The 69,354-nt window shown below is 47.1% G+C and overlaps 1 protein-coding gene across 1 annotated transcript; it reads right to left on the minus strand.

The window, feature by feature from the left end:
• Positions 1 to 18,728: 18,728 nt before the first annotated feature.
• On the minus strand, positions 18,729 to 48,977 carry LOC139228707 (procathepsin L-like). The gene is made up of 8 exons (XM_070859979.1): positions 48,774 to 48,977; positions 37,061 to 37,202; positions 33,722 to 33,844; positions 31,197 to 31,349; positions 30,099 to 30,323; positions 28,724 to 28,889; positions 22,581 to 22,686; positions 18,729 to 19,643 (listed from the first exon to the last, which is right to left on the minus strand). The coding sequence occupies exons 2-8, from the start codon at positions 37,190 to 37,192 to the stop codon at positions 19,544 to 19,546; spliced, it is 1,005 nt and encodes a 334-aa protein (XP_070716080.1). The 5' UTR covers positions 37,193 to 37,202; positions 48,774 to 48,977; the 3' UTR covers positions 18,729 to 19,543.
• Positions 48,978 to 69,354: the final 20,377 nt, after the last annotated feature.

Genomic DNA, 69,354 nt, shown 5'->3' on the forward strand with positions numbered 1-69,354 from the left:
TGCCTGGGTGGGTGCTGTGCAGTTCATAAATTAATGTGTCTCTGCCTTTCTTGGGCAAGATTACCCAAAAGACAGTTCACCTGCAGGAACAGCTCATCTTTGTGTCTGTGGAATGGATTAATCGCTTCCTGCATCTCCACTGGGACACTGGACCAGCTCCCATGGAGGACACAGTTTTTTTTACCAGGGACAGTACAGGATCCTGGCTGGTCCAGATCCTGGTCTGGTGGGCCGTAACGGGGGATTTTTCATTATTAAATGCCTCCATGACCATGAGCAAGTCCGCTGGCTATGCTATTTCCACCCCGGTGGTGGGCAATGGCAGCCGACTGTGAGCATCTGCGCAGTTCTCTGTACCCGGTCTGTGGCGGATTACATAGTTGTATGCCGACAGCGTGAGCGCCCATCTTTGGATGCGGGCAGAGGCATTGGTATCAATCCCTTTGCTCTCCGAGAATAGCGATATGAGCGGCTTGTGGTCAGGTTCAAGCTCGAACTTGAGGCCAAACAAGTACTGGTGCATTTTTTTTACCCCGTAAACACATGCCAGAGCCTCTTTTTCAACCATGCTGTAGACCCTTTCGGCCTTGGACAATCTCCTGGATGCATACGCAACTGGTTGCAAAATTCCCGATTCATTAGGCTGTTGTAACACACACCCGACCCCGTATGACGAGGCATCGCAAGCTAACACTAATTATTTACATGGGTTATACAGGACAAGCAGTTTGTTAGAACACAGTAAATTTCTGGCTTTCTTTAAGGCAGCCTCTTATGAATTCCCCCATACCCATTCATCTCCCTTGCACAGTAGCGCATGCAGGGGTTCTAGCAGGGTGCTTAACCCAGGTAGGAAATTACTGAAATAGTTAAGGAGCCCCAGGAACAACCGCAGCTCCGTCACATTCTGTGGTCGCGGTGCGTTCTTGATGGCCTCCGTCTTGGCGTCGGTGGGTCCGATGCTGTCTGCTGCGATTCTCCTTCCTAAGAATTCGACGCCCTGTGCCAGGAAAACACACTTCGAGCGTTTCAACCTGAGCCCCACGCGATCCAACCGACTAAGAACCTCCTTCAGATTCTTCAAGTGCTTCATGGTGTCCCGACCTGTAACCAATATGTCGTCCTGGAAGACCACTGTGCAAGAAACCGACTGTAGCAGGCTTTCCATGTTCCGCTGGAAGATTACTGCAGTCGACCAAATCCCGAACGGGCACCGGTTGTAAATAAACAGACCTTTGTGCGTGTTGGCCTTTCAAAGACTCCTCCAGCTCCTACATCATGTAGACCGAGGTCAGGTCCAGCTTGGTGAATGTCTTCCCTCCAGCCAGAGTCGTGAAGAGGTCGTCTGCCTTGGGTAGCGGGTACTGGTCCTGCAGCGAAAAACGGTTAATTGTTACTTTATAGTCCCCGCAAATTCTAACCATACCGTCCTCCTTGAGTACCGGAACAATCGGACTGGCCCAGACGCTGAATTCCACCGGCGTGATGATGCCTTCACGTTGCAGCCTGTGCAGCTCGATTTCCACTTTTTCACGCATCATGTACGGTACCGCACGAGCCTTGTGGTAGATGGGTCGCGTACCGGGAACCGAATGGATGTGCACTTTCGCCCCCGAGAAGCTTCCAATGCCTGGCTCAAATAACGAATGGAATTTGCTTAGAACATGGGTACATGCGGTGTCGTCGACTGACGAGAGAGCTCGGATGTCGTCCCAATTCCAGCGGATTTTCCCCAGCCAGCTTCTGCCAAACAACGTGGGGCCATCCCCGGCACAATCCACAGCGGGAGTTCGTGTACTGCTCCATCATAGGAGACTTTGACTTCTGCACTGCCAATGACAGGGATTAGTTCCTTTGTGTAAGTCCTTAGTTTGGTGTGAATGGGGCTGAGCTTGGGCCTGTGTGCCTTCTTCCCCCACAGTTGTTGAATGCCGTTTTACTCATTATGGATTGGCTTGCCCCCGTGTCCAGCTCCCTTGACACTGGAATACCGTTCAGTTCAACTTTCAACATTATTGGTGGGCATTTCATTGTGAACGTGTGTACCCCGTACAACTCTGCCTCCTCTGTATGAGTCTCCAATTCCGTCTGATCCACTGTGGATTGATCTTCCTCTGCAACATGGTGGTTTGCAGGGTTTGCAGCGTTTGCAGCTCGCCTGCACATTCGTTGGAGGTGTCCCATTGTTCTGCAGCCATTGCATGCATCATACTTAAAGCGGCATCGATGGGGCCGATGATCACCCCCGCAGCGCCAACAGGGTGTTAACTGCCTCACATTAACAGATGATGGCAGACTCTGGGTCAATTGAGGTTGGGTCACAGCAGCCGGCGTGTATGTTCTGCCCTGTACATTTCTGCTCAAAACCGATGTACTGGCCGAAACTTCTTTGCTCTGTGAAATCTGCTTGGTGTTGTCGCTGGTGGACATAAATGCCTGGGCTATTGTTATGGCTTTACTCAGACTCGGAGTTTCTACAGTCAACAGTTTGCGAAGGATTGTCTCATGTCCGATGCCCAGTACAAAAAAGTCTCTGAGCATTTGTTCTAGTAATCCCTCAAACTCACAATGTCCTACAAGGCACCTTAGTTCGGTGACGTAGCTCGCCACTTCCTGGCCCTCCAATTGTTGACACGTGTAGAACCGGTATCTCGCCATCAAAGCGCTTTCCTTAGGATTTAGGTGCTCCCGGACCAGCGTACACAGTTCTTCGTAGGATTTCTCTGTTGGTTTAGCTGGGGCCATGAGGCCATAGGTTCTTGCCCCACAGACAGTTAGGAGGATCGCCATTCTTTTGGTCGTGTTCTCGTCCCCTTCCAGCTCATTGGCCATGAAGTATTGGTCAAGTCTCTCCACGAAGGCCTCCCAGTCGTTGCTCTCTGAGAACTTCTCCAGGATGCCGACTGTTCTTTGCATTTTCGCGCAGTTGTTCGTTACCTCTTCGCCAATTGTTATGCTCATAATAAATGTTCAGACCGACTACTGTGTGTAATGAGCAAGTGTGACCTTAGCTCCTTTATTGTAGTTCCAGAGTGCAGGTATCTCGTGGGTGGCCTGCTTATATACTGTGCTCCCAAGGGATGCTGGGATCCCTTGGGACTCGAAAAGGTAGGCCCTCTGGTGGACAGGTGTGATGCAGGTTACAAGGGGTTAAATACATAACAGGGGGGAAGGTATGTCCGTCGAGCCAGGTCCTGTCCAGCAGGAGTCACTGAAAAGTGATCAGGTGTGGGAACCCTGGCTGATGTTCTCCTCCCAGTCTCAGTGAGGCACCGTTTGCTGGGCTGTTGTGGGTGCGAAAAACAATCAATGATGATTTCCCCAATCTCAGTTCGGGGCACTGCACCTCAGGAAGGGAATGTTAGCCTTCACGAGAATGGCACCGGGGCAGAAAGGGTTAAACTATGAGGACCGGTTGTATAAACTTCTCTTGAGTTTAGGCAGTTGGACGTGTGATCTGATCGAGATGTTTGAAATGATAAAGTGATTTGAAAGTGAAGGCACACAGGCCCAAGCTCAGCCCCATTCACACCAAACTAAGGACTTACACAAAGGAACTAATCCCTGTCATTGGCAGTGCAGAAGTCAAAGTCTCCTATGACGGAGCAGTACACGAACTCCCGCTGTGGATTGTGCCGGGGATGGCCCCACGTTGTTTGGCAGAAGCTGGCTGGGGAAAATCCGCTGGAATTGGGACGACATCCGAGCACTCTCGTCAGTCGACGACACCGCATGTACCCATGTTCTAAGCAAATTCCATTCGTTATTTGAGCCAGGCATTGGAAGCTTCTCGGGGGCGAAAGTGCACATCCATTCGGTTCCCGGTACGCGACCCATCTACCACAAGGCTCGTGCGGTACCGTACATGATGCGTGAAAAAGTGGAAATCGAGCTGCACAGGCTGCAACGTGAAGGCATCATCACGCCGGTGGAATTCAGCGTCTGGGCCAGTCCGATTGTTCCGGTACTCAAGGAGGACGGTATGGTTAGAATTTGCGGGGACTATAAAGTAACAATTAACCGTTTTTCGCTGCAGGACCAGTACCCGCTACCCAAGGCAGACGACCTCTTCACGACTCTGGCTGGAGGGAAGACATTCACCAAGCTGGACCTGACCTCGGTCTACATGACGTAGGAGCTGGAGGAGTCTTTGAAAGGCCAACACGCACAAAGGTCTGTTTATTTACAACCGGTGCCCGTTCGGGATTTGGTCGACTGCAGTAATCTTCCAGCGGAACATGGAAAGCCTGCTACAGTCGGTTTCTTGCACAGTGGTCTTCCAGGACGACATATTGGTTACAGGTCGGGACACCATGAAGCACTTGAAGAATCTGAAGGAGGTTCTTAGTCGGTTGGATCGCGTGGGGCTCAGGTTGAAACGCTCGAAGTGTGTTTTCCTGGCACAGGGCGTCGAATTCTTAGGAAGGAGAATCGCAGCAGACAGCATCGGACCCACCGACGCCAAGACGGAGGCCATCAAGAACGCACCGCGACCACAGAATGTGACGGAGCTGCGGTTGTTCCTGGGGCTCCTTAACTATTTCAGTAATTTCCTACCTGGGTTAAGCACCCTGCTAGAACCCCTGCATGCGCTACTGTGCAAGGGAGATGAATGGGTATGGGGGAATTCATAAGAGGCTGCCTTAAAGAAAGCCAGAAATTTACTGTGTTCTAACAAACTGCTTGTCCTGTATAACCCATGTAAATAATTAGTGTTAGCTTGCGATGCCTCGTCATACGGGGTCGGGTGTGTGTTACAACAGCCTAATGAATCGGGAATTTTGCAACCAGTTGCGTATGCATCCAGGAGTTTGTCCAAGGCCGAAAGGGTCTACAGCATGGTTGAAAAAGAGGCTCTGGCATGTGTTTACGGGGTAAAAAAAATGCACCAGTACTTGTTTGGCCTCAAGTTCGAGCTTGAACCTGACCACAAGCCGCTCATATCGCTATTCTCGGAGAGCAAAGGGATTGATACCAATGCCTCTGCCCGCATCCAAAGATGGGCGCTCACGCTGTCGGCATACAACTATGTAATCCGCCACAGACCGGGTACAGAGAACTGCGCAGATGCTCACAGTTGGCTGCCATTGCCCACCACCAGGGTGGAAATAGCATAGCCAGCGGACTTGCTCATGGTCATGGAGGCATTTAATAATGAAAAATCCCCCGTTACGGCCCACCAGACCAGGATCTGGACCAGCCAGGATCCTGTACTGTCCCTGGTAAAAAAAACTGTGTCCTCCATGGGAGCTGGTCCAGTGTCCCAGTGGAGATGCAGGAAGCGATTAATCCATTCCACAGACACAAAGATGAGCTGTTCCTGCAGGTGAACTGTCTTTTGGGTAATCTTGCCCAAGAAAGGCAGAGACACATTAATTTATGAACTGCACAGCACCCACCCAGGCATCGTGAGGATGAAAGCCATAGATCCCATGTGTGGTGGCCGGGCATCAACTCAGATTTAGAGTCATATGTGCGCCAGTGCAACACTTGCTCTCAGTTGAGCAATGCACCCAGAGAGGCACCACTAAGTTTGTGGTCCTGGCCATCAAAACAGTGGTCGAAGATCCATGTAGACTACGCGGGCCCATTCCGAGGCAAAATATTTTTGGTTGTGGATGCTTACTCAAAATGGATTGAATGTGCAATAATGTCTGTAAGCACGTCCGCAGCCACCATTGAAAGTTTACGAGCTATGTTTGCCACGCACAGCCTGCCTGATGTCCTAGTCAGCGGCAATGGGCCGTGCTGCACCAGTGCCAAATTCAAAGAATTCATGACCTGCAACGGGATCAAACAAGTCACATCTGCGCCGTTCAAGCCCGCATCCAACGGCCAGGCAGAATGGGCAGTTCAGAAACGCTTGAAACGCGTGTCGGAAGGCTCCCTGCAGACCCGGTTGTCCCGAGTACTGCTCAGCTACCGGACCAGACCCCACTCACTCACCAGGATTACCCCAGCTGAGCTGCTCATGAAAATGGCGCTTAAAACAAGGGTCTCTCTGGTCCACCCTGATCTACATGATCACGTGGAGGACAAGCGGCATCAACAAAGTGTTTACCATGACCGCGCAAACTTGTCATGCGATATTGAGATCAATGATCCTGTGTTTGTGCTCAATTATGGACATGGTCCCAAATGGCTTGCTGACACGGTCACAACCAAAGAGGGGAGTAGGGTATTTCAGGTCAAACTGACCAATGGATAAACGCACAGAAAACACTTGGACCAAATTAAACTGCGGTTCACCAACAGCAACGTACAACCTGAAGAGGACACCACCAACTTTGACCTTCCAACACGCACACAAGTGGCAACTGCCATCATAGTTGACCACGAAACAGAACTCATCATCCCCAGTAGCCCAGCAAGGCTGGCTGCCTAACAGCCCAGTGAAGAACTGACCAACCCACCCACACCAGCATTTGTACCGAGACGATCGACAAGGGAGTGCAAAGCCCCAGATCGTCTCACCCTGTAAATAAGTGTACTGTTGACTTCACGGGGGAGTGATGTTATGTATTTAACCCTTTGTAACCTGCATCACACCTGACCACCAAAGGGCCTCCCTGTTCGAGTTCCAAGGAATCCCAGCATCCCTTGGGAGCACAGTATATAAGCAGGCCACCCACGAGTACCTGCACTCTGGAACTACAATAAAGGAGCTAAGGTCACACTTGCTCATTACACACAGTAGTCGGTCTGAACATTTATTATAAGCATAACACCGCTCCCCCCCACCCGGTTGATTGAACCACTGACATTCAATGTCGAGGCTCACACGTGAAGAATGGTCATTAAGGTGTGAAGGAGTGAAGTTGGTGCCCGTGAAACGAGTCGGCATCATCGTGCGGGGGTGGGGGGGGGGGGGGGTGGATGGGGGAGAAAATGTGAGGAGAAAAATCACAAACTATAAATAAATTCAGAAGTGGGATTCCAAACTTTTCTGTCCTATCAAATGGACGTAACTATGATTGAACTAGTTAATAATAGAAATCCCATCCATTAGGACTGAGGCTAGGAAAAGCACATGCAATTCATTCATTCTCAGACCAGCAAGTAATGAGAGATTTTTACAGAGCAAAACCAAACTGCTACACCCAGCCCGATAGAGCACACAGCCAAACCTTTCTGTGATCCAGTGGACCACAGCTACAATTAAACCTTGTCCATCGCCACCGTATATGAGGAGACCACACACACTGATGTGACTTGCTGGGCTGTTTGTGGCAGCCGTTAGTATTTTCAGCTGGCACGCATCACCTCAAGCCATGATTCGACGTGTTACCATTTCACAAGAAGAATTACATTTTCTCAAAAGGTTTTGAGTTTGTGTCAGCCAACTATATCTATCTGAAGGCAAGGCCAGTAGTGTACAAAAAGTAATCAAAAATGCTAATGGAATGTTGGCCTTTATCTCACGGAGGGGTGTAAGTGAGGCTTCAATTGTATTGAGCCATGGTCCTCTGGGGTACAGGGCTCAGTTCTGGCACCGCACCTCAGGAAGAGTATGTTGGCCTTCACTAGAATGGTACCGGGACTGAAAGGGTTAAACTATGAGGACAGATTGTATAAACTTCTCTTGAGTTTAGACAGTTGGACGTGTGATCTGATCGAGATGTTTGAAATGATAAAGTGATTTGATAGGGTAGATACAGAGCAATTATTTGCTCTGGTGGAGGAATCCAGAACAAGAGAGCATAACATTAAACATCATTTACGAGTGAATTCAGGAAGTAATTTTTCACACAAAGGGTAGTGGAAATCTGGAATTCCCAGCCCTAAAAGGATGTGGATGCTGGGCCAATGGAAATGTTCAAGACTAAGATCGATGGGATGGATTTTTGTTAGGTAAGGGTATCAAGGGATATGGATCAAAGGCGGGTAAATGGAGTTGAGGTACAGATCAGCCATGATCTAATTGTATGGCAGAAGAGGCTCGAGGGGCTGAATGGCCGGTTGGTTCCTAAGCTGTTAGACTATCAGCTGGAGAGCAATTGGAGACTGTCAGACCCAAGCTGATCCAGTTAGGGAGCATGAGTGAAGTTGGAGGGCTGGTGTGGAGGCTGTCACTATCAATCACACGTTACTTCCCCCACTGTTGGTGGGGCACAAACTTGAGGCAGAAATAGTTTTAAGAGGAGCTTTTATTTTTGAAAGTTGAAGATACAGATGTATTTATTTAGTGCTTGTCTCGAAAGAAGTTACATCTCACAAATAAATGACTTTAAAATCCTCCTGTTTTCCTGAACGGAAGGTTATTGAGCAGCCCTGGCTGCTGCCTCCTGTGAGGATGTATTGTCTCCAAGACCGGTTACAGCTGAGTTGTTGAAATAAGGAAACTGTTTCCTGATATGTCTTTAACTCATCATTCCTGTCAAAGCATGTGCAGAGTTTTGTAATAGGATAGGGGGCGGTGATGACTGTTACTCAATCTGTAAAAATGAAGCTGAAATCGCTTTATTTAGGATTTTGTTACCCCGCCCCACATTGATGTATAATGTAGGCACTGCTCGGTTTCTGGATTGTAATCCCCAGTTAGTTTCAGCAACTTTGAAAACTGATTGTTTCTGTGCTAGTGGTGAACGTTGCAATGTTTCTGAGGAAGCCACATTGTGTGTATCAGAGCATGCAGCATCCCACAGGGACATGCGGAGTCACTTTGCAAACCTCAAACTGGAAGCTCTCAGTTTACTCCACCTGGGAGAACAATGTTTATCGATCTACTTCTGTCTGCAAACCAGTTTGGTTGTTGCACTGCGCTTTATTTTTAATGATTGCAGTGTGTGATGATTGTAATTCCCAATGCACGAAACTAAACTGCTGAAGAATGTGCGTTGGAAATTACTTTTCAACATTCATCGCAAACACTTGCCACATCGGTGTTGCATTTCTCTGACAATGTTTTAGCAGCAGCACCGGCCCATGTGGGTTAGCACCTCGCTTAAAGGAGTGGACCGAGAGATGTCATACGACATAAAAGCACCAATCCACAAAACCAACACTAAAAACTGCAGAAGAGGATGCAAGTGTGGGGTCGTCCACTTTGGACCTAAAAAGGATAGATCAGAGTATTTTCTGAATGATGAAAAACTGGAATCAGTGGAGGCCCAAAGAGACTTAGGGGTCCATGTATATCGATCATTAAAGATCATTATAGATCATGGACTGGTGAAAAAAATAATCAAAAAGGCTAAAAGAATGCTGGCCTTTACATCTGGAGGACTAAAATACAAGGGGCTAGAAGTGATGCTGCTGCTATACAAAGCCCTGGTTAGACCACACCTGGAGCACTGTGAGCAGCTCTGGGCACCACACCTTAGGGAGGATATATTGGCCTTGGAGGGAGCACAGAATGATACCTGGAACCAAGTATTAAATTACGAAGAGAGATTACAATATCTAGAGCTATAAATTCATTATCACCCTGATGGGGGCAGTAACATTCGGGAGGCGGTACATTTTGCGCCAGGCACGGAAGTCCTGCCCTGTTCACTAAATTCGGGTTAGCGCTGCACTTCCCTCCTGGGGCGGTAATGGGACAGACGGCTCAGCAGCGTTGCACACTGGGCCGTGCAGCGCTGCCGTGTCCGAGGGGCCTCATCCCTCAATTAACGGGAAGGGCCCAAGCTGCATATTCTGCCAAAGAACGACCCATCTACCTGGACCACCGGGGAGCGGGGGTGCCGTGTGATCAGCCCAGCACTCGAGCAGAGGGCCGAGCTGAGCGAGCGCGGCACCGACCCCGCAACCAAAGTGCCACCGGAGCAGCAACAAATACGACGCCATTTGTCTCGCAGCAGCCGGCCACCTCCCCTTTAACTTTGGCCCCGGTAGCGCGTCCCCTAAAGCTGCCGCTGTCATCACCCGGCGCGGCCTCAGGGGGCGATGCCCGATTTAGGGGCCGGGCACTAACGGGGCGATGACATCACGATCTCCGGGCACAGGAGATCAGGGAGCAATGCCGTAGCGTCGCCACTAAACTGCCGCCAAATTTAGCGGGCGTCATTAGCGGGAGGTGCAAATGCACCCAATTTCTCCCCCCTAGGAATGTATTCCTTGGAATTTAGAAGAGTAAGAGGTGATTTGATTGAAGTTTTCAAGATATTAAGGGGAATTTCTAGGGTAGATTGAGAAAAACTATTTCCGCTGGTTGGGGAATCTAGGACTAGAGGGTTATAGCCTAAAAATTACAGCCAGACCTTTCAGGAATGAAGTTAGGAAACACTTGTACATGCAAAGGATGGTAGAAGTATGGAACTCTTCAGAAAATGGATGTTAATAGTGGGTCAATTGATAGTTTTAAATCTGAGATTGATATTAAAGGATAGGGGGGAAAAGCAGGTATATGGAGTTAGGTCACAGATCAGCCATGAACTCACTGAATGACGGAACAAGCTCGAGGGGTTAAATGACCTACTCCTGTTCCTATTCATTGATAGTAACTTAGCAAAACAAAATCACACCACCCCAACAAGGAAAGACTGCATTTATATAGCATCTTTCACAACCTCAGGACACCCCAAACGTTTTACAGCCAATGAAGAACTTTAGAAGTGTAAACACTGGTGTCATGGAAGAAATGCGGTAGTGAATTTAAACACAGCAAACTCCCACAAACTACAGTAATATAAATGACTGGATAATCTGTTGTAGTGATGTTGGTTAAGGGATCACAGGGAGAACTCCCCTGTTCATAAAAATAATGCCCTGGGATCTTTTATGTCCAACTGAAAGGGCAGACGGCACCTCCATCAGTGCGGCGCTCCCTCAGCACTGCACTGGAATATGAGCCTAGATTTTATGCTCGAGTCTCCGGAGTGGGACTTGAACCTATGACCACCTGACTCAAAAATGAGAGTGCTACCACTGTGCATGTAAGCTTCTATCGATATGTGAAGAGAAAAAGATTAGTGAAGACAAATGTAGGTCCTTTACAGTCAGAATCAGGTGAATTTATAATGGGGAACAAAGAAATGGCAGACCAATTGAACAAATACTTTGGTTCTGTCTTCACTAAGAAAGACACAAATAACCTTCCGGAAATACTAGGGAACCGAGGGTCTAGCGAGAAGGAGGAACTGAAGGAAATCCTCATTAGTCAGGAAATTGTGTTCGGGAAATTGTTGGGATTGAAGGCCGATAAATCCCCAAGGCCTGATAGTCTGCATCCCAGAGTACTTAAGGAAGTGGCCCTAGGAATAATGGATGCATTGTTGGTCATTTTCCAACATTCTATAGACTCTGGATCAGTTCCTATGAATTGGAGGGTAACGAATGTAACCCCACTTTTTAAAAAAGGAGAGAGAAAACAGGGAATTATAGACCGGTTAGCCTGACATCGATAGTGGGGAAAATGTTGGAATCAATTATTAAAGATGTAATAGCAGTGCATTTAAAAAGCAGTGATAGGATCGGTCCAAATTAGCATGGATTTATGAAAGGGAAATCATGCTTGACAAATCTTCTAGAATTTTTTGAGGATGTAACTAGTAGAGTGGACAAGGGAGAACCAGTGGATGTGGTGTATTTGGACTTTCAAAAGGCTTTTGACAAGGTCCCACACAAGAGATTAGTGTGCAAAATTACAGCACATGGTATTGAGGGTAATGTATTGATGTGGATAGAGAACTGGTTGGCAGACAGGAAGCAAAGAGTAGGAATAAACGGGTCCTTTTCAGAATGGCAGGCAGTGACTAGTGGGGTATCGCAAGGTTCAGTGCTGGGACCCCAGCTATTTACAATATACATTAATGATTTAGACGAAGGAATTGAATGTAATATCTCCAAGTGTGCAGATGACACTAAGCTGGATGGCAGTGTGAGCTGTGAGGAGGATGCTAAGAGGTTGCAGGGTGACTTGGACAGGTTAGGTGAGTGGGCCAATGCATGGCAGATACAGTATAATGTGGATAAATGTGAGGTTATCCACTTTGGTGGCAAAAACAGGAAGGCAGAATATTATCTGAATGGTGGCAGATTAGGAAAAGGGGAGGTGCAACGAGACCTGGGTGTCATGGTACATCAGTCATTGAAAGTTGGCATGCAGGTACAGCAGGCGATGAAGGCAGCAAATGGCATGTTGGCCTTCATAGCTAGGGGATTTGAGTATAGGAACAGCGAGATCTTGCTGCAGTTGTACAAGGCCTTGGTGAGGCCACACCTTGAATACTGTGTACAGTTTTGGTCTCCTAATCTGAGGAAGGATATTCTTGCTATTGAGGGAGTGCGGCGAAGGTTTACCAGACTGATTCCTGGGATGGCAGGACTGATATATGAAGAAAGATTGGATCAATTAGGCTTATATTCACTGGAATTTAGAAGAATGAGAGGGGATCTCATAGAAACATGTAAAATTCTGACGGGATTGGACAGGTTAGATGCAGGAAGAATGTTCCCGATGTTGGGGAAGTCCAGAGCCAGGGGTCACAGTCTAAGGATAAAGAGTAAGCCATTTAGGACCGAGATGAGGAGAAAATTCTTCACTCAGAGAATTGTCAACCTGTGGAGTTCTCTACCACAGAAAGTTGTTGAGGCCAGTTCGTTATATATATTCAAAAGGGAGTTAGATGTGGCCCATATGGCTAAAGGGATCAAGGGGTATGGAGAGAAAGCAGGAATGGGATATTGAAGTTGCATGATCAGCCATGATCACATTGAATGGTGGTGCAGACTCGAAGGGCCAAATGGCCTACTCCTGCACCCATTTTCTATGTTTCTATGTTTCATTTAATTATACTAAAATCTATTGGCTATAAGTGAGTTGAGAGCTTTTTAAAATTATTATAATGTGGAATCAAGAGATGTTATTATCCAAGCTTGGGTTTAATGCCGTTTGTCTGGACCTAGTTCCGTTTATAGTGCAGGACAGAGTCAGTAACAGTTGAATAGACGGTGGAACAAAGTCACATTGTTGTCGCTGAAGCCGAGCCGTGGACAAAATTAAAAGCATGGACACAACGCTTTTCCAGGAAAGATGCCCCAGGAACCATCTCTGGTGGGTGGTTTTGGTGGCGGATTATTCACACCACAAGGTGGCACTGGAGCTCCAAAGGAGAGGACATGGTAGGCTGTTCTTCAACCACCACCACAACTTGGCAAACCCACCTTGATAAACTGGGTCAACTTCCCTGAGGCTACCCGTTTAACTTCCTTATGGAAGGTGAACTGTTCCTTAGTGACCAAATTTAACAAGTGCTTAACAACAGAAATGTAATGTTCAGAACCAGTCTGGTTGGGAGTGTTGAACAAAGAGTGGAAGGGGGTTTGAGATGAACAAACTGGTGGGTGTGGCTTTCACCGGTTACTGATCTCTGGATTTCTCCAGTACTGCAGGCCTGGAATTCCCCGCACGAGTAAACTTCCTGGAACTCCTTTGTGATTTAAATACAGCCTGCTTTATTTCAATCACAAACAACAGGGGGTTTGGCTTGCAACGCAGAAATGATTCAGTGATGGGAAAGGTTACAGGTCAGAATATGTTGCACGTTGCAGTAAGTTACAGCTCTTTGCTCCCCTGCTATTTCCTCCCCTCCTCCCCTCAAGATGGAGACTCTTGCTGGCGTTCCGCAGGCAGCTCACGTGTGTACCCCCTCTGGCTAACCTTCATGCATGAATTGAGTCAGCCAGGCTGGTTTACCTGAAATAAAAACAGAAAATGCTCGAAATATTCAGCAGGTCAGGCAGCTTCTGTGGAGAGTTAAACAAAGTTAACATTTCAGGTCAATGACCCTTCATCAGAACTGAAAAAAAGTTTGATATATTACAGGTTTCAAACAAGTGCAGAGGCAAGGAATGGGGGGAGGGAAGGAAAGAACAAACTGGAAGGTCTGATAGGGTGGAAGGCAGGAGTGATTAAAAGACAAAAGGGATGATGGTGCAAGGCAAAAGGAGATGGTAATGGAAGAAGTAAAGGAACAAAGGATGGTCTAGAGGAGGTGTAAATGGGAGAGACTGTGGAGGGATGTGATCGGGGCCCAGGGGAGACGTACGTTCGGGGCCAGGGGCAGCACGGGCCAGCCCACACTGCGATATGTGTGCACACTAGGTCCGTGCAGCAGAGCTGGTCTCCAGTCGTCCTGGTTAATTCTTGCCACTGGACCAAGACCTAGCTCTGTCAAGCCCGTGTGGTGGCTGGTGTGCAACGACCTCTCCACGTTAAAAAAATCCACGCACAGGCATCTTCCACCCTTCAGAATGTAGTTCAGGGCCTGAAATATTAGGTCCTTCATTGGAATACCTGAGAACTTATCCTTTTTTGGCGTGGAAGCAAGTCATCCTCGTTTCGAGGGACTGCCTATGATGATGATGATGATGAAATGGGAATAACAGAATCATCAACAGCTGTCATCCAAAAAATGGGGGCAGAGGTTATGATCTGAAATTGTTGAACTCAACGTTGAATCCGGAAGGCTGTAAAGTGCCTCATCGAAAGATGAGGTTCTGTCCCTCGAGCTTACATTGAGCTTCATTGGAACAGTGTAAGAGGTCGAAGATTTACCTGACCTCCCTCTGCCCCAGTGCTAAACGGGATCAGCGTGCTCAAAATGTTGTCTAGGCCCAGGTTCACCTGAGTTTCCTCTCCTGAGCCATTAGCCTGGCTCAGGCCACCCCCTATCTGGGCCTAGCACTGGTGAACTAAAGGTGAGTAGAGCTGCAGGCCCCAGCTACTGGCCTTGGGGCAGTCTGGCTGCTGCTGAAGACCCCAAGGCCTAAGAAAATCTGTACATTTAAAAGGCCCACTTACCTCCGGGCCTGCCTTCAACTCACTGCCAGGCCCTGTGATCCGAGGAGGGTTCCCAATCCCAGCTTCCTGTGCTAACTCCAAGGCCTCTCATTGATTCAGGTGAGAGGGCTGAGAATGCCCCTTTCCTGCCTCACTTATATGACAGGCGCAGACCCAAATTCACCTTCCCCTCCCGACAGGGCAGCCCTGGAAATCCTGGAGTATTATAAACAGCACCAAGACCCAGAGTAACCGGTCTCCACCTCCTTTTTCTAACCTTTGCCCCCAGGAAATGGACGTTCGCTGGGGGCGAAGGTCAGGTGGGCCAACCCTAGTTTCAGCAGGTTATTTTACCACAAGAAGCATCACAGCTAAGGCCAATCCAGATTTCAACTGAAGTCCAATGCCTGTATTTGCTATGTGGGTTACTGCATACAGATTGGGAGTTTACAGATTGCCCCACTATGACCCAGATATGCCGGTCAATTATAGCACTTCACTGAAGAGGGTCCCAGCACAAATCAGGTAACTCGTCACGGACTGGAGACTGAAACCGGGGTCTTCCTGGTCCAAGTGGCTCAAAGTCACACTAAGGTCTGCAATTACCCTGTGCGGAGCTGAAGAAGCTCATTGCATTGCAGCTTAGATCGGGCACAAGCAAACATTCAGCAGCAAGGAAATTACAGTGAGGTGTAACTCCAACAGTGCCAAACATCCATGTGAGCGCCACTAAAGTATATATTACCGTGTGTGGATGTACAGCAATAATTGCTTTCATATGGGACCTCAACACATCTCAAAGCACTTCATCTACAATGAGTTATTTTGAAGAGCACTGACAGTTGCTATGTAGGCAAATGCAGCAGTCATTTTCCACACAGCAGGATCCCACAAACTAGGGGCCATGCGTCAGCCCACCACATCAACACCCACAGCCCATCACATCAACACCCGCGGCTCACATTCTCAACACCCACGGCCCACATCACCAACACCCACAGCCCACCACATCAACACCCGCGGCTCACATTCTCAACACCCACGGCCCACATCATCAACATCCACGGCCCACATCATCAACACCCACGGCCCACATCATCAACACCCACAGCCCACACCATCAACACCCACGGCCCACATTATCAACACCCACGGCCCACATTATCAACATCCACGGCCCACATCATCAACACCCACGGCCCACACCATCAACACCCACGGCCCACACCATCAACACCCACGGCCCACATTATCAACACCCACGGCCCACATTATCAACATCCACGGCCCACACCATCAACACCCACGGCCCACATTATCAACACCCACGGCCCACATTATCAACATCCACGGCCCACATCATCAACACCCGCGGCCCACACCATCAACACCCACGGCCCACACCATCAACACCCACGGCCCACCACATCAACACCCGCGGCCCACACCATCAACACCCGCGGCCCACACCATCAACACCCGCGGCCCACACCATCAACACCCGCGGCCCACACCATCAACACCCGCGGCCCACACCATCAACACCCGCGGCCCACACCATCAACACCCGCGGCCCACACCATCAACACCCGCGGCCCACACCATCAACACCCGCGGCCCACACCATCAACACCCGCGGCCCACACCATCAACACCCGCGGCCCACACCATCAACACCCGCGGCCCACACCATCAACACCCGCGGCCCACACCATCAACACCCGCGGCCCACACCATCAACACCCGCGGCCCACACCATCAACACCCGCGGCCCACACCATCAACACCCGCGGCCCACACCATCAACACCCGCGGCCCACACCATCAACACCCGCGGCCCACACCATCAACACCCGCGGCCCACACCATCAACACCCGCGGCCCACACCATCAACACCCGCGGCCCACACCATCAACACCCGCGGCTCACATTCTCAACACCCACGGCCCACATCATCAACATCCACGGCCCACACCATCAACAACCACGGCCCACATTATCAACATCCACAGCCCACATCATCAACACCCACGGCCCACACCATCAACAACCACGGCCCACATTATCAACATCCACAGCCCACATCATCAACACCCACGGCCCACACCATCAACACCCGCGGCCCACACCATCAACACCCGCGGCCCACACCATCAACACCCGCGGCCCACATCATCAACACCCGCGGCCCACATCATCAACACCCGCGGCCCACACCATCAACACCCGCGGCCCACACCATCAGCACCCGCGGCCCACACCATCAGCACCCGCGGCCCACACCATCAGCACCCGCGGCCCACACCATCAGCACCCGCGGCCCACACCATCAGCACCCGCGGCCCACACCATCAGCACCCGCGGCCCACACCATCAGCACCCGCGGCCCACACCATCAGCACCCGCGGCCCACACCATCAGCACCCGCGGCCCACACCATCAGCACCCGCGGCCCACACCATCAGCACCCGCGGCCCACCCTATTAAAAAAAGACTTGATAGACATGCATTTCTAAGGTGTCTTTCACCATCTCCAGATGTCCCAAAGCACATTACAGACAATTATGTACTTTTTGAAATTTGGCAGCCAATTTCCGCACAGCAAGCTCCCACAAACAGCAATGTGATAATGACCAGCTCATCTGTTTTTTTAGCGATGTTGATTAACACCCAGGGCTCACCCCGTTAACACCCAGGGCTCACCCCGTTAACACCCAGGGCCCACCCAGTTAACACCCAGGGCCCACCCCGTTAACACCCAGGGCCCACCCAGTTAACACCCAGGGTCCACCCCGTTAACACCCAGGGCCCACCCCGTTAACACCCAGGGCCCACCCCGTTAACACCCAGGGCCCACCCCGTTAACATGCATGGCTCACCCAATTAGCAACGTACAGTGTATTTCACCACATGATGCTGGTGGAATGATTCTGGAGCAAGAGTTAATCAGGGCAAACATACTGTTTTATAGGACTGTTTATTATCGGTGTTCAGTGTACATTACTAATCCCACCTTATATATTCACTCTGAAGCTTTCACTCTGTACAATTGCTCACGACCTTTTGGGACCGTCGGTTCAGTCAGGTTACTGCCCTGTCGGTGAGTTTGCTAATTGCCCCGACTATGTCAGTTGTGTGACCACTCCTTCCGTGCGTGCCTAAACAGCGTGCCGGCGGGCTATTCAACAATGAGAGTCATCACAATCATGCCTCCAGTCTACACACCGGCACTGTCCAATGGGGTCGGGTCCAGGTTATTATCTCCCTCGCCCACTGCAATTCCAGCTCAGATCAACAAACTCAGCTCAGACCAGAAATCGAACCTAAGGATTTTGGTTCAGCTTCTGAGAAGTGCTTTGGGACATTTCCCCCCATTAAAAGGCCATTTGCTGCAGTTGTATGGCTCAGTATCACAACAGGCAGCCTCACTACTGATGCACCCCCAAGCTTCCTTTAAACTGAATTTCCCCAACATATGAGCAACCATAATGTGGCACACACAATTTCATGGAGAAAAAGACTTGCATTTTTTTATATTGTGTATTTAATAACCTCAGGACATCCCAAAGTGCTTCACAACCAATTAAGTACTTCTGAAGTGTAGTCACTGTTGTAATGTAGGAAACACAGCAGCCACTTGCGCACAGCAAGCTCTCACACACAGCAATGCGATAATGACCAGGTAATCTGTTTAGGCATTTATTGAGGGATAAAAATTGGCCAGGACAACCGGTATAACTCCCTTGCTCAGCTTCAAAAGTACCATGGGATCCTTTCCATCCACCCAATGGCAGACGGGGCCTCAATACCTCATCTGAATGAGAGCACCTTCAAAAGTTCAGCATTCCTTCAGTACTGCACTGCACTGTCGGCCTAGATTTTGTGCTCAAGTCTCTGGAATGGGACTTGAACCCATGAAATTCTGAGCAAGAGTGCCACCCAGTGAGCCACAGCTGACTATAAAGTAAATAAAATAAATAAATTCAGAGCACTTTTCATCTGTTTGTTTAAATGATACATTTATGATCGTTCGTACAGAGTAGTATAAACATAAAAACATAAGAAATAGGAGCAGGAGTAGGCCATCTAGCCCCTTGAGCCTGCTCCACCATTTAATAAGATCATGGCTGATCTGATCATGGACTCAGCTCCACTTCCCTGCCCGCTCCCCATAACCCTTTATCGCTCAAAAATCTGTCCATCTCCGCCTTAAATATATCAATGACCCAGCCTCCACAGCTCTCTGGGGCAGAGATTTAAAGTATAAGCCAGTGTGCAGGCACCTGGAGGATCTACAGAGCCGTTCCCTTCATCGACACTACGGTAAGAATTTGGCATTTACTGGTTGACTTCAGTTGAGAACATCCGTTTGACATTCTAGGCACCAGATCCAAATGGTAACACCAGCGATTTAACCCGGCCTCGCCATCCCTGGTGCTGCCCATGGGCATCACACCTATAGACAGTAACAATGACAACATCGACAATTCAAAGCAGCGAAGGGGTGAAGTACCGCCGCGGTCAGCAGGGGGCAGTGTGCTTGGTTTGGAAGTGGTCAGACGGAGTATGTGATCGACACGCCCTGTTCAGCAACCAATTCCAATCAGTTAGCGTCTGCTGGATTCCTCATTCAGACCATTTATCGATATAAGTTCAGCCCCAGGACAAGACAAGTTATATTAACACCAGCACAGAAAATGATGGGTAGAGATTCTATTTAAAGGCTGTAAAATGAATCAACAGTAATTAGAATAACAGAAAACGAACACACACAACAGTAATGTTGGAGAGGTTCGGCCTACGAGGCCTTCACATTCTTAAATGGTCGGGAAGACTGCGTGTGTCGCAATCCCACAGTTGTTATTCCTGTCTCTGGACATAAGAATATATCCCTTGTTTCCCCATTGAGCGCTATAGCTGGAAAACATTTAAAAATAAATGATTAATTGTTACATCACATTATTTGCGATTGAAAATATTGCTGCAACACCTGTCTTATTCATCCCAAACTGTCTTATTCATCCCAAACTGCCTGTCCAATGTCCCATCTCATAGGAAGGACCTATTTCCCTTAGTGCAGAAGTCAACACCCAGAGGGTGGTGGGGGTCTGGAACTCACTGCCTGAGAGGGTGGTAGATGCAGAAGCTCTCACCACATTTAAAAAGTACCTGGATATGCACCTGAAGTGCCGTAACCTACAGGGCTACGGACCAAGAGCTGGAAAGTGGGATTAGGCTGGATAGCTCTTTGTTGGCTGGTGCGTAAATTTATATGATTCTATGCTCCCAACCCAAGTTTCAGTCAAATCCCAGCCCAAGTTCCCGCCCCACCGCTCAAGTTGCTGCCCCCCCAGCTCAGGTTCCTGACGCCCCCACCCCCCCCTCCTCCAGCCCAAGTTCCTGCCCTTACCCCACCCCCGCCGCCCCATAGATGGGGCACTTTGTGTGGTTCACGGATTATTAACAGGTTTATTGGGTATGAAACGAATAGTGACAGTGTCGTGACTTCTGGATTTCATCCACCCCAACGATGTCATTTATCACACACGCACTGAAATCAAAGAGGGAGAGGGGGAGGAGAGGGAGAACATGGTGAGGGTGTAAAGGGGGTGGGGTTGGCAGAATGTGATCCGTTTTCCCAGAGTTTCCTCTCTCTCTCCCCTCCGATACCTCTCCCCCCGGCCCTCTTTCTCCCCCACTCTCTCTCTCCCCCCTTAGTCTCACTCTCTCTCTGCCCCACACTTTCTCTCCACGCCAAGTCTCTCACTCTCTCTCTCTCTCCCCATCGCTTTCTTTCCCCCCACCCTCACTCTCTCTCTCTCTCTCTCTCTCTCTCTCTCCCTTCAGTCCTTCTCCCTCTGTCCCACTCTCTCTCCCCCAGTCTTTTTCTCTCCCCTCCCATCCCTAGTCTCTCTCCCCGCCCCCCCCCCTCCCCCGTCTCCACTCCCCCCCCAGTCTCTCTCTCCCCCCACTGCCGTCTCTCTCCCTCTCTCTCCCCCCAAGGTCTCTCTCTCCCAACGCCGCCCCCCCCCCCCCCAGTTTCTTTCTCTCTCTCTCTCTCTCTCTCCCCAGTCTCTCTCTCTTTTCCACCCCCCAGTCTCTCTCTTTCCACCCCCCCCCCCCAACCTCTCTCCCTCCACCCCCAGACTCTCTCTCCCCTACCTCCATTTTTTTCTCTCCCACAGAAGGCCACGAAAATGTCCGTGTAAATAATCATGGCGATATTTTAGGCGAAAGTTCTGGAGATAATCCTAAATCTCGAGAAGCAGCTCCAACGATGATGAGCTCCACGCGGAACGTGGTTGGGCTCCACTCCCGCATGTGTCACATGGCGTGTTAGCAACTGGACTGAGCGTGGAAACACCAAAACAGGGCAGACTCATATGCGCAGAAGGACACAAATAATGACTCCGAAATTTCACAATCCCATTATAATCACGTGTGGATTTTTCACTGCAACCATCCTTATGGCTTCTGAGTAATTTGAGCCAATTAAGTGCAGTTTTGTGCTGTGAATCCATGGCCACTTAGAACTGAGTCACAAGTGAGACCATAACCTGGTCAGTCACTGATGACATCTTCTACGGCTGTAGTCGGGGTGCTGTATCCCCTCGTCCTCCTCAACCTCTTTTGACACAGACGGTCCCCCTCCAACATCTCTCCTCTGTGGTCCATCTCCATGGCAACATGCTTCCTTGGTTGTCAGCATACCTGTGTCAATGTAGCCAACACATCTCCTGCAATGGCTTTTCCTGATACCTCCCCGACCCCCCTCCCCCACACTGTCACTTCAGTAATGCCCTATCGATGGTTCTCGTTTTCCTCATCTACCTACTGTTCCTTAGTGATGGGAGTAGTTTCCATATGATGACACTGAGCTCTACTTCGCCACCTCCATGTTGCTGTCAGATTGATTATCTGACATAAAGTTATGATGAGCGAAAACGTTCTCCAAGTTAACACTAACAAGACCAAATTAAAACATGGCCAAAACTAGGTAGTAGGATGTGTTCCCATATTACTCCTGTACTCATCAACCTCCATTCACAAGCACTGAATTCAAAATCCTTCGTCTTTGTTTACAATTCCTCCATGGCCTCAGCTCTTCTACTTGTGTCTTCCCCAGCTCTCCCTACCTCTGTGTCCTCTCCATCTCCCTCTATGTTGCCTCACACCCTCAGTGTTCTAACGCTGCCCCCTTTACAACGCTCTCTCTCTGCTCCACCTTCAGTTTTAGCAAATTTACCCACCTTAGTATCACACTCTGGAACACTGTCCCCAAACCCTCTTCCATCTTCCTAACTGCCTCTCCATCAATGTCCTCAAGCGTACCCCCTTTAATCATGCCTTTAGTTACCTTTTCTGGGCTGGATTCAAGGTCCTGGAGGTGAAAGGGCATCTTGCTCACCCAAGGCACCAATCAGAGCTCAACAATTTTAAATATATTATTTTCCAATGATGTATTGAGAAATAGTTTGTCTTAGTAAATTTACATTTTGGTATGAATTTATGTGCTCATCAAGCTGAAGGATGTCAGTCCTGCCGAATGGAACCTCTCCACCTTGCGCCCAACATCAGTCACTCCTGGTTTAAGACGTTTAATGAGGTTAAATGCAGAGTCAAGGTCCGCTCACTCTGCACAAACTGGCCCCTCAACAATGTGCCTTAACGTCAATCTCAGAACTCTCCAAAAGCACCTGGATAAATGTTCCCATTTCTCCGCCAACCACCTTCTCCCTGAGCAAGGTTGCCAATTCTTCCTTCAATGCTTTTAAATACAATAAAGATCCTACGTGTTGCTCTGACAAGAGGAATTAAAGCGTTGTAATCACATGAGTGGTGTGGGCAACGTACCTGTTTTTAACAATCCAGTAATTCAACCTCGATTTTCTTCCATATCCAACAACCAGAACCGCGTGACTCATAATATTAGTTTGGCAATTGGGCTCGTAGTAAACGCCTGGGAAGTGAAGCAATGCAATCCACAGAAAGATATCAGTTACAGATCGCAACCCTACCTCCTACCCCAGGTATAAACTCAAATATACCACGAAAAATAAGCTTTCTGCTACAGATATTTTTTTTTACACAATGAGTTGCTGTGATCTGGAATGCACTGTCTGAAAGGGTGGTGGAAGCAGATTTAATGGTAACCATCAAAAGGGAATTGGGAAAATACTTGAAGAGGAAAATGTGCGGGAGTATGGAGAAAGAGCAGGGGAGAGAGGCTAATTGGACAGCTCTTTCAAAGAGCCGACACAAGTACAATGGATCAAATGGCCTCTTTCTGTGCTGTAAAATTCTAGGGGCCTGATATTTATGGGGAGGCGGGAAAGGTGCGGGTAAGGCTGAAACCAGCCAAGGAATCCGACAAGGCCGGGGATACAGAGGGCCTGCCGATGTTAACGGCATTACCCCATTAACATTTATTGGATCCGTTTCCTACCCGGCAGCCAGCCAAATTGGCAGCATGGCCATTGGGTGGGAGGGAAAACTTGGGGATGGTCCCCGGCAATCGGGAGAGGGGAAAGACAGCCATCACAGTGGTGGGGTGGGGGGAGGTGGGAAGGTCAGACATACAGCACGGTGTTAAGAAATAAATTTTAGTCCAGCCCCGCAAATACAGCTTAGAGGGTGTGACATGGTGGCTATTACTGAGACAAGGCTGCTAGCTGGTCATGTTTGGAAGTTCAATGTTCCAGGTTAGAAAGGATAAGGAAACTGGAAGAGGAGGAGGGGTAGCCTTATTGATTAAAGATACTTTTACAATATTAGTCCAGCCCCACTCGCTAACTTCGGGTTACTGCCCCCAAAAGGAAGTGGAACGCAAAATAACGCGCACCACATCCTTTCTGGGGTGCTAGCAGGGCGGATGCGTTGGGAGCGGGACGCAAGCGCTACATATTGGGCCGCATAGCGCTGCCATGTAGGAGAGGCTCTTCCCTTAATTAAAGGGAAAGGCCCAAGCTTCAAACTCTACAGTATAGAAATGGGTCTCCCTGGACCACTGGGAAGCGGGAGTGCCGGGCTGACCCATCGCGGCACGGACCCCGCGTTCAAATCGCCAACGGGGCGCTCGGCAAAACTGACAGATTCTTTTTTTTCAATGGCCGACACCTCCCCTTTAACTCTCACACCTCGAGCGGCCTGCCACCCGGTTCACTTCCCCTGCAGCTGTCGTTGGCATCGCCCGGTACAGGTTATGGGCGATACCCAATTTAGGGTCTGGGGCGATAATCGGGCGCTGCACACAGTGATGCCGTCGTTATCGCCGGCACAGCGGAGCGGGTTGCTATGGGTTACCGTCGCCACTAAACTCCTGTGAAAATTAGCAGCGCCGTGCCTAGGCAAAACATTGTTAGGGCCCGTTAACGCCCCCCCCCCCCCCCCCCCGGGGCAAACGACCCATTAGCGCCCCCCGGGGCAAATGACCTGAATTTCTAGGCCTAAGGTTCTAGATTTTGGCATGACTAACTTTAATGGGATAAGACAGAAACTGACGACAGCGAATTAGTCAAAACTGTTATCGTTAACAAAGGAACAGTGGGAGGTGTTCAACAAAGAATTTAGCTTAATACAGGCCCACTATATACCCCAAAGGGGAAGTAGCTCTGCTTATCAAATAAAACAGCCATGGTTGACAAAAGAGCTGATAGGTAACTTAAAACTAAAGGAAAGAGCATATAAAAGTGCAAAGAATGCAGATCCAGGGGACTGGGGGGTGATATAAAGAACAGCAAAGATAGTAAGGGCTGCAAAAGGGGAATATGAAAGGAAACTTGTGAGGCACATCTAGATTAATACAAAAAGTTTTAAAAATTATATTACAAGAAAAAAGGGTAGAGAAGGATAATGTGGGCCGTTTAAAACAGAGGGTGGTAGTATCACAAATAAGGAAATGGCAAACTTGATGAATAATTACTTTGCGTCAGTTTTCATATACCTGACCTTCCAGGGGAACTAATAAGGAATCAAGAAGTGGAACTCACTAAGTTTAACGTAGGCAAGAAAAAAGTACTAGAGAAAATAATGGCACTAAAGACCAACAAATCCCCAGGACCTGATATTTTCCACTCCAAGGTTTTAAAGGAAGTAGGTGAGGAAATTACAGAGGCTTTAGCCATAATCTTCTAAAGCCCTTAATTCAGGAACTGTCCCTTCAGATTGGAAAGTTTCAAATGGATCTCCTTTATTTAAGAAAGGTGAGAGAGGGAATCCAGGAAATTATAGACCTGTCCGTCTAACATCTGTTGTGGAGAATCTATAATTAAGGCCAGAGTGACTGAGCACTTGGAGAAATGTGAGCTGATTAGAGAGAGCTAACATGGGTAAGTCATGTCTAACGAACCTAATTGATTTTTTGAGGAAAAATCTAAGTAATAGACAGAATGTCTATGGATGTAGTACCTATGGAGTTCTAGAAGACTTTCAATAAGGTTCCATATTTTTTTCTGTTTCTTTTTTTAAATTCATTCACGGCATGTGGCCGCTGGCAAGGCCAGCTTTTATTGGCCATCCCTAATTGCCCCTTGAGAAGGTGGTGGTGAGCCGCCTTCTTGAACCGCTGCAGTCTGTGTGGTGAAGGTGCTCCCATTGTTCTGTTTCATAGGGAGTGCCAGGATTTTGACCCAGTGACATAAGGGACTGTAAGCCAACATTAAAACTCATGGGATTGAAGGCAAATTATTGACCTGGTTAGGAGAATGGTTAAGAAGACCGTGAGTAGGGATAATGGGTATGTACTCGAATTGGAAGGAAGTGACTGGTGGTGTTCCACAAGGATCTGCGCTGGGTCCTCAACTATTCACTATATTTATTAATGATTAGATAACGCCACAGAGAACCATATAACCAAGTTTGCCGATGGCACAAAGTAAGGAGTGTAGAGGGGAGCATAAAATTACAGAGACATTGCTAGATTAAGTGAGTGGAAAAAAACTCTGGTAGATGGATTTCAACACCGGTAAATGTGAGTTCATCCATTTGGGAACAAAACCAGATAGATCAGAGTATTGTTTAAATGGTAAAAAGCAATTAACAGTGGAGGTCCAAAGAGATTTAGGTGTCCATGTACACAGATCACTAAAATGTAATAGTCAGGTATAACATAATCAAAAAGGCTACTGGAATGTGAGCCTTTATAACTAGAGGGCCAGAATATAAAGGGGAGAAAGTTTTGCTCCAACTAAATCAAGAAATTGCATTTATATAGCACCTTTAACGCAGTAAAATGTCCCAAGGCGCTTCACAGGAGCATTATCAAACAATGTTTGACACCAACACTCATAAGGAAATATTAAGGCAGAGCGGTAGGTTTTAAGGATTGTCTTAAAGGAGCAAAGAGAGGAAGAGAGGTGGAGAAGTTTAGGGAGGGAATTCCAGAACTTAGGCTGAAAGCATGGCTGCCAATGGAGGGTAATTAAAATCAGGAATGCTCAAGTGGCCGGAATTAGAGGAGCGCAGATTTTCGGAGGGTTGTAGGGCTGGAGGTGGTTACAGAGATAGGGAGGGGCAAGGCCATGGAGGGATTTGAAAACAAGGATGAGAGTTTTAAAATTGAGGCATTGTTAACCAGGAGCCAATGTCATTTAAGGGGGAAACAGGGGTGATGGGTGAACGGGACTTGGTGCGAGTTACGGCACGGGCAGCAGAGTTTTGGATGACCTCAAGTTTACCGAGGGTAAAATGTGGGAGGCCAGCTAGGAGTGCGTTGGAATAGTCAATCCTAAAGGCATGGATGAGGGTGTCAGCAGCACATGAGCTGAGGCGGGCTGAAGTTGGGCAATGTTACGGAGTTGGAAATATGCGGTCTTAGCGATGGCGCAAATACTTGGTCAGAAGCTCATCTCAGACAGTTGGCAGGGAGAGGGATGGAGGCGGTGGCTAGGGAACGGGGTTTGTGACGGGAATCAAAGACAATGGCTTCGGTTTTCCCAATATTTAGTTGGAGGGAATTTCTGCTCATTTTAGTACTGGATGTCAGTCAGACAATGGAAAACAGTGGAGGGGTCAAGAGAAGTGGTGGTGAGGTAGAGCTGGGTATCATCAGCGAACATTTGGAAACTGATGCTGCGTTTTCCGATGATATCGCCAAGGTGCAACATGTGGATGAGAAATAGGAAGGGGCCAAGGATAGATCCTTGGGGGACACCAGAGGTAACGGTGTGGGAGCGGGAAGAGAAGCCATTGCAGGTGATTCTCTGGCTACGACTGGCTAGATAAGAATGGAACCAGGCGAGTGCAGTCTCACCCAGCTGGATGACGGAGAGGCGTTGGCAGAGGATGATGTGGTCAACTGTGTCAAAGGCTGCAGACATGTCGAGAAGGATGAGAAGGGATAGTTTACCTTTATCACAGTAACAGGGTGTAATTTGTGACTAAGATAAAAGCTGTTTTGGTGCTGTGGCAGGAGCAGAAACCTGATGGGAGGAATTCAAATATAGAGTACCGGGAAAGATGGGCACGGATTTGGGAGATGACAACACATTCAAGGACTTTAGAGAGGAAAGGGAGGTTGGAGATGGGGCGGTAATTTTCACGGACAGAGGGGCCAAGAGGTAAGGAGAGGAGCAGGAGCCAATCATGGTTTATGTGGTCCAGCTAGATCTGGCAGTGAATGGCTGAACCAATTGTCCGCCATATTTATTCAAGTCTGCTACAGTTATAAAAAGCCCTGGTTGGACCACATCTGGAGCACTGTGTACAATTATGGGCACCGCACCTTAGAAAGGATATATTGGCCTTGGAAGGAGTGCAGTGCAGATTCACCAGAATGTTACCAGGACTCCAAGGGTTAGACTATGAGGAGAGATTGCATAAACTAGGCTTGTAGTCCCGGGAATATAGAGAGTTAAGGGTGGCTTGATTGAAGTTTTTAGGATCCTGAAAGGAATTGATAGGCTAGATAGAGAGAAACTTTTCTGCTGGTGAGGGAGTCGAGGACAAGAGGACAAAACCTTAAAATCAGAGCCAAGCTGTCCAGAAGAGAAGTTTGGAAACACTTTTTCACACAAAGGGTGGTAGAAGTGTGGAACTTTCTTCCACAAAACGCATTAGATGCTAACTCAATGACTTTAATTATGAAATTGTTAGATTTTGGTAGCCAAGGGCATTAAGGGATTATAGGGCCAAGGCGGGAGCCTGGAGTTAGGTCGCAGATCAGCCAGTATCTCACTGAATGGCAGGTCAGGCTTGAGGGCTGAATGGCCTACTCCTGTTCCCCTGGCAACGAAGAGGAGGAAGTTTGGACATCGCGGCTTGTGGGGGAGATCAGGAATCGCGGCAGGGGGCCAAGATATAGGGGCTGGAGGGGGATTGGGGGGGGGGGGAGGGGGGAGGACAAAGCAATCGGGAGGGAGGAGGCCGAAGTCTTCCTTGAGGGGTGGGGAAGCACTGTTGCTCCTCTTGACCCGCAAAGATTGCTGGAAAAGGCACTTACCTTGTGGAGCCAGCAGTTCCCACTTCCCTTTCACTGCCAACTTTCCCGACCCCTGGGAAACCCATACACAAGCAGTGAATTTTAAATTGGGCTCCCAATTGCACTGTGCGAGCCGATTTAAATATATTAATGAAGTATCCACAGTGGGACACTTGAATGCGCCAATATTACGGTGACAGGCGCGTGCATGTCGTGTTGGGGCGCGTTGTCCACATTCAAGTCTTTAACGCCCCCTTCCACCCTCTCCTGCCCTCAGTGAGGAGTTAATATCGAGGCCTATGATTCAATGAATAATTCTAACAGCCTGACCCCATATCCCACAGTCAGGTCTGAATCAACATAGTGCATGATGGTTCGTGCCATCAGGCACAATAAGCCAAATGGCCTCCTTCCGTGCTGTACGATTCTTTGATTCTGTGACAACACACTTTCTCTTTGGTCACAAGTATTTGGGAGCAAGGCATTCTGAATTTATATGCCCAAGGACACACAAAGATCAGCTGTCCATCCCCATATTGAAACCTCCCCGTGGATACTTAAACTGCCAATACTGAATTACCTGAATGGTAGAACTGAAAGGACTGATGCGTGGCATCGATAGCAACAGATATGGGTCCAGTTTTGGCAACAGCTTTAGCTAATGCCTTTTCATCGCCTTGGGTAACAAAAAAGTAATTGGTGCAATTGGTAGCTTTGTAGCTAGCCTTGTAAGTACAGGGATCGTCCTGTTTTAAAAACAAAACATGCAGTAAATACAATGTCATTATCATCCCATCACAGAAATGCCAATTAATTTATTCTGTGAGCACAGCAATTCATCACAGAAATGAGGTGCAGCTAAACTCAAAGGATATCTGAACGATTCCAGATCAAAAAACTCCCTGGAGCAAACTCTTCCTCAGTTCATTGGTGCCAGTCCCACACCCGCCAGTGCCAGAACACCGACAGTACCAGTGCAAAGTGCGTGAGGATCCAGTGTCTGGTACACCAACAGTGCCAGGGGCCAGTGCAGAGCGAGTCACATCCAGTGTCTGGAATGACTGGGCAAGGGTCAGTGCAGAGTGAGTCACATCCAGTATCTGGAACACCGACAGTGCCAGTGCAGAGTGAGTTACATCCAGTGTCTGGAATGACAGGGCATGGGCCAGTGCAGAGTGAGTTACATCCAGTGTCTGGAACACCGACAATGCCAGAGGCCAGTGCAGAGTGAGTTGGATCCAGCCTATTCTGTAATTCCAAACACCAGTGTAGGAAAGTGCTAGGGGTCAATAACACTGGCGGCTAACAGGCTACACGAATATTATAAAATCCAAGCTATACATTGCATCTCTATTTTTGCAGGCGTTTTGGGGGAAAACATCCTGGAAGTTCATCTAGTTTATATCACATAGGCCCATCTAGAGGATATCAAAATACACAGGAAGGTACATCTTGTCCATCCAATTTGATTGTAACTCTAGGACCAAAGCTGATACATGCTCCATTTCAGTCATCGTTCTGCTAGCTGTTTGAAAGTGTCCTGAGTCACTGGGTAGATTGCCAATTTGTGCCTCGAGACTTGTCCCCCAAAGGCAACAGGGTTGAAATTACCAAATCTGGCGGACAGAGGAGACTTTCACTCTGGATTCAAACATAGGTGCCAGAGCTGAATGAACAGTGATTGCATCAACTGCACTCACTAGTCTGTATCAGAGACTAGGCACTATCAATACATTAACCTGGGCAGAAGTTGAACCCAGGTTAGAGGGGTTAAAGGGCAGCGTCCGACCTATAGCAACACCCAAACCTGTTTCATACTTATGCCTTTTTCTGCATTTGATAAGAACTTATTGAAATGTTGAAAGAACAAGTCGGGTCAACTATGTGTAAGTGGAAAATTATTGGAAGAATGTTATGATTAATGTAGCAAAGTCAAATAGAAAAGAGTTACTGACAGTGCCAGTGTAGGGATATCCAGCCTCAGAGTCAATCCCATTGTTGTCATGTACATACAAGAAGGCATTTTCCATCCATCCACCACCACATCCTTGATTCCCCTGTGGTCCCGAACAATCGACCAGGTTCTGCTCGCTCAGTGAGATGAGTTTTCCTGTTTTTTTAAAGGTCTGTCCCTCCAATGCTCCAGTTGAACTGAACGCCCAGCATGAGCCGCAACTTCCCTGAAAACACACAATCAGTCGCAAAAGAAGCTGAACTTTTTGGAAATTCCGTTTTGTTACAAACCCTACACGGTTCAAATGCTGTTTGATTGGTGCTGCTAAGTCCCCACTACAAACGCTTCTGATTAGGAGTTGCAGCCAATCAGGTTACAAAGAAGAAGTGAGCCTCTCCTGCTGGTGGCCATTTTACATCTGAACAACATCTTGGTTTGAACACATAGCCTGTGTGCTCCTTGTACCTCATACTCCAAGCTCTCCCGTTAAACAAAATACATCGGCAACAGAGAGGCCAAGGCTTATTCAACCCTTTTGAAGATTCTGAGTGAGATCTTGTCAGCAAAACCAAACATGTTTATCGTTATATATGTAAACCTGTAAATACCTTGTTTAACCACCAGAGGGCTCAAACCTTGGAGTCCCAAGGGATCCCACAATCCCTTGGGAGCACCTGTACTTAAGGAGGCCTCACAGGCTGGAGAGGCACTCTGGAGACCTGCAATAAAAGACTACGGTCACACTTTACTTTGAGCTCACAGTATCTGGTCAGACTCTTTAATCATACACGACATTTATGACCTGAATTTATTCTTTGAATGCTGCCGATCAAATTTCTGTCGGTCTACACACAGGACCGTCGTCTCATCCATTGTCTTATTTTCCTAATTATATTGAATCTGATGCTGCAGTAGAACGTCAGCATGCAAAGTTAAAGATGGGACCTTGCATTTATGCTTCAGCCCCAGACTAATTCCAGATCATAACTCAGTGACTCTATCCAGATTAATGCTATCCAGTTGCTGTTCTGTTTAACACTGGCACTGTGCTGATAAGGAATCTGATCTCCAATTTGTTCAGTAGAAGAAAATCTTTTACCTGGTTCTTCACCGGAGTGACGTAACCCTTATCGCGCCAATCGACTCTCTTTGGAATCTCCACCGATTCTGGAATCCTTAAAAGCTGATCAGATGAGTTCCTTGGTTTGAACAGACGGAATCCATTCATTCGCTCATTGAACTCCTCCAAGGTCTGAAAGATGAACAAGAGCTTCAGTACGGAGTGAGCATCAGATCAGCAGAAGGAACTATTCCAAGTAAGAGTTCCCAAAATGTACTAAGAACAACCCATCCCCTACTTGCTGGGAAAGGCCACAAATTGTCCCTAGCATTGGACAAAGCAAAATAAAAAATGTGATATTACTGTGAAATCATAGAATCATAAAATGATCTCTTCCAATCTGAAATGAAGAATGAGAAGAGGTAATATAAACTAAATACAGGTTGACCCTCCCTTATCCAGAACTCCCTTATCCGGAACCACCCCTCGTCCGGAACCATTCCCGGCCACCGGGTGGCGCATGTGCAGAACTCTGACATGAACAAATTGAAGTCCTTCCTCGCTGGCCTGACCCCGCGATCCACCGCCCTTCCCCCCCCCCCGACACCATGATCTCTCTGCCGCACTCCCAGCCCCAAGCCAGCCAACCCCGATATCCCCTTGCTCAGTACCTGTACCATCCAATTTAACGTGACCACCCGCGTCCGGAAATATCCCTTATCCAGAACAGGCCAGGTCCCGAGGGTTCCGGATACGGGAGGCTCAACCTGTAGTATAATTTTAAAAGGGGTGCAGGACCAGAGAGACCTCGGGGTTCACATACACAAAATCTTTGAAGGTGGCAGGACAAGTTGAGAAAACTGTTAAAAAAAGCACACAATAATCTTGACTTTATAGCAGAGAAGGAGGCCATCCGGCCCATCGGCAGCCAGTGCCAGCTCTTTAAAGCAGCTAACCAATTAGTCCACTCATCTGCTCTTTCACCATAGCCCAGCAAAACTTTCCCCTTCCAGTGTTTATCCAATTCCCTTTCGAAAGTTATTATTGAATCTGTTTCCATTGCCCTTTCAAGCAGTGCATTCCAGATCATTTTCTCCACATAACTGAAGTCCCTCTTCCCTGGTACCATACTAGACAATCTCCTCTGCACCCTCTCTAAGGCCTTGACATCCTTCCTGAAGTGTAATGCCGAGAATCGAACACAATACTCCAGGTGGGGCATAACCAGTGTTATATAAAGGTTTAGCATAACTTCCTTGTCAAGGATATTGTCTGCTCTTTTTGATATATATTAATAACATGGAGCTGGGAATACAGGGTATAATTTCAATGTTTGCAGATGACACTAAGCTAGTCCACAGCGACCATTTTGTGCTTGGTCCCATCAAATTTGGTCCCTGTTCCAAGAAAGATCAACGAGTGATCTTGCCTCTCTAGACCTCCCCAGGAGGGCTTGTGTCAATTTGTGAACATCTCAGTCAGAGCATGCAACAAAACCAGGACTGTGCTCAATCAGTCCAGAGAAACGGAAACAGCCCCCGATAATTACTGAGACAGGGGGGTTGGGGGGGTGGAGGGGAGGTTTTGATCAGGAAAGCACGCTGTGCAATTTTAATCCACAGCATACGTCTTGTTTCCCCAGCAGGTCCCCCGCCAGGAAGCCAGCCTGTGTGGCAGGCTTGGCTCCCTGTCGGGCCAAGAATGCTCTGGAGGAGGCCGCAGCCCAGGAGCAGGTAGGGAGCCTGCAGCTGGGTTAGTGGGAGCATGGGGGGAGGGAGGGTCGCCGATCCTGGGAGGGAGGGGCGATCTCCGATCCCGTGGGGGTGATCTCTAATCCCTCAGGGGTCAGATCTCCAATCCTATGGGGGTTAGGGTAATCTCTGATCCGGGGGGTGGTGGGATCTCCGGTCCAGAGGGGAGGGGTCCAATGGCAGGCAGAGGTGGTTAGTTTGGTGGGCTGGGAAGGAGCACACCTGCTCCTCTTGGCCCACAAGGAGTACTGTAAAGTCACTTATCTTTTGCACAAAGCATTCCTCGCCTCCCTTTAGCTGCCGGGTTTCCCAAGGCCCGAGAAATCCGGCCGGCCCGGGAAACCTGGAACATAGGTTAAATCTGAAGCACACAATCTCATGCTAATATTTAAAAGATGAACCCGGGAGTGGGAGCGGGCTGGTTAACTGCCTCCCACTCACCCCCCACCTGTCCGCCCAACCCCACCTCACCCACCCGCCCAGCCTCACCCCACCCGCCCTCACCCCACCCGCCCGCCCTGCCCAGCCCCAACCCACCCGCTCAGCTCAGCTGCACCCCACCCGCCCAGCTCTGCCCCACCCGCCCGCCCCAGCCCCGCCCCACCCGCTTGGCCCAGCCCCACCCCACCCGCCCGCCCAGCCTCCGTTAAATCTGGAACTGGGCGGCTTGGGTCGGGTTTGAGATTTTTTCAATTCATCAGTTGTTCCCATCACCAGCTGCAGACTGGTTACCACCAATACTTTACCCTAATATTACACAGCTCCACATGCCTGTTCAAAAATCCTTCCCCGCCTTAGTACATTCTCACTTACCATGTCCCCAAACTGGTTCATCTGAAGATCATAGGTGTGTTTACCCATCGAGTACTCCAGGTTGTGATATCCAACAAACCTGAAGTTTTTCTCCCACACCATTCTCCGAGCATTTTCTTCATGCTGAAAAAAAAGTTAGAAAATCAGAGGTTTGAAACAAGTTGGAAATTTCTTCCCTCGAAACAGTTTTAGAGATAAATGCGCGTCAGTCACTTCTGCAGATATTCTCAGTGAAAACCACTGCACTCTCATGATTGATAGCTTTTTCTTAAATACTCCTGCTCCTGGATCAAAGAAAGGTTCAACATTGAGCAATACTCTCCTTGTATGATGTTCTGCAATGGCTGATTTGTAACAACCAGTTCTTTACCCTAAAACGTTTTATCAAAGAGGGGATGAAGATTTCCATGTACTCCCACAAGGTTTCAATTATTAAAGGCACTGACCACTGTGGAACTGGATAGACAAAGCAAGAAGCCACCAGGGTAAATACTGTTTTTTTCCCCCTGGCTGGAGAGTCTAGAACTAGGGGGCATCGTCTCAGAATAAGGGGTCGGCCATTTAGGACTGCGACGAGGAGAAATGTCTTCACTCAAAATGTTTTGAATCTTTGAAATTCTCTACCCCAGAGGGCTGTGGTTGCTCAGTCATTGAGTATATTCAAGCAGAGATCAACAGATTTTTGGATACTAAAGGAACCAAGGGATATGGGGATAGTGGCGGGAAGGTGGAGTTGAGGTAAAAGATCTTATTGAATGGCAGGGCAGGCCTGAAGGGCCGAATGGCCTTCTCCTGCTCCTAACTCTTATGTTCTGATCTGTACTGAGTTACCGGCAATAGGGTACAATTGACCTCAGCTCCCCGGCCTTCCTGGTCACTATCAATTTCCTGCTGGAAAACTTGCGTCTGCAGAAACTGGATGAGGACAGGGTTGGACATGGCTGTGATACCTTCCAAACAGCTTGATGACAATGTCCAGGCTCACACGTGGAGGACGATCGTTGCCAAGGTACCAGAGGGCAGCTCCTGTCTGTGAAACTGTGCCGAGCCAGAGTCCATACCTTCCACAGGTAGGGAGAAGGGTTTCTGTATATTTTGCCCATTGCCATGTTTTGTTCTTGGGATGTGGGTGACACCAGAAAGGAACTACTTATTGACCATCTGTCGGTGTCTGGAGGGCATTAAGAATTAACCACCTAATGTGGGGCTGGAGTTACATGTAGGCCAGATCGGGTAAGGATGGCAGGACCCTGCCCCGAAGGCCATTAGTGAACCAGTTGGGTTTTTGTTTCACAATAAAATGGTCAGTTTCTGGTGCCAGCCCACAAGTTCCCACATTTAGTGAATTCAATTTCCCAACTTGTTTGAACTCATGACCTCTGGATTGCCCGTCTAGTACGATAACCTCTGGACGAACATGACTATCATCGATCGGCTAAACTATTGGGCCCAAGTTTCCGCCCTCTAAGAACGGCGCAAAAAGGGCGCCGAAAAGTTACCTTGTGATTCTCCGGTCTTTTCTGGACATCTTCGTGATCGGCGTGGCGCAGCACAAGGGGTCGGGGGCGGAGCCAGGACCCTGCACTGAAAACAGTGCCGGGACCTCTGCACATGCGCACGAGAGTGCGCGCGCATGTGCAGTAGCTCCAGGCCCCCGAGGCTGCGTGGGAGGGGCCCGAAGCACGCCGCCCCTAGCCCTGGCCGAATGGGATCCCAGGGCGAAGATCGGACTCGGGCCTCCCTCCCTCCCTCCCGTTCAGCTCCTGCTCCCCACCCCCCTCCCGTTCAGCCATTTCCCCTCCGCCCCCTCCTCCTCTCCCCACCCCCTCCCTCCCTCCACGTCCTCGGTGGGGCATCTTGCTGGGGGCAGGCCCCGCCCAAAGTCTTCGGCGTGGCAAGGCATCTGCGTCCTTGGCGGGGCCCATTCAGCCTCCCTCTACACCCCCTCTCCTCTACCCCCTCTCCTTCTTCCCCCCCTCCCTCTCCTCTCTCCCCCCTCCCCCCTTTCACCCCCTCTCCTCTCCCCTTCCCCCCTCTCTTTTCCCCTCCTTCCTCTCCCCTCCTCCTCCTCCTCCCCCTCTCCTCACTCTCTCCCCCCCCTCTCTCCTCTCTTGCCCTCTCCTCTCTCTTCCAACCTCTCCTCTCTCTCTTCCAACCCCACCTCCCTCTCCTCTCTCTCTTCCAAACCCTCCTCCCTCACCCCCCTCACATCTCTCCCCCCCCCCCTCTCCTCCATCCTCCCCGGCCCCCTCTCCTCTTTCCCCCCTCCTCTCCCCTCCCCTTCCTCTCTTCCCCCCCACCCCTCCCCCTTCCCCCCACTCCCTTTGCCCCCACCCCCCTCTCCCCCCACACTCCCCTCTCACCCACCCCCGCTCTCCCCTCACTCCCCCTCGCCCTTCTCACTCCTCCTCTCCAGCCCCCCTTTCTCCAATACCTCTCCCCACCCCACCCCCTCCCCAAACGGTGGAGGGAAACCTATTTTACAACTAAGCATAAAGGTTGTTGAGGAATTATTGGGCTATTCATTCTTTACCATAATGTTAGTCACAGTATATGATGTGGAACAGATTGCAATATTGTATAGAACTGAATTTGAAACAAGAACCCTGTCTCTCTCTACAGGTGTATCCTGTTCAGCAGTTTCCTGCCTGAACTTAGCAGAGCAACTCTGTTACTGTTCATTGTGCTGGTAACAGTCAGGCAGCTTGTGGGGTTTGTACAGCATTTCCAGATGTGCAGGTTTGCCCTGACCTGTCAGCGCTCCAACATGGCCTGTGCTACAAGGTGACAGCATGGTGGTTCCCGGGCACATCCTGATCCAAGTTAATCAGTGGAGCATGAACCTCGACCTCTCTTAAACCATCAAAACGCATACCTCTCCTGACAGTTCAATGCTGTCTCGGTTCTGTGTGCACCAACCAGGAGAGCCTCGCAACCAATGGGTCGTGGGGAGGTGGCAGGGGGAGGGGCAGTACAGTTCCAGAAGCTCACATCTTGCCAAACTTTGAATATCGTTGAAATGGATGGACAGGGAAGGCTTTTCGCAAACAAATCAACTTCTTTAGGACTGCTGCTGCTTTCTGCTGTACAACAAAACCTTGTAATTACCAGTAGGACCATGGGCTGCTGCAGATTTTATATATTTTAATGCTTTATTCAGTGCCAGACATGATATTAAAAAATTTTTAATCTGGTCAATCCATACTCAGTATGCTTTATTCTTTAATTATTACTCTATTTCATAGAAATGAGATGTCAGCTGTGGTTCAGTGGTAGCCTACCACCTCTAAGTCAGAAGGTCATGGGTACGTCCTTGAACCATGTGTTTTGTAGCCTCACCCCTGTGTCCTGTTTCTGGTGAAACACCTTCCACTTCTCCCAGCCTTCAGTCAGCACTGGATCAAACTGTGACGTGGCAGTGACAGCCAGAACCACCATCAGGAAACTGCCCAGAAACAAGGCGGCCTTCATGATGGCTTATCTGAAAAATAAAAACACAAACAGAGATGTCACCTTTTGTTCTTTCAAGGTTCCTCATTCCATGAACTGCACTCCAGCTGAGAGCAATAGCAGCTGATCTCTCACAGGCCATCACTGTGTTGCTGAGCAAACAGTCGCTTCGTCATGCCCGGGGTTCATGGTTCACCATGGTCCAGTCACCCTCTGCTGCTCCATCCATGTTGGGAATCTCTGACCTTTCTCTCCAAGCTTCCCTACAATGACTTGGGTGGGATTGGGAATGTGATGTAAGGGGGCTGTCGGTCACATACAACTGCACGCAAGCGTCACCCAATCGGGTCGCAGTCAGAGATTTCAATTGCTTCTATTTTTTGCCTGGGTTCATAGCGTGACATTGGGCATGAGCGCAATGCCACCAGAACAAGTATCAGTGGAAGTGCCACCCCAGAGAAGGGCAACACTAAAGTCAAGCAAGTGGCCCAGTCAACTAAAGTTCATCAACTCTGTCCTGGTTGCACATAATTATTATTTGCTGGTTTGTCCTATTTTGAACTGTGTTGGCCTGGAGGGTTGGAAAGAGCTGTCTCTGTTAATTGGTTCCTTGGTGCATAAATCCTAAATCAGGGCATCAAGATCTACTGGCATAAGCAACTTGAGATCAACATTCCCGCTAAGCTGTGTGTCCGTGCAGCCGTCTGGAGGTCCCGTGCAGGCTACTCACGGGCTTTCAATGTGAATAACCATGCGAGCGAGAAATATTGAATGGGCCAAGCAGCCAGTTAACAAGACCGCGCACCAAAAAACATTAGAGGGAATATTGCTTGAGATATATGGAAATTAATGGCAACATGGGATTTACACTTTATATATTTGACTCCATGGAATGCACCTATGTGGCCCACAGAGGGAATAGCTGGGACACCCCAGTATTAGCCACATCTCGCCAATCAGAAAAACATTAATTTACCCCGACTCTTTGCTTTCTGTCCTCTAACAACATGGCTATCAAAACCCAATATCCATCATTTTCCTTTTATCTTTTAACTATGTGATTTCCTAAAACAATTCAATTAAATTAGTTAAGCACAACCCGCCCTTCACAAACCCATGCTGGCTAATCCTTCTTTGCTTATGCTTTTCTAAGTATCACTGATTTCATCCCATATTAGAGGCTATAAGGTCCTGAAATTTCATAGATATTCCATCAGACTCCTAGGTTTAATGTCTCATATGAAGGATCAAGTCTTGGTGTGGGCCTTGAACCCACAACCTTCTGTTCCAAAGACAAGAGCTATATACTAAGCCAAGCAGGCACAATAAGAACAAGTACTTTGTAACAGCTGAAAAGTCATGAGCCCTTTTCATCATAACCGAGTCGCCAAACTTGCAAGCTCTACCTGGGGAGCAAATGCCACCACTTGGCGCTCATCCACTCTCGCACTGTGCCATTTGCTTGTGGAATATTGCGTTCAGTTACTGCACACTAATCTGGTGGATACTCCCCTGCACGCTATGTGATTTGTGTCAGGCACATTTCTCCCTACTCTCCTCCTGTGGTTATCAGTCCTCTGTAACACAACTCCTCCACCTCTTTGTTATTCAGATGCAGTAACAAAATTGGCCACGTCGTACTTGAGTGCTTCTCAACTTCTTCCATATTGGACAGGGTCAGAACGCCCCACATCTTCATTACTGGGCGACTTTGTGACTAGGACAAATGACCTTGCGGACAAATACAAACCATGTCCCACATCACTGAATCATGCCCACTAACTAAATGATCTAGTGGTCTACTCGCTTTGCAGGTCCGTGTTGACAGTGCGCTAAAATGGCCGGAGTTATATGTCGAGTTTGCGTGCACTAAATAAATCACAACATTGTACGCCAGCTATTGGATAATGGGCCTGACTTTGCTGGAGAAGTAATGGCGGGTTAAAAGTTCCCACTGTTATCAATGTGCAAATCGGCCAGGCTTTGCACAAACAGCATCTTACCCGTAACCTCCCCGTTATGTTTAAGAACTTGCTGGATTTGCCCATTAACTTGCTGCAGAAAATTAGGGCAGGAATTTAACAGTGCAAGTTCCTTTTTAACAATGTGGTAATTGTTAATGATCCATCAACCTCTCTGGCCCAAAAAGGGGAAAATTTAAACTGTTCAACCTCATCCCTGTGAATAGCAAATTGTTGTTAGTGAAAGGGACATGTGTTGATTTTTTTTTCTTGTTTTACTTTTGTCTCTTTTTTCTCTCTTAATCCAATCTTTCTTTCCTTCTCTTTATTTCTCTTTCTGTACCTGCTTGACCTTATTTCACCCACTCTTATTCACCCGCTGCTCTGCCATTCCTGTTTCTTTCTCACTTCTTAAATCTCAATGGTTATGGCAATACACAGTTGGTTTCACTGTTCACTAAGGTCCCAGATGACCCGTTTCCCTCACTGCGCAGTTTAAGATCGACTTCCAGCAAGTGAAGGCGCAAACATTCTCCGAGCTAAAGGGTACAGAAAAAGGTCTATCTGATAATGGTGTTCGCCGTGAGATACCTCACTCCAGCAAGGTTTATGTTTGACACCACTCAGGTTCAGCAAATGAAAAAGGCTTGGCAAGCAGTTGGTCCTTTTAAACTCACTTTAAAGGTTTAAATGTAAGTTTTTCTTAGAGCAGCGAAGGCGAAAGGGAGATTTGATAGAGGTGCTCAAATTCTTGAAGAGCTTGGATAGAGTAAATAATGGGGTACTGAAGTTGCATGAGCAACCATGATCATATTGAATGGCCGAAGGGCCGAGTGGCCTACTCCTGCACCTACTTTCTATGTTTCTATAAGGAGAAACTGTTTCCAGTGACAGCCCAAGGACAAAGTTTAAGGTGATTGGAAAAAGAACAAGAGGCAACATGCGGGAAAAAATGTTTTACGCAGTGAGCTGTTACAATCTGGAATGCACTGCCTGAAAGAGTGGTGGAAGCAGATTCAATAATAACTTTCAAAAGGGAATTGGATAAATAGAACATAAGAACATAAGAATTAGGAGCAGGAGTCGGCCATACGGCTCTTCGAGCCTGCTCCACCATTCAATAAGATCAAGGCTGATCTTCAACTTCAACTCCACTTTCCCGCACGATCCCCTTGTCCCTTGATTCCCCCAGACGCCAAAAATCTATCTCTCTCAGCCTTGAATGTACTCAATGACCCAGCACTCACAACTCTCTGAGTGAAGAAATTCCTCCTCATCTCAGTCTTAAATGGTGGTTCCCTTATCCTGAGACTATGCCCCCTAGTTCTAGACTCTCCAGCCAGAGAAGACAACCTCTCAGCATCTACCCTGTCAATCCCCCTCAGTATCTTATACCAGATTGAAGGGATTCAAACATGGAGTTCCGGAAAGATGGCACGGATTTGGGAGGCGATAACACGCTCATAAACTTTGGAGAGAAAGGGGAGATTGGAGATGCGGCAATAGCTTGCAAGCACGGTGCAGTTTTTTTTTTTTGAGAGGGGTGTTGATGGCAGAGAAGGGGACAGTACGCGAGGAGAGAGAACCGTTAACAATATCAGCTAACATGGGAGCCTGTAAAGGAAGTTGGGTGGTCAGCCGTTTAGTGGGAATAGGGCAAGGGAGCAGGAAGTGGATCTCATGGACAAGATGAGCGTGTAAAGGTCAAGAGGGGAGATCGGAGAGAAACTAGAGAAAGATGTGAGTTCAGGGCTAGGGCAGGGGCAAACCTCAGAGGAAGTTTGGCTCGGTGGGCTAAGAAAAGGAAGGGAAGTGGCAGAGGCAGCTGATCGGATGGTCGCAATCTTTGTGATAAAGAAGTTCATGAGCTCCTCACACTTGTTGTTGGAGGTGAGTGTGGTGGAGACGGGAGAGGGGTTTAAGGAGACGGTTTGCAGTAAAGAATAGTAGCCGGGGGCTATTTTTGCATTACAGAATGATCCTGGAATAGTGAGCAGTTTTGGCAGACAAGAGTAAGACCCGATAATGCTTTATGTGGTCCAGCCAGAACTGGCGGGGAATGACTAAATCAGCTGTCCGCCACATCCGTTCAAGTCTGTGCCCCTTGGACTTGAGGGAGCGTAGATGAGAGCTGTACCAGGGGAACAGCCAGGGTGAGAGAGAATAATGGGACTAGGGCATCAAAGGTCATGGTAAAAGTGTGGTTGAGCAGATCGGTAGTTGCAGAGATGTCATGGTGAATGGAGGTCCAAAGGCTGGACAGTTTGGAGTTGATAAGTGTAGTTGCATGAGAGTTTGGAGAGAGTTTTTTCCAGTGGCTGACGTAAAAGGAAGTAGGGTTGGGTGGGGGAAGGTGGATGTGGATGGAGAGCGATACGAGGAAATGGTCAGAGATGGCCTTATCTGCAATTGACATGCTAGGAATAGCGAGGCCACGAGAGATGGCATGTTCAAGGGGGTGGCCGTGAATATGGGTTGGGGAGTTTACATGGAGGGAGAGATTAAGGAGGCTAGGAGGGTAATGAACTCAGAGGAGAGTGAGCATGATGAATTGAGATGGAGGTTGAAATCACAGAGGATGAGAAGTTGCTCGGTGCAGAGGCTGAGGGAGGAAATCCCGGTGATAACAATTTTATTGTACATGGGTGGGCGATAGAGAACAAGAATTTTAAATGTGATGTGAGAGGGGTGGAATAAGGTGAGATGTTCAAAGGAGGAGACCCAATCCACTCAATCTCTCCTCATAGGTCAACCCTCTCATCTCAGGAATCAATCTGGTGAACCTTTGTTGCACCGCCTCTAAGGCAAGTATGCCATTCCTCAGATTTGGAGACCAAAACTGTGCACAGTACTTCAGGTGGGGTCTCACAATTGCAGCAAGACTCCCTTGCTCTTGTACTCCAAACCTCTTGCAATAAAGACCAAAATGTAATTTGCCTTCCTAATTGCTTTCTGTATCTGCATGATGACTTTCTGTGTTTTCTGTACAGGGCATTTAATAGTTTCTCACCATTTAAAAAATATTATGTTTTTCTATTCTTCCTACCAAATTGAATAACATCACATTTCCCCACATTATATTCCATCTACTACCTTATTGCCCACTTCATCATCATTGGCGGTCCCTCGAAACGAGGATGTCTTGCTTTCATGCCAAAAAAAGGACGAGTTCACAGGTGTTTCAATGAAGGACCTGAACTACACCCTGAAGGGTGGAAGATGCCTGTGCGTGGATTTTTTTAACGTGTGGTGGCCGTTGCACACCAGCCACCACACGGGATTGACACAGCTAGGTCTTGGTCCAGTGGCAAGGATTACCCAAGACTAACTGGAGACTTGCTCTGCTGCACACACCCAGTGCGTGCATATAGCGCAGTGTGGACTGGTCCTTGCTGCCCCGGGCCCCGGACCCCGGGCCCCGAACTCGCGCTTCCCCTGGGCCCCGATCACGTCCCTCTCTCGCAGCTCCTTCGCCCTGACCTCGCTGCTCCTGCTGTATCTGCCCACGTTCCAATCAATGACCTGGATCTTGCTGACATCACTCTTCACAGCCGTCGCCCTCCTGCACCAGCTCGCGCTGTACCTTGCAGTGGCATGCCTCCATGCTGCCCATGGCCGCCGCTTGCCGCTCCTTTTATGGCCCCGACCTGCCGCTGATGGTCCCACGCAGGTCGGGGCCTCCAAGCTGCCCACTTACTTAACCTATTTATATCCCTTTGCAGATTCTTTGTGTCCTCCTCATAGCTTACTTTCTCACCTAGCTTTGTAGCATCAATATACATGGATACATTGCACTCAGTTCCTTCATCTAAGTCATTAATATAGATTGTAAATAGCTGAGTCCTCAGCACTGATCCTTGCGGCACCCCACTAGTTACAGCCTGTCAACCTGCCAATGCATCCATTATCTCTGCAGCCACCTCTCTAGGCTGTAGACCATCAGGTTGCTGGCCTTTAGTCCCATTCATTTCTTGAAAAGGAAAAATCTGCTGGGCTATGGGGAAAGAGCAAGAGAGTGGGACTAATTAGCTCTTTCGGAGAGCCGGCACAGGCACGATGTACCAAGTGGCCTCCTTCTGTGCTGTATCATTCTATGATTCTCTGTGACTGTGTGAAATCCTCCCCCATTCCATGCTATAGTGTATTTGACAACAACATTATGGAAGTCCTTATTATTGTGACATGTTAATAAACTATTTCAAGATTCTGCAGCTTTCAGCCAGCGAGCCCATTGTAGTTAAAGGGGTAAAGTCTTCCCAAAAATGTGTGGAATGAACAACCTTTCCCAAAAACTATAGCCCTTTAAATGAATAAACACATTTCGCACGAACATCTGACTCAGCTGAGTTGAAGTAACTTTGACTGGAAACACATTTCCTCCAAGAGACTGGAAAGGAACTGGCACAAGCTTGGTCTGTGTCAGCACCTCAAAGTTGTTTTAGTCTCAGGATCTCATGTTCAGACTGTTTAAGAAAGTTAGTTCTGTTTTTACTCTCATTTCTTGTTCCCAAATATTGGTCCTATTTTAGTTTTGGATTTGGAAACACTGGCGTCCAAAATTTAGTCTCGCATTTTCATTTACTCAATCGACACTTTTCAGGATTTTTTTCTTGTCAAAATTTATGTTACAAAATGTGTCACAATTCATGTTTACTTCTTACAATATAATTACTTTTTACGATACACAGCAAGTTATTAAAATAATGAATATAGCCAAACCTAATTAAATTCACTGACTCCCAACCCCTGCCGCTATAGCCCTGCGTCAGGGAGTGAGGTTCAGTGCTCAGGGAGAAGCAGCAAAGCTGCCCGGCTCCCGGAACAAAACACATTGTACAACAGCGTACATCACAGGCCCACATGAACTCTCCCTCCCCCAGTTTGTGTGTATGTGTGTCTCTCTCTCTGTCTGTCTCTCTCTCTCTCTCTCTCTCCAGTTTGTGTGTGTCTCTCTCTCTCCAGTTTGTGTGTGTGTGTGTGTGTGTGTGTGTCTCTCTCTCTCTCTCTCTCTCTCTCGTTTGTGTGTGTGTGTGTGTGTCTCCCTCTAGTTTGTGTTTTTCTTTCTCCACAGTTTGTGTTTCTCTCTGTAAATGCAAGTCTTTCTTTCTTCCATAACCAACAGTAATATACTAACTCACCGATAATCTACATGTAACTGGTATTCATAGGTATAATGCCCTAATACGCTACCTCGCTACCTATAACTAGTAATTCTATACCCCGTTGATATTCACCCTGAAACCAAAGCCCAAATCCCCAGCACTGCACAGGGAGTGGTCAGGCTCCCCTTGATAGCACTTTGAACAGGTTTGATCTCTCTCACTATCTCCTTGCACTCTGGTTTGCACTCAGTTACCGTGTGAAGGTGACGACCCTGTACTGGGAACCTCAGTCACAGCTCATCTGTATTTGGACTTCACACATCAAAAGTGGCCAGTACAGCCCACCTTGACCCAAACCACTAAACCACTCCCTGGGCTCGAACTCGATAAAAGGAGAGTTTTCATAGAATGACAGAAATTACAGCGCAGGAGGAGGCCATTCGGCCCCCAGTGCTGGCCCGTTCTCCTGTAACCCTATTCCCCCCAGATCCTTTTGTATTCCTCCTTTTCAAATATTCATGCCCCTCTCTTTGAACTTAATGTTTTAGTTTCATGACGATTGACATCATGATCTCAGTGAAACGAGAGGGCGGTGTGGTAAGTTATTGCGCCGGTGCAAACCATGAGCCAAATTTGCCAATTGGGCGGTAAACTCTGGAAGCCCGCCGTAACGCCTATAAAACACCCTTTACCGCCCCTCCGAGATGCTAGCAGGGGCACAAGTGAGCCGAACGTCCAGCTTTAGTCTCTACCTCAATAGACACATGTGGTGAAGGATCCCACGGTCCAATAGCCCTCAGTTCAAGAACCTTCTGCCTCCCTTCCCCGGTGGTTGGTCCAGTGAGAATCCTCAGTCTCTGTACTCCTGTTCCCCATTCGCCCACCAGTGCAAATCATTTTTCATTATTTACCCACAGTAAGGTCCCCAGGTTTCACTCATCCTTTACTAGCTGCTCCTCTCAGCGCTGCTCCCACTCCTCACCGTACTGCTGCTGCTGCTGCTGCTCCAGGCTCCGTGGGAAATGCTGGACCCCACGCCCACACCCCTGCCCCACTGTAACCCCTCCCGTCTGTGCCACAATACCCCGACCCCCATTCCCCAGTCCCCTTCACTCCCTCAACCTCCCATCCCCTGATCCACCATCCATAGTCTTTCTCGCTCCCCCAGGATCCATTCACAAGTCTCCATTTTTTTCTCTAAGCCCCCATTCCACAGTCTCACTCTCTCCCCCCCCTCCCCCCACCACCGACTGCTGACATCGCCCTGATTCCAGAGTCCTCCGTCCTCCCCCGATTCCAGACTCCCGGCCCCCTCCCGACTGCACACCAGCCAGTCTCTGCTCTCTGCACAGTTGTTAATGAGCCAGAGCAGCAGTCGGTGATGTCACAGAGCGGGCAAGGTGCACTGCGGTGGGAAATTTAAAGTGCTGATATCCCAGGCAGCTAGAGGCAGTTTTTGGGGCAGGTAGCACTGGTTTCGGGTGACTCCCATCGAAAGGGTTTGAAACCCGATGTGGGACTGCAGACTAGTGACAGCTGTGACTCAGTGGGTAGCACTCTCGCCTCTGAGTCAATAACATTGTGGGTTCAAGTCCCACTCCAGAGAATTCAGCACAAAAATCGAGGCTGACACTCTAATGCAATGCTGAGGGAGTGCTGCACTGTCAGAGATGTCGTCTTTCAGAAGAGGCGTTAAACCGAGCCCTCGTCTACTCTCTCAGAAGAATGCAAACGATCCTATTTCAAAGCGGTGCAGGGGAGTTATCACTGGTGTCCTGGCCAATATTTATCCCACAATCAACATAACAAAAGCAGATCATCTGGCTTCATCACATTTCTGTTTGGGGGGAGTTTGCTGAGTGCATATTGGCTGCTGTGTTTCCTACATTACAACAGTGACTAGAATTCAAAAGTACTTCATTGGCTGTAAAGCACCTTGGGGCTTCATGAGTCGTGTAACGTGCTATATAAATGCAAGTCTTTCTTTCTTCCATAACCAACAGTAATACAATAACTCACCGATAATCTATGTGTAACTGGTGCTAATGGGATTAGGCCGGATAGCTCTTGTTGGCCGGCGCGGACACAATGGGCCAAAATGGCCTCGTTCCATGCTGTAAACTTCTATGATTCTATGACTAATAGGTGTTTTTTGAGGATGTAATTGTAGAGTGGATAAGGGAGAACTAGTGGATGTGGTGTATTTGGACTTTCGAAAGGCTTTTGACAAGGTCCTACAAGAGATTAGTGTGCAAAATTAAGGCACATGGGATTGGTGGGTAATGTATTGACATGGATAGAGAACTAGTTGGCAGACAGGAAGCAAAGAGTGGGAATAAACGGGTCCTTTTCAGAAAGGCAGACACTGACTCGTGGGGTACCGCAAGGTTCAGTGCTGGGATCCCAGCTAATTACAGTATATATTAATGATTTAGACGAAGGAATTGAATGTAATATCTCAAGTTTGCAGATGACACTAAGCTGGGTGGCAGTGTGAGCTGTGAGGAGGATGCTAAGAGGCTGCAGGGTGACTTGGACAGGTTAAGTGAGTGGGCAAATGCATGGCAGATGCAGTATAATATGGAAAAGTGTGAGGTTATCCACTTTGGTGGCAAAAACAGGAAGGCAGATTATTATCTGAATGGTGACAGATTAGTAAAAGGGGAGGTGCAACGAGAACTGGGTGTCATGGTACATCAATCATTGAAAGTAGGCATGCAGGTACAGCAGGCAGTTAAGAATGCAAATGGCATGTTGGCCTTCATAGCGAGAGAATTTGAGTATAGGAGCAGGGAAGTCTTGCTGCAGTTGTACAGGGCCTTGGTGAGACCACACCTCGAGTATTTTGTGCAGTTTTGGTCTCCTAATCTGAGGAAGGACATTCTTACTATTGAGGGAGTGCAGCGAAGTTCATCAGATTGATTCTCGGGATGGCAGGACTGACATATGAAGAAAGACTGGATCGACTAGGCTTATATTCACTGGAATTTAGAAGAATGAGAGGGGATCTCATAGAAACATATAAAATTCTGACGGGATTGGACAGGTTAGATGCAGGAAGAATGTTCCCTATGTTGGGGAAGTCAAGAACCAGGAGTCACAATCTAAGGCTAAGGTGTAAGCCATTTAGGACCGAGATGAGGAGAAACTTTTTCACCCAGAGAATTGTGAACCTGTGGAATTCTCTACCACAGAAAGTTGTTGAGTCCAGTTCGTTGAATCTATTCAAAAGGGAGTTAGGCGTGGCCCTTACGTCTAAAGGGATCAGGGAGTATGGAGAGAAGACAGGAGTGGGGTCCAAATACAGATGAGCTGTGACTGAGGTTCCCAATACAGATTTGCATGATCAGCCATGATCATATTGAATGGTGGTGCAGGCTCGAAGGGCCGAATGACCTGCTCCTGCACCTATTTTCTATGTTTCTAAGTCTTTCTTTCTTCCATAACCAACAGTAATACAATAACTCACCGATAATCTATACGTAACTGGTACTAATGGGATTAGGCTGGATAGCCTCTTGTTGGCCAGCGTGGACACTATGGGCCCAAATGGCCTCCTTCCGTGCTGTAAACTTCTATGATTCTATGACTAATAGGTATAATGCCCTCATATCCTACCTATAACTAGTAATTCTATACCCCGCTGATATTCACCCTGAAACCAAAGCCCAAATCCCCAGCACTGCACAGGGAGTGGTCAGGCTCCCCTTGATAGCACTTTGAACAGGTTTGATCTCTCTCCTTGCACTCTGGTTTGCACTCAGTTACCGTGTGAAGGTGACGAATCTGTACTGGGAACCTCAGTCACAGCTCATCTGTATTTGGACTTCACACGTTAAAACCGGCCAGTACAGCCCGACCCAAGCCAAACCCAGAGATCGCACAAAGGACCGCGGGCTCAGTGTTTGGAGCACTTCTCACAGGGCACATCATCCTAAACCCAGCTCAGCACCAACATTTCTAAACCACTCCCTGGGCTCGAACTTGATAAAGGAGAGTTTTCATAGAATGATAGAAGTTACAGCGCAAGAGGAGGCCATTCGGCCCCCAGTGCTGGTCCTCTCTCCTGTAACCCTATTTCCACCCAGATCCTTTTATATTCCTCCTTTTCAAATATTTATGCCCTTCGCTTTGAAATGAAATTTTAGTCTCTACCTCAGTACAATTACAACAGTGACTACACTTCAAAAGTACTTTCATTGGCTGTAAAGCGCTTTGGGACGACTAGTAATCATTAAGGGCACGTCTTTCTTTCACATATAGGTCAGACTGCATTCCATAAAAGACCTCAGTGAACCAGCTGGATGTTTACGACAATCCGACAGCTTTATGGTCACTTTTACTGAAACCACTTATTATTTCCAGATGTTTTTAAAAACTGAATGCAAATTCTCAAACTACCATGGTGGGACGTTGTTTTGATTGCTTCCCCAACAAATGTAATCATTTGCCACTTTAGGTTCAAAAACTGATCCAGAAAAAGTCTTCCAACTATTCTTTGAAAGGGACCAGCCTTGAAGACAAAGAGCAAGCTCCTACCTGCTGTGTCTTTCACCCAGGAAGTTGAAAGGTGCCCGGAGCAGCTGCCAGTCGCTCTGCCGGTCAGTCTCACTGTCTCCGCTCAGGGTCCCACACTGAAGCCAGCTTTGTGGGCAGTCCTGCCTTATAGCCTCTTGCGGGGCTCGGCTCGGCTGGAGTCGGGACGAATGCAGCGGGCAGCAGAAAGTGAAGCAACTTCCTCCTCCAGTCGATCTCATGTGACTGGGAAACTCCCAACACTGGCCTCGCTCAGCGGTGCTATTCCGTGCAGAATGTGCAAGCAGTAAAAACGGTGTAATATACAAGCTGAGAAATGTGTGCGCAAACAACGCCGCGTGTGCACGCTGTATAGACGCTGCACACGGCAGGAAGGAATGCTGTGCCCATTGCGGTTAAATGCAACCCCACAACCCATATGGAATAAAGGCGAGGACGTGTATACTGCTCTCAGTATTCCCGGAGCTCATGTGAGACAGGGAAAAACAAAGAAAGTATCTTTGAAGTGAAGCATGCTCTCCTGCTGGCTCGTTGGCTCGATGCACCGCCCAGTGAAGTATTAAACCACACAGGGCAGGGAGATCTGTGTTGAGCTGCCCATTTCATAGTGGGGTATTATTGGATACATAGGATATACAGCACAGAAACAGGCCCTTCCGCCCAATCAGTCCATGCCGGTGTTTATGCTCCACTCCAGCCGCCTCCCAATCTTCATCTAACCCTGTCAGCATAACCCTTTACTCCCTTCTCCCTCATATCCTTATCCAGCTTCCAGTATTGCCACGCGATTTCGGAGTGAAACAAAGCTTCATTCGCAACCTTTGGAATGACTCAATGCCTACATTTTTATTGGGAAAAAAATACACTCATTTGCGCAAATCGTGTATCTTTTTCCCCCGAGATGTCGACGTTTCTGGATTCAGGAGATAGGACAAACATAGAAACAAGAAACATAGAAAATAGGTGCAGCAGTAGGCCATACGGCCCTTCAAACCTGCACCACCATTCAATAACATCATGGCTGATCATTCACCTCAGTACTCCTTTCCTTCTTTCTCTCCATACCCCTTGATCCCTTTAGCCGTAAGGACCATATTTAATTTCCTCTTGAATATATCTGACGAACTGGCTTCAACAACTCTCTGCAGTAGGGAATTCCACAGGTTAACAACTCTCTGAATGATAGAGAGTTCAAACAGGCTGCAAAGTTGAGAAAACACAGAACCCTGCCTACGTGAGAGTTAGCACATTGCATTGAGCTATAACTCATGCTTGACATTTCAGGACTTTTGGCAGCGAGCCAATTATGGGCTAACAACACATCAATTGAGCGAATAAGGTCAATGGTGGCGAGCTCACTATTGTAAATTGATCTGGGTATAAATACAGCCATCTTTTGCCATGTGTTTTAGAAGGACAAAGGACCTGGCATAAAGCCAGCAGTTTGTTGCAGCTGCCAGAATAAAGTTATGTTAAACTATCACCGGAGTTCGCATCTCATTGAAAACTAAGAGATCTAACAATTTTGGCGTCACGAACAGGATCGCTGAGGGAAGAAACTGAATTTTGGACATTGGACCTACATACTGAGGTAAGGACTCCTCTTTATAAAAGTCCTTGGTCAATTGTCTAAATTCACCTCCCACTCTACGCGATTCCGAAAGCCTCCGGTTTGCGAACCCTCCAGTTGGTAATCGGCTCGAGGTCCCATAGACATCTAAACTTCGGCAGTGTGTTAGTTAATTCATCACCGACTCACTGATCGGCTGGAAAGCCTACGACTCGAGACCCCAGTAAAGAAATTAGTACTATGGCAGCAGAAGATAAGAGCAAAGAATTGCCTACAACTTTTAAAGGCGGGCGGGCCCCACCTGAGGTTTCGATAGACGAAATCCTCGAACAGTTGAAAGAATGCATAGAGCAAGAATTCGACTTATTTAAAACCTGTATTAAGATCAAACGAAAATACGGTACCTCCAAAGGACAATGGTCCTTGGAGGAGATCAAAAGGGTCTGGGGAAAAATGACCCGTATGAAAAATAAAGAACGAACCAGATGGTCCTTAGTCGTTATGAGACAGATCCGACAGCGGAATGAAATTATAACGCGTTCCCAACATGATAGGGACCTGACCAATACAAAGGACCAATTGCAAGTGGTTTGTGAACAACTGAGACAGAAAAAACTTGAATTTGAAAAGTTGGATGTGGAAGTTAAAGATCTTAAAGGAGAAATTAAAGAATGGAAAAAATCATTAGGTCAAGAGACAGTAATAGGAAAAGGAAAATGTATCGGTCAATTCCCAGGGTACCCATGTTTGGATAAATTAAAAGCGCAAACCCGAAGACACGACCAAGGAATAGATACGGATTCTGAGTCCTCCGACGATACAGGATCGGAGGATTAAAAAAAGACGAGTTGTAGTCAAATCAGAAGAGACTGCGGATGAGGGCGGAACCAAAAAAACGAAGAAAAGACTGTATGAAAAATATTTAGTTCATGATCCGGCAGACCCAGAGAAAATTGATAAATGGTCCAATGAGTTGCCCAATCCAAAGAAATGGGGAGTGAAAACGTGGGACCAATTGGACCGCTTAAGAAATATATATCAACTTCATCCCTGGGACGGAGTGCAAATTTTGACCATAATGGTGCCAAAAACACAAGGAAGAAAATTGTACGACAAGGTAAAAGAAGCTTTGGGGCGGGATGAGCAAGAATTAGACGCAGGGTGGGATGCGATTAAACACTGGCTGCAAGCCTTCAGTCCAGCTAAGACAGACTGGGGAAAAATTGCAGCCTGCCAACAGAAAGGAACAGAGGAGGTCCTGGAGTATGACGAGCGGTTTAGATGCACGTGGCTAGAACATTCGGGTATGAATAATACGGATGAGGAAATGGATGAACAAGAGTTTGGACGCCTGAAAGCAGCTTTTGTGGCATGTCTAAAGCCAAAGTGTCCAAAATGCTTAAGGTAGTGTTACCGGACTGGGAAGGTAGAGGAACTACCTTTGCAGCGTTGGTGGTTCGATGTAACCAATTAGACAGGAATATGGGAGCTAAAGTCCGAGCTATGCAGGGTATGGGATGAAAATCCCAGGATTCCGATAAACAGTCATTAGGAAAATTACCCGGAAAATGTCATTATTGTGGGAAAGAAGGTCACTGGGCCAAGACGTGCAGGGCGAAACAGCAAGGTCACGGCCGGGGAAGAGGACGCAGCCAGGGATACAATTCAGCCAACAAATCAGGCTTGTCACAAGATAATGACCTCATAGAAGCATTTAAGCGACTGACAATACAACAACAGAAGAAGTTACTTGAGATAGCAAAAAACGATTAGAGCCCCCTCCTCGCACTAATACAACAGAGGGGAGATGGGCTATATATAACTGTGAGGGTGGGCGATAAGGATGTGGACTGTCTTTGAGACACAGGGGCGGAATTAACATGCTTACCCCTACAATATGGAGACTCTTTGCCATTGGATGGTAGGGCACGTACAGCCTATGGAGTTGGGGGCCATAAAATGGAAATTAAAAGGACAACACCGGTACTTATAGGGCTGGGTCCACATGAACTAACCACGCTGGTCTGGATAGGCCCAGTAGATCAACCCCTTTTGGGAATGGACGTTCTAATCCAAGTAGATTCATCGTTGCATTTCGAGGATGGTCGGGTGACATGGTCAATTAGAACTTTGAAGAAAGAAGAATTGAAGGAACACCCAATATGGGCTAAAGATAAGAACGATTGTGGCCTACTCTAGATGGAGCCTGCGTCATTTACCAGGACCAAGCCTCCATGCACTAAACAGTATCCCATCAGTCCAACTGCCGTTGCGGGAATCTTACCGGTTATTCAGCAATTGGAGAAACAAGGGGTGCTAATTAAAACGCATAGCTCCTCCAATAGCCCCGTCTATCTAATGTGACTTGGCATTTGACCGTTGATTATTGGAAAGCGAACCAGTGTATTGATCAAAAAGCTCCTTTGGTCGCAGATCCCTCCACCATTTTTAATGCCCTGAAACCGGAACATAAATATTTCTTGGTTATAGATATGGCCAACGGATTTACGAGCTTTGCTGGACCACCTTTGGCTGAAAAGACATAAAGCCAGCATCGACAAAGCACAAATATCCCAAAAAGAGGTTGTATACCTGGGACAAAAAATTTCACAAGGAAAGAGAGAACTTACCCAGGATAGAACTGCAGCCATTCGGGCTGCTAAAAAACCCATCACTATTCAGGAACTAAGGTCCTTTTTGGGATTGTGTAACTTTAACAGAAATTGGATTGACTCCTTCACACAGCTTGCTATCTTAAAGGGGAATGATATCTTAAAGGGGAAACGTGCCTTTAAAGAAGCCATCATCCTCACTAAGGAACTGCAAGAGGCCTTCCTGAGTTTGAAAAAGGCTTTGTGTTCGGCACCGGCTCTGGGAATCCCGGACAGTGGTAAGCCATTTACCCTGTTTGTCCATGAGAAAGAAGGATATATGACAGCTATTACTGACACAAGAACATGGGGATCGACAAAGACCTATTGGCTATTATTCGGCAAAACTGGATGTGGTAGCCCTCGGATGGGGAAGTTGCCTAAGGGCCATGGAACTACATGTCGAGCAGTAATGATCACTGCGGGTCTAGTCCTTGACCAAAAGCTGATTGTCAAGTGTCCCCACACCGTACATGCTTTGCTGTCTATGAATAGAATGTCTCAGGTGACAGCAGCTAGATGGACCGTTGGACAGCAGTTTTGGAAGCCCCTAATCTCCAGATCGTCCGGGCCAGCCCGGTTAATCCCGCAACTATGCTCCCGATGTCAGAATCGAGGGAGCAAGAGGAGGGAGAATGTGAAGAGCATGACTGCGTGGAGATTTAAAAGAAACAGAAGAAGCAGCCTTAGCAGCAGAGGAGCCTCTGTACAACCAGACCTCATCCTGTTTACAGATGGTTCCTCCTTTGTGGACAATGGTACCAGAAAAGCAGGATGGGCAGTTACAACCTTATATGAGGTAGTGGCAAAAGGATGCTTACCCTCGGGAATGTCAGCACAACAGGCCGAGTTACGGGCCCTGTCAGAAGCATGTCGAATAGCAGAAGGACAGACATCTAATGTCTACACAGATTCGCGTTATGCTTTTGGAGTCACTCACAACTTTGGTCTGTTATGGCGGAAAAGATGATTCCTCACTGTTGCTGGTATGCCTATCCGAAATGGAAAAGAAGTCCGAGACTTACTAGAGGCCATACAATTACCTCAGGAAGTGTCCATCCTGAAGTGTAAGGCCCATACCAAGGAAAATACCACGGAAGCACAGAAAAATGCCCTAGCCGACCAGGCAGCTAAAGATGCCGCCTCACAGGGCACTCCCCCAGAAGAACCAACACAGATGTGCAGATTGAAAGGACTCAGGACTCTGACACGAGACCTTCAAACAATGCAAGGCGAGTGCTCCCGAGAGGAGAAATGGACATGGATTGAGGCAGGAATTAAGCTATGCGAAGATGGTGTCTGGAGACAAAGAATTACCGACAAGCCAGTCGCGCCACAAGCGCTTATGCCTTTTTTAGCCCAACAATTCCACTCGTGGGGACACTTGGCTTCACAACAGATGACGGCACGGTTCCAGAAAAGCTGGTGGTGTCAGGGATTTAAAAAACATGTCCAGTTGGTAGCAGACTGCTGTGTGGTCTACCAGAAAAATAATTCTGGACCCATCACGGTAATGCCCCAACTGAGGCTCCCTGCTCCTGTCGGACCATTCCAGCATCTGCAGGTTGATTATATATCTCTTCCTTCATGCCAAGGATACACTAACATTCTTGTCATGGTCAACAGATTCTCTAGATGGGTAGAAGCTGTCCCAACTAAAAGAGCCACAGCCAATCACACTGCAAAGGTCTTGTGTAAGGATTACATTCCCCGATGGGGAGTCCCGAGTAGCATTGATTCAGATCAGGGAACACACTTCACAGGTGCTGTCTGCCAAGAAGTCTGTAGGTTACTGAACATTACATGGGATTTACACTGTCCTTATCACCCACAATCATCAGGACAAGTAGAACGAATGAATCGAACTCTGAAACAATGGCTTGCCAAATATCACCAAGAAGGAACACCATGGCCCCAGGCACTAGCAATAGTGCTATGTAGCATTAGGGCAACCCCAAACAGAACTACAGGTCTAAGCCCATTTGAAATTATAACAGGAAGACCCATGTCGCTGCCAGGAACTATTGATTTACGGAAAGCTGATGTTCATTTAATGAGTGACACTCTGTTATCATACTGTCAGAACCTAACCAATGCTATTAGTTCTGTTTCCCGACAGATATCGGCAGCTTGGGGTAATCCACCCGAAGGAGGACACGACATAATCCCGGGAGTCTGGGTTAATGTGAAAAAGTTACATAAAAAACCTTTGGGTGCCAAGTGGGAGGGACTTTACCAAGCGTTATTGACCACCCAGGCAGCTGTTAAAGTCCAAGGAAAGAAAGCCTGGATCCATACCTCACACGTTAAACGAGCACCCATAACTGAAGTTGAAATCTGATCAGGACAATTACTTTTTGCCAAAATGTATAAATTTACTGTACTACTGACTGCAGATATTCTAGGCATTTGCCTACTTCTTACTAGCCGACCCTCTGTACCAAAGGGAAATAGTAGAGTACCCAGGGAATTACATGCAAATACTTTTTATATATGTCATACATTTATGCCAAACAAAGTAACATTTCCAGTTGTTGGGTGTGTGCGCATATTCCTATTCATTCAAAGGGAGGGATATCTCAGAAATGACTGAGTGGATAATTAATCAAAACAAAACATGCAATGCGTTTCAGGATATGGAAAACTGGGCATGTAAATGTAAGTCAGCAGGTTACAATCTGACTACCTTTGAAGGGGGATACCAACCGTGCTACAATAATTCCAAATGGCCCCCATTTTTTGTTATCACTAATACAACGGGGGTAGGAAGACCAGGGGAATCGGTCTGTCTGATTAAAAACATCAAAGGAGGCCAAAATATGGGTTATAGTAACTGCTCCCGGAATTATAATATAATCAAGCCACGGAACCATCCAAACTAGGCCGATATGGGAGTTTTTAACGTAACTGGGATTCTGAATAAAACAGATGGAAAAGCCTGGACAGGCCCCGGAGTGTTGCTGACAAAGAAACAGCTAACATTCATTGCCTATAATGGCACCTATTGGGTGTGTGGCCACAAGGCATACTCTTGGCTGCCCCAGAATTGGATGGGATCCTGCTATTTAGCCTATACTGTGCCATATATGTATCATATAAAGTCACTGTCAGAACATTTACACCGTCCTAAGAGAGGTATCACAGAAACAGAGCGGTTCTTTGCTATTCTGATCCCCGGGTATGGGACCGCCAAACTGGCAAGGGAATCCATTAACATGGCATCCGTTGTGGAACGGGTAGCCAATGATATCTCAGAGGCCCTAGTTAAAATCAATGCAGAAATGGTAGCAATCCGCACAGCAGCCCTACAGAATAGACTGGCCCTTGACTACATCCTGGCTGAAAAAGGAGGTACTTGCGCCCTACTCGGAACTGAGTATTGCACATATATCCCAGATAGCTTCGAAGAAATTACCCACTTAGTGGAGCATATCCAAAAACTTAAGCAACCCCCATCATTCACTTTGTGGAGCGGAGCCACTGAATGGCTAGGTTCAATAGGAACTTCATTGGTGGAAGGTTTAATTATATTCGTTGTAATTATTTTACTTTTATATTGTTTGTTTATGTTGATTAAATGTTGTTGCAACCAGGTGGCTGTGGCTGCTGTCCCGCAGGTGAGACACCTTGCAGGTCCCAGCAGACCGTCTGTGCATGGCAAAGGGGTATGTTATGCTTAAGGGAAGGTTGTTTACTGGTTGAATTAAGATATTGATTTGGATTAAATTGGAATAAGGTTAATTAACCTACTAAAACCACACTTCCATTGTGGCCATGATGGAATTTGGGTTTATGTAAATTTGTGTGAAAGCTACTAGTCCAGACATGTGGCGTAACACATCAACAAATTTTAGAAGGTAACTCTATTAACATGTATGAAATTATTTTGTAGAATGTTTAACCAGTGATACCTGATGTTTTTTGATTCAGTTTATGAAAGAATCAAAGGGGGATTGATAGAGAATTCAAACAGGCTGCAAAGTTGAGAAAACACAGACCCCTGCCTACGTGAGAGTTAGCACATTGCATTGAGCTATAACTCACACTTGACATTTCAGGACTTTTCGCAGCGAGCTAATTATGGGCTAACAACACATCAATTGAGCCAATAAGGGCAAAGGAGGCGAGCTCACTATTGTAAGTCGATCCGGGTATAAATACAGCCATCTTTTGCCATGTGTTTTAGAAGGACAGTGGACCTGGCATAAAGCCAGCAGTTTGTTGCAGCTGCCAGAATAAAGTTATGTTAAACTATCACCGGAGTTCGCATCTCGTTGAAAATTAAGAGATCTAACACTGAGTGAAGAAGTTTCTCTTCATCTCGATCCTAAATGGCTTACCCCTTATCCTTAGACTGTGACCCCTGGTTCTGGACTTCCCCAACATCGGGAACATTCTTCCTGCATCTAACCTATCCAGTCCCGTCAGAATTTTATATGTTTCTATGAGATCCCCTCCCATTCTTCTAAACTCCAGTGAATACAGGCCCAGTCGATCCAGTCTCTCCTCATATGTCAGTCCTGCCATCCCGGGAATCAGTCTGGTGAATCTTCGCTGCACTCCCTCAATAGCAAGAATGTCCTTCTTCAGATTAGGAGACCAAAACTGAACACAATATTCCAGGTGAGGCCTCACCAAGGCCCTGTACAACTGCATTAAGACCTCCCTGCTCCTATACTCAAATCCCCTAGCTATGAAGGCCAACATGCCATTTGCCTTCTTCACCGCCTGCTGTGCCTGCATGCCAACTTTCAATGATTGATGTACCATGACACCCAGGTCTTGTTGCACCTCCCGTTTTCCTAATCTGCCACCATTCAGATAATATTCTGCCTTCCTGATTTTGCCACCTAATGGATAACCTCACATTTATCCACACTATACTGCATCTGCCATGCATTGGCCCTCAACTCTGCAGTCAGAAGGTGAAGGGGTGTTCTGATCGAAGTTATCAAGATATTAACGGGGAATAGATAGAGAGAAACTATTTCCGCTGGTTGCTGATTCTTGGACTAGGGGCATAGTCTAAGAATTAGAGCCAGAATTTTCAGGAGTGAAATTAGGAAACACTTCTAAACACAAAGGATTTGGAACTCTTTTCCGCAAATGGCAGTTGATGCTAGGTCAATTGTTAATTTTAAATCTGAGATTGAAAGCTTGTTGTTAACCAAAGGTATTAAGGGATATGGGCCAAAGGCAGGTATATGGAGTTAGGTCGCAGATCAGCCGTGATCTCATTGAATGGTGGAACAGGCTCGAGGGGTTGAATGGCCTCCTCCTGTTCCTATGTTCCTAAATCACAAAGCAAACCTGTACTTAATTTATACCAATGCAATTATTTTCACAAAAGTTATTTGATGGATTCATTAGCCTCTTTCAATGGAAGAGACTAGGCTTGAAACGACTCCATTAATGGTATCGGTTTATCGGGGCGTGCTGCTGTGTGGCTCACAGGGGCACACAGCTCTCTCTCTCTGCTCTCCCATAAAGTCATAGCCGAAATTATTGATCCTTTGACATGAGCAGTATAAGTCACGTATGTGGACAAGGCTTTCACGTCCTTTGGCTACATCCTCTGAAATAATTCGGAGAAGTTCTTATTAAACTAAAGTGAAAGGTCAGAGTGGGAGGCAGGGTGAGAGGTCTTTGTTTAATGCCTTTGCAAGGGTAGAAATCTCCCTGCGATCGAATCCCACAATCAGGCGGGGATGACAACTTATGATTTGCAAAATGAAAAAAATGCCCCTTCATCAAAAACATGACAGCAGATGAAAGCGAGACAGAGACAGAGGCCGGAATCTTACCAGTCCTGCCAATGTGAGTTTGGAGACGGGGCCGTCGTCAAAGTGGCGGTGATTGACAGCGAGGCGGGAACCCGCTCTGAACCCGCCTCGTTGTGAATTTCCCAAGTGTCGGGTCTGGCTGCGAATTGCAGACTCTACACTAAGCGACGGGTCAGGCAATTGTGCTAGTTAAGAAGCTGCTTAAAGCTTTTTAAAGCAGCATTTTATCGAGTCCAAAGGAGTTTTCCAAGTTTTTTACGAGGTTCATGTCCCTCGGGGAACACGTCAGCTAAGTGTATCGGGTTCTCAACAACTCTGAATTGGTTACACTAGTTGACAGTTGCAGAAATGGAATAAAAGCTACCATTTCACAGCTGTTCAGTTTCCAATCAAAGAAGCTGGAGCTTTCAGGATTTGGAATACACTTTCCAGCATTATGGAGGTTTGAAGTGTTTGCAGTGAACTCTCTGTCAAGTGTCACTTCCTTTGAGCAACCTCTTTCACCATTGACAGATCGCTTCTGTCATTTCAACATCAGCTGCCATAGAATCATAAAATGGTTACAGCATGGAAGAACGCCATTTAGCCCGTCGAGCCCATACTGACTCTCAGCTAGTACCACAACCCTGCCCTTTCCCCGTAGCCTTGCAAATTTGTTTCCTTCAGATACTTTCCCTTTTGAAAGATAAGATTGAGTGTGCCTCCACCAACCTTTCAGGCAGTGCATTCTAGATCTTAACCAGTCGCTGTGTGAAAACATTTTTTCTTACGTCGCCTTTGGTTCTTTTACCTAACACCTTAAATCTGTGTCCTCTGATTCTCAACTCTTCTGCCAATGGGAACAGTTTCCCTTTATCTCATCATAGGCAGTCCCACGAAATGAAACTTGCTTCCACGCCACAAAAGTATGAGTTCACAGGTGTTTCAATGAAGGACCTAATATTCCAGGTCATGAAGTACATCCTGAAGGGTGGAAGATGCCTGTGTGTGGATTTTTTTAACGTGTTGTGGCCGTTGCACACCAGCCACCACATGGGCTTGACAGAGCTAGGTCTTGGTCCAATGGCAGGGGTTATTCAAGACGACTGGAGATCTGCTCTGCTACACGGACCTAGTGTGCACACATATTGCAATGTGAGCTGGCCCTTTATCTACTCTGTCCAGATCCCTCATGATTTTGAACACCTCTATCAAACGTCCTTTCAATCTTCTCCAGCTTCTCCAGTCAATCAACGAAACTGAAGTTCCTCATTTCTGGAATCACTCTCGTAAATCTTTTCTGCACCGTCTCTCAGAATTTCCCATCCTTCCTAAGTTGTGGTGCCCATAATTGGACGCAATACTCCACTTGGGGCCGAACCAGTTCTTTATGCAGGTTCAGCATAATTTAAGAACATAAGAAATAGAAGCAGGAATAGGCCATATGGCCCCTCAAATCTGCTCCGCCTTTCAATAAGATCATGGCTATCTGATCTTGGCTTCAACTCCACTTTCCTTCCTGTTCCCCATAACCCTTGACTCTCCTATTGTTCATAAATCTGTCTATCTGAGCCTTGAATATAATCAGTGATTCAGCTTCCACAGCTCACAGCTCTCTGGGATAGACAATTCCAAAGATTCATGACCCTCTGAGAGAAGAAATTCCTTCCTCATCTCTGTCTTAAATGGGTGACCTCTTATTCTGAAACTATGCCCCCTAGTTCTAGATTCCACCAATGAGGGGAAACATGCTCTCAGCATCTACCCTGTCAAGCCCCCTCAAAATCTTATATGTTTCAATAAGATCACCTCTCATTCTTCTAAACTCCAATGAGTACAGGCCCAACCTACTCAAAATGTCCTCACAAGACAAACCCTTCATTCCAGGAATCAACCTAGTGAACCTTCTCTGAACAGCCTCCAATGCAAGTATATCGCTCCTTAAATAAGGAGACTAAAACTGTATGCAGTATTCCAGGTGTGGCCTCACCAACGTCCAGTTGCAGCAAGACTTCCTACTTTTATACTCCATCCCCCCTGTAATAAAGGCCAACATTCCATTTGCCTTCCTAATTACTTGCTGTACCTGCATGCTAACTTTTTGTGTTTCATTTACAAGGACCCCCAGATCCCTTTGTACCGCAGCATTCTGTAGTCTCTCTCCATTTAAATAATATTTTGCTTTTCTATTCTTCTGACCAAAATAGATAACCTCACATTTTCCCACATTATACTCCATGTGCCAAATGTTTGCCCACTCACTTAGCCTGTCTATATCCCTTTGCAGATGCTTTGATGGCTCTGCACAATTTGCTTCCCCACCTACCTTAGTATCACCAGAAAATTTGGCTACAATGCACATAGTCCCTTCATTCAAGTCATTAATATAGATTATAAATAGTTGAGTCCACAACACCCTGTGGCACCCCACTTGTTACAGTTTTCCAACCGGAAAATGAACCATTTATCCCGGCTCTCTGTTTTCTGTTAGTTAGCCAATCCTCTATCCATGCTAATATATTACCCCCAACACCATGAGCTCGTGTGTGTAACCTTTTATGTGGCACCTTATCGAATGCCTTTTGGAAATCCAAATACACTACATCTACTGGTTCCCCTTGATCCACCCTGCTCGTTACATCCTCAAAGAACTCTAATAAATTTGTCAAACTTGATTTCCCTTTCATAAAACCATGCTGACTCTATTTGATTGTATTATGATTTTCTAAATGTCCTGTTATTACTTCCTTAATAATGTATTCCAACATTTTCCCAATGACAGATGTTAGGCAAACTGACCTATTGTTTCCTGCTTTCTGGCTCCCTCCTTTCTTGAATAGGGGCATTACATTTGCGGTTTGATAATCCGATAATTTCCACACTTTTGTACTCTATACCTCAATTTATGAAGCCCAGGATCCCATAAGCCTTTTTAAATGCTTTTTCGACCTGACCTGCCATCTTCAATGATTTGTGCCGCATACCCCCATCTATTTCAGCAGCATCGGTGCTCTTGAAAAAAATCTCACCTTGGTCCTCAGAATCCCACCACGATCAGCCCCAACACCAAAATTACTAAATACATCAACAACAACACCGACAACACCACCAACCTTCTCTGCAATCAGCTGAAGCTTCACAAGATACAGCAAAATTCTAAAAGGACAGAGGGTGTTAAAAAAACAAGCCTGAAGGCTTTGTGTCTTAATGCAAGGAGTATCCGCAATAAGGTGGATGAATTAACTGTGCAAATAGATGTTAACAAATATGATGTGATTGGGATTACGGAGACGTGGCTCCAGGATGATCAGGGCTGGGAACTCAACATTCAGGGGTATTCAACATTCAGGAAGGATAGAATAAAAGGAAAAGGAGGTGGGGTAGCATTGCTGGTTAAGGAGGAGATTAAGGCAATAGTTAGGAAGGACATTAGCTTGGATGATGTGGAATCTATATGGGTAGAGCTGCAGAACACCAAAGGGCAAAAAACATTAGTGGGAGTTGTGTACAGACCTCCAAACAGTAGTAGTGATGTTGGGGAGGGCATCAAACATGAAATTAGGGGTGCGTGCAATAAAGGTGCAGCAGTTATAATGGGTGACTTTAATATGCACATAGATTGGGCTAACCAAACTGGAAGCAATACGGTGGAGGAGGATTTCCTGGAGTGCATAACGGATGGTTTTTTAGACCAATATGTCAAGGAACCAACTAGGGGGGAGGCCATCTTAGACTGGGTGTTATGTAATGAGAGAGGATTAATTAGCAATCTCGTTGTGCGAGGCCCCTTGGGGAAGAGTGACCATAATATGGTGGAATTCTGCATTGGGATGGAGAATGAAACAGTTAATTCAGAGACCATGGTCCAGAACTTAAAGAAGGCTAACTTTGAAGGTATGAGGCGTGAATTAGCTGGGATGGATTGGCGAATGATACTTAAGGGGTTGACTGTGGATGGGCAATGGCAGACATTTAGAGACCGCATGGATGAACTACAACAATTGTACATTCCTGTCTGGCATAAAAATAAAAAAGGGAAGGTGGCTCAACCGTGGCTATCAAGGGAAATCAGGGATAGTATTAAAGCCAAGGAAGTGGCATACAAATTGGCCAGAAATAGCAGCGAACCTGGGGACTGGGAGAAATTTAGAACTCAGCAGAGGAGGACAAAGGGTTTGATTAGGGCAGGGAAAATGGAGTATGAGAAGAAGCTTGCAGGGAACATTAAGACGGATTGCAAAAGTTTCTATAGATATGTAAAGAGAAAAAGGTTAGTAAAGACAAACGTAGGTCCCCTGCAGTCAGAATCAGGGGAAGTCATAACGGGGAACAAAGAAATGGCGGACCAATTGAACAAGTACTTTGGTTCGGTATTCACGAAGGAGGACACGAACAACCTTCCGGTTATAAAAGGGGTCGGGGGGTCTAGTAAGGAGGAGGAACTGAGGGAAATCCTTATTAGCCGGGAAATTGTGTTGGGGAAATTGATGGGATTGAAGGCCGATAAATCCCCAGGGCCTGATGGACTGCATCCCAGAGTACTTAAGGAGGTGGCCTTGGAAATAGTGGATGCGTTGACAGTCATTTTCCAACATTCCATTGACTCTGGATCAGTTCCTATAGAGTGGAGGGTAGCCAATGTAACCCCACTTTTTAAAAAAGGAGGGAGAGAGAAAACAGGGAATTATAGACCGGTCAGCCTGACATCGGTAGTGGGTAAAATGATGGAATCAATTATTAAGGATGTCATAGCAGTGCATTTGGAAAGAGGTGACATGATAGTTCCAAGTCAGCATGGATTTGTGAAAGGGAAATCATGCTTGACAAATCTTCTGGAATTTTTTGAGGATGTTTCCAGTAGAGTGGACAAGGGAGAACCAGTTGATGTGGTATATTTGGACTTTCAGAAGGCGTTCGACAAGGTCCCACACAAGAGATTGATGTGCAAAGTTAGAGCACATGGGATTGGGGGTAGTGTACTGACATGGATTGAGAACTGGTTGTCAGACAGGAAGCAAAGAGTAGGAGTAAATGGGTACTTTTCAGAATGGCAGGCAGTGACTAGTGGGGTACCGCAAGGTTCTGTGCTGGGGCCCCAGCTGTTTACACTGTACATTAATGATTTAGATGAGGGGATTAAATGTAGTATCTCCAAATTTGCGGATGACACTAAGTTGGGTGGCAGTGTGAGCTGCGAGGAGGATGCTATGAGGCTGCAGAGCGACTTGGATAGGTTAGGTGAGTGGGCAAATGCATGGCAGATGAAGTATAATGTGGATAAATGTGAGGTTATCCACTTTGGTGGTAAAAACAGAGATTCAGACTATTATCTGAATGGTGACAGATTAGGAAAAGGGGAGGTGCAAAGAGACCTGGGTGTCATGGTACATCAGTCATTGAAGGTTGGCATGCAGGTGCAGCAGGCAGTTAAGAAAGCAAATGGCATGTTGGCCTTCATAGCAAGGGGATTTGAGTACAGGGGCAGGGAGGTGTTGCTACAGTTGTACAGGGCATTGGTGAGGCCACACCTGGAGTATTGTGTACAGTTTTGGTCTCCTAACCTGAGGAAGGACATTCTTGCTATTGAGGGAGTGCAGCGAAGGTTCACCAGACTGATTCCCGGGATGGTGGGACTGACCTATCAAGAAAGACTGGATCAACTGGGCTTGTATTCACTGGAGTTCAGAAGAATGAGAGGGGACCTCATAGAAACATTTAAAATTCTGACGGGGTTAGACAGGTTAGATGCAGGAAGAATGTTCCCAATGTTGGGGAAGTCCAGAACCAGAGGTCACAGTCTAAGGATAAGGGGTAAGCCATTTAGGACCGAGATGCGGAGGAACTTCTTCACCCAGAGAGTGGTGAACCTGTGGAATTCTCTACCACAGAAAGTTGTTGAGGCCAATTCACTAAATATATTCAAAAAGGAGTTAGATGAGGTCCTTACTACTAGGGGGATCAAGGGGTATGGCGAGAAAGCAGGAATGGGGTACTGAAGTTGAATGTTCAGCCATGAACTCATTGAATGGCGGTGCAGGCTAGAAGGGCCGAATGGCCTACTCCTGCACCTATTTTCTATGTTTCTATGTTTAAGGCATCAGCACCCAACCACATTGCTACACAGGGTACCATGGATGGCCTCACCATGGGTCACATTTACTTCACTTGATGCTGTACATCCTGGCTACCACATGATGTGCCAGGTTGGCACCACCCCACACCAGCAACACAAAACATCCCCAAAATGTCCAAGCCATTCCTTTCATACTCATCACCATTGCGGGAGATACCATTCACTACAACTCACAAAGCCACTTCCAAAGGTGCACACAAATCTGTCCAACAACGCAAAGTGTTCAAAATAAAAATTTCAATGTTTGACAACACATTGGCAGAAACTCTACATGAACATTAGCTAAAAGACCCAAGCGCCTACCTTGCGTGGTGTTAGTTGGTATGATTGGGCACGGTTGAGGATGAGTGTTAGGGGGAAGTGATAATGTAGATAGAGAGAGCGGGATGGCTGGAGGTGCAAGGTAAGTTGGTGTGAGTAAGGATGTGCAGGAGAAGGGTAGGGAAGGCACAGTGATGGGGATGTGATGAGTGGCACAGCAGGATGAGGTTGAGTGTGGCTTTGCAGTAACGTTTCATGATCGACTGAGATAATTGAAAGGTTTACACCACTCCAGACAGCTCCTCCTGACAACATCCCTGCATGTGCCTTCCTGTGGAATCTGCAACCTGGCTCTGTTGGTGTCCTGGGGACGTCTCTTCCGCCAATTGGAAGGGAAGAGAACCTCCCTGCGTGCTGTGACTCCCTCCATAAGCATCTGGAGGAACCATGGGAGAGCCTGGGTGCAGCCATGCACCTCTGTGCAGTGCTTGTTAGTGTTTGCAGCAGCTCAATGCTGCAGAACACTGACAGCACAACTGTCAAAATCAATGTGGGCATGGTCCCTTTAAGGAAACCAGCTGATGACGCTTCACCAAATGATGTCATCAGACCCGCTTCCTTTTAATTGGCTGGGAACCTCGCAGGGCGGGCTTAACAAGCCCAATCAAGGTAAGATTATTTTCACAGTGCGGAATGGAGCCAAGAGCGGGGTCGTAACTCGCCATCGACCCCAGCTGCCCCGGATCCACCACGGTTGGCGAAATCGCGGACAGAGAGAGAGAAAAAGAGACAAAAAAGAAAGAAAGATTTGCATTTATCTGGAGCCTTTCATGACCACCGGATGCCCCAAACTACTTTACAGCCAATGAAGTACTTTTTCAAGTGAAAGAGAGAGACAGAGGTTAATGGCGGCCGAATGGGCTTCCTGTCCGGGAGCAAATGTCGCGGTATGCTCTTCCTGACGGGGAGCAAAGGTCAGTGAGGGGCCGGGTCGGGAAGAAAATTTCAACTCATGATTTCCATACCACATCTCATAAATTTTAAGAGTTTGTCTCCTGATTTATGAGGCGGTGAGGTTGACAATATTGCTTCCCCTTAAATGCATCTATACTATTCGCCGCAACTATTCCCTGTGGTAGTGAATTCCACATTCTCATCACTCTTTGAATAAAGTAGTTTCTGAATTCCCTTTTTGATTTCTTGGTGACTGTCTTATATTGATGGCCTCTAGTGTTGCTCTTCTCCCCACCCACCTCCACTGCCCCCATTTTTAAGAGAAAAGAGCCCCAGCCTGTTCACCCATTCCTGATGGGTATAACCTCTCAGTTCTCGTATCATCCTTGTAAACCATTTTTTCACCCTCTCCAGTACCTTGATATACTTTTTATAATCTGGCAATCAGAACTATACAGTTCTCCAAGTGTTGTCTAACCAAGGTACGATACAAGTTTAGCATAACTTCTCTACTTTTTTATTCTATCCCTCTAGAAATAAACCCTAGTGCTTGATTTGTTTAATTTGTGGCCTTACTGACCTGCGTCACAACTTTTAGCGATGTGTGTATTTGTACTCTCAGATCCCTTTGCTCCTCTACGCCATTAAGATTCTTATTTTCTTATGTGACCCCCTTATTTTTCTTACCAAAGTATAATGCCTCACACTTATCTATGTTGAAATTAATTTGCCAATTTTATGCCCATTCTGCTATCCCTCCCAATTCAGTGTCGTCTGCAAATTTATTATTCCAAAGTCTAAATTGCTGATATAAATTGTAACAACACTGGTACAGCACTGATCCTGTGGGACCCCACTTGCCACCTTCTGCCAATCTGAACAGCTACCCTTTACCCCTAATCTCTGCTTTCTGTCTTACAGCCAGCTAATTATTCTTTCTTTTACATGTCCCCTGACTCTGCATGCTTTGACCTTATTCACTCGTCTATTACGTTGTACCTTATCAAAGGCCATTTGGAAATCTAGATATATTACATCTACTGCATTACCCTTATCTACTCTTCCTGTTACCTCTTCAAATAATTCAATGAGTTTGGTCAAGCAAGGCTTTCCCTTTTGAAATCCATGTTGACTATTCATTATTATATTTTTAGTTTCTAGATGTTTTTCTATTTATCCTTTATTAGGGATTCCATTATTTTTCCAACTACCAATGTTAAGTTGACTGGTCTATAGTTCCCTGGACATGTTCCACCTCCCTTCTTAAATATAGTATAATATTAGCTGTCCACCAGTCCTCTGGCACTACACCTTTATCTAATGAATTATTAAACAACTGTAAATACCTTGTCCCTAGATTCTTCTACAATATATGGACTAAGAGTGGGGAAAACAGTCAGGGTTCCTGCTCGTGGTAAGGAGTGGCATTGGCCTGGCATGGGATCTTTGCAAAGGTTCGTTTTGGGGTCCCTAAATTTTACTAGACAAATTATACTAAATACTATCGACTTAATCTGGTGTCAAATTCACACAAGTACGGTCGTGAAAAGGTGCGTTTGTAATAGGCAATATATAAAAACAGATAAGAAAGAAAGACTTGCATTTCTATGGCGCCTTGTCCAACCACCGGAAGACCTAAAGTGCTTTACAGCCAATGAAATACTTTTTGAAGTGCTGTCATGGTTGTAATGTAGGAAAAGCAGCAACCAATTTATGCACAGCAAGCTCGCAAAATCAGCAAAGTAATAATGACCAGATAATCTGTTTTAATGATGTTTATTCAGTGTTAAATATTGGCCGGGTAAAAGAATGATCAGGGACCAGCTATTCCCATTATGTAGGTGTCCTTTCACTGGGTCTACTCAGGGCCCTGTGCAATGGCACAGGTTTCTCGGTCCTAACTCCACCCCTGCTCCAGGTCAACATCCACTGACTGCTGCTGGAATGGCACGTGCGGGGGGCATTGGGTGAGAATGACATTGGGCTTGGTTGTGCTCCCTGCCTTCACAATAAATATCCTTTCAACACTCACTGTGTGGGTGTGCCGTGCACACAAAGAATGGCCATTTGAATGAGGCATGGAGCTGCCCACAGGGAAGACTCACCACCGTCAGGGAAGGAGATGGGATAAATTGGAGGAGAAAGCTTTCTGCACAAAAGATTAAAAAGAAACGACTGTTGCAAACCCAAATGGTGCTAATTGTGCACTAGGGAAGTCCAGCACAGAGTTTATACCATAATGGAAAACAGCACTGCGTCAAAACACATTTCACAGTGCCATCATTGGAAGTGCGTCCAAATAGATGCATCAATCTAGCTCATCATTTTTAAAATTAATATGTTTAGACCTAACTTAATTTTGCAATAGAGGCAGATCATACCAATTGTGTAAATCACACTGCTCACCATTCTGTCGGAGAGCATTTGCGTATGTTTGTTCTGCAGTGGAGCACTGATGCAATTGGTTGTATCTTATAGAATCGTACAGCATCGAAGGAGGCCATTTGGCCCATCGTGCCTGTGAACCAATTAGAGCAAATCTCAGCCCTGTTCTTTCCTCATAGCCCTTTCCTCAAGACTGAGGAAAGGTCAGTGACTCCATTCCTTTAGTATTTAAATTCACTCACCTTGCCTTCAACTGGATCTTTAAGTCGCCTTACCTCTTCAATCCAATGTTACCTGATAGCGAAAAGATGCAGAAATTACACCTGATCTCGGGGGCACCTGATGCGTCAAGATGAAAATCTGGGGTAGACTTACGTCTTCACTGCCGCGGCAGTAATCTGGTGGAGCGGTAACACCCGCCCTTTCCACAACCCGCCTGAGGTTCATCCCATTGATTTCAATGAAATGAAAATAAGCTGGGATATAAATCGGGCAGACAATCCACGTCTACAAAAGCAAAATACTGCAAACGATCCATGCCACCTGATTACCACCCAGGCAGTGACGATGGAAGTCTACCCCCTACTGTTTTATTCCCCTGCCAAAATATGTTTTATACCTCAGAAAAGTGTGAGGTGTTTGTAACTCATGTTAATAAAGCGCTAGGATTCAATTTGCTGAACAAGGGTTCTATGTCACGCCAGCGAGGCCGAACTACATAAAGCTGAAGTGCCTATGTTACATTTATCCAGGTTCTAGTTAAAGGATTTCGGTGGTGATTCCGCCTACCGGGGCAAGGCTAGGGTCTGAAGTGACATCCCAAACCGCTGCCGGCTCCATCCCGGCCTGTTGAACTGATTTTGTGTTG

The sequence above is a fragment of the Pristiophorus japonicus genome, chromosome 18, assembly GCF_044704955.1.
Source record: "Pristiophorus japonicus isolate sPriJap1 chromosome 18, sPriJap1.hap1, whole genome shotgun sequence".
Taxonomy (NCBI): Eukaryota; Metazoa; Chordata; class Chondrichthyes; family Pristiophoridae; genus Pristiophorus; species Pristiophorus japonicus.

Coding starts and splice junctions, on each gene's coding strand:
- LOC139228707 (XM_070859979.1), bottom strand. CDS start 37,192: ATGAAGGCCGCCTTGTTTCTGGGCAGTTTCCTGATGGTGGTTCTGGCT. Junction 30,324..31,196: donor TCACTCCGGTGAAGAACCAG/GTAAAAGATTTT, acceptor GTGTGTTTTCAG/GGAAGTTGCGGCTCATGCTG. Junction 28,890..30,098: donor GATATCCCTACACTGGCACT/GTCAGTAACTCT, acceptor TTTTTAAAACAG/GACGATCCCTGTACTTACAA.